The sequence below is a fragment of the Cryptomeria japonica genome, chromosome 3 (assembly GCF_030272615.1).
Source record: "Cryptomeria japonica chromosome 3, Sugi_1.0, whole genome shotgun sequence".
Lineage (NCBI taxonomy): Eukaryota > Viridiplantae > Streptophyta > Pinopsida > Cupressales > Cupressaceae > Cryptomeria > Cryptomeria japonica.
Window position 1 is genome coordinate 969,440,955 of NC_081407.1, and position 72,089 is coordinate 969,513,043.

At 36.3% G+C, this 72,089-nt stretch overlaps 1 protein-coding gene across 1 annotated transcript; it reads left to right on the plus strand.

The window, feature by feature from the left end:
• Positions 1–17,780: 17,780 nt before the first annotated feature.
• Positions 17,781–24,128, plus strand: LOC131035567 (3-oxoacyl-[acyl-carrier-protein] synthase I, chloroplastic). The gene is made up of 8 exons (XM_057967291.2): positions 17,781–18,190; positions 18,393–18,742; positions 21,242–21,673; positions 22,019–22,192; positions 22,335–22,448; positions 22,730–22,831; positions 23,002–23,068; positions 23,589–24,128. The coding sequence occupies exons 1-8, from the start codon at positions 18,046–18,048 to the stop codon at positions 23,654–23,656; spliced, it is 1,452 nt and encodes a 483-aa protein (XP_057823274.2). The 5' UTR covers positions 17,781–18,045; the 3' UTR covers positions 23,657–24,128.
• Positions 24,129–72,089: the final 47,961 nt, after the last annotated feature.

A 72,089-nucleotide genomic window follows, 5' to 3' on the forward strand; every position in this document is an offset into this window, starting at 1 on the left:
TCAGTCCAAATAGTAGCTCTGTTGGTCCAAACAGTCACACTTTCAATCCAAACAATATCTCTTTCAGTCCAAACAGTAGCTCTCTCGGTCCAAACTGTAGCTCTTTCAGTCCAAACAATAGCTCTCACAATCCAAATAGTAGCTCTCACAGTCCAAACATCAGCTCTCTTGGTATGAATGTTAATTTCTCATATTTCAACATTAAATCTCCAAGGTTGAGCTTGCTAGGTATAAACATCAATTTTCTCAGTCTACACAATAACTCTTGGGGTCAAAATAACCATTGTCTAAGTTCTAACATCACTAGTTTAAACTTTAGAGTTCTTGGTCTAAACATCGACACTCTTGGTCTAAATGTCAGCTCTGCTGGTCTAAACGTCAGCTCTCTTGGTCTAAATGTCATCTCTCTTTCTCTAAACATCAGCTCTTCTGGTCTAAACGCCAACTCTCCTGGTCTAAATGTCAGCTCGCTTGGTCTAAATGTCAACTCCCTTGGTCTAAATGTCAGCTCTTCTGGTCTAAAGGTTATCTCTCTTGGTCTAAACATCATCTCTTCTGGTCTAAACTTCAACTCTCTTGGTCTAAACGACAACTCTTTTGGTCTAAATGTCAACTATCTTGGTCTAAACAACAACTCTTTTGGGTTGAATGTCAAATTGCTCATGTTTCAACACTAGATCTCCTAGTTTGCACTTGCTAGGTCTAAATTTCAGTTATCTGAGTCTGAAAATCAAAAAGTTAGGTCAAAACAACAATCTCCTAAGTTCAAACACCCAATTTGCTGAGTCTAAACATCACTATTTTGAAATTTAGAGTCACTGCACTACAAAATAACATTTTTGGTATGTTCCTCAGCATTCCTGGTTGGTTTTTCCGCATTTCTAGTCAATATAGCAGTGTTCTCGATCAGTTTGTCAGTGTTTCTGGTCAGTATGTCAACGCTTCCGGTCCATGTAGTAGCATTTTTGGTCAGTATAGAAGCATTTTTGGTCAGTATAGTAGTGTTTTTGGTCAGTTTGTCAGTGTTTTTGGTTAGTATAGCAACATTTCTGGTCAATATAGCAGCGTTTCTGGTCAATATAGCAGCATTCTCAGTCAGTTTATCAGTATTTCTGGTCAGTTTGTCAACGTTTCTGGTCCACATAGCAGCGTTTCTGGTCAGTATAGCAACGTTTCTGGTCATTTTGTTAGCGTTTCTAGTAAACTGCACCAAAATCAGAAAACAAAAACAACCCATTTCTCAGACAGTCAAACATAAGGACTAGGTCATCTTCTCGAGTCACTTAGTCAGGTTATCTTTTGCTAAAATAGATTCAAAGCAAGACACACTAAGGTTCTCAAGTATTCATCTCCAACAAGTTTAAGATCTAACATCTCAAAGTGCAACATCACACCTTCTTTGATAAATTGATCACTCAAAACATAGTTTCTCATCAGGATCTATCATCCTCTATCACGAAACTGCAACGTTTGATCAGGATAACCTTGTCCCACATCATAGGATATATCATTCCTATTGGACTTGGTTTTATCAAAATCATCATTATTGCACTCCAAACTAAGATCGAAAAACTTACAAATCTACAAATACTTGAATTATCTTTTCATGTCATATCATTCTATCATATCTACATTGATAGTTGGTCACTTATCGGAACACCTTTTAGACAATCGAATTCCTGCACAATATTCAACACATGTGTATGCCCATTTTAACTAGAGCACAGAGATGAAAGATCAAACAAACATAAATAGAAACATCTGAAATAGTTGAAGAGCATAGAAATATGGAATACCAAAGCAAAATACAAGAAGAAGACATAACAGGTCAACATATTAGAGAAATAAAACAAGTCCAAAATCAAAATCCAACTATGTCAAAATCTCACAAGGATTCAAATGCATCTCCAAAAAAAGGTGGTTCTCTTATGCAACTCTTAAAGAGATCCCTAAAGGATTTTGCTAAGGAAGATCAAAATCACACACCTATGTCTAGTAATGGCTTATCCCCCCATAAGCAAATTGACTCTCTAAAGGCATCTATTCCTGCACCTCTTAGAAACTTGTAAGAACCTTCCATAGCATCCTCACCAAACAATACACCCAAGGATTAAGTTCCCCAAGGGATATCCATAATGGACATCAAACCTATTTCAGAGGATCCTATTCAAAGCCCATCTCCTTCATATCTAAGCATTTATTCCTTGCAACATCCCCATAACTCTCCCTTGCAAATTGAAGTCCTCATTCATAGAACGCCCGTTAAACGTGTCCTAATAGATGGGGGAGCTAGCTTAAACACTTAATCATTGAGTCTTGTCTGTGCTCTAGGTTATTTAGAAGATGCAGTTGATCCCCAGAAAAAGATCACATTTCAAACATATGATGAGGACCTTTGCAGAAAGAGACAGCATGCCAAGTTCTAGACTTGGACTTACCATACAACATACTCTTGGGCAGACCATGGATACATGACATACAGGCTATTCCATCAATATGTCATCAGTGCTTGAAATTTCCATACAATGGGCAGGAAATCACAATCTCAGCAGACTCAAATCTATTGCAATGCTATAGTAATCTAAAACCAACTCAAGAGGTGATTGTTCCACATAACAGAGAGACAGCATCTTCAAGCACACAATCCAAGGAATAATCATTTGCATCAATTTTGTCAAGCATGGAAAAACAAATGCAGCTAAGAGACCAAGGGAATGGAGAATATTTGCTATCATGAAAAAACAAATAAGAGCAACTTGAAATTGAAAGGGATGAAGAAGATGTAGGTTTTGATATAGTTCACACGTATGCAGGACAAATGTTAGGAGCTAGCCCACTTGAATCAGAATCACATTTGGATGACTTGAACTTAATCGAGGATGATTAGGAGCTACCTGCAAGAGGTCATTCTGATGAGAGTATCGTTCTAGACATTGAAATGCATATTCAAAGCTCTGACATCTCCATCATAACCCCTAATATCTTTGAAACAATTCAACTTGAGGATCCTTTACCCTTAATCCATCCTGAACTTATGGACTGGGAAAATGAAAGACATACCACCATTGATACCTTTCCTAATAACCATGTCATATCCTTATATATTAATGCAATCGAACCCACAACAACTTCCACTAGGGATTTCGCTAATGTATCTTCGAGTCAAGTGGGTGCCAAATCTCCTAGTCTCAAAAATGAAAATAAAGAAAACAATATCAGGTCTAATGCTGAAAACCATTTATTGGCAACATTAGACCGAGAAAAAGTAAAAAGAAAGGATGCATCTAATGGTGAAAACCTCCTCGAGGCACTGAAAGATAGGAGATTTGACACCTTACCTGAATTTTATCAAGAGAGGTCATCTATCCTAATAGAACTAATAGAGGCAGTTAACATTGGCACAACTTATCTATATCCAGCAACTTCTCTATCAGAACTAGCAAGGCAAAAATATTTGGAACTCTTCAAAAGGAGGCAAATCAAAAGATGGTCATATGCAGACATTCCAGGGTTGGATCCAGATCTTATAATACATCACTTGAATATCAGTCCAGGAGCAGGCATCAATAATGGAACACAACATGGATTAAGAGCAAGCATACTATTCATCACACCACAAGGTCATATAATTCCAAAAGTGTACAAATTAAGCTTCTCATGCACCAACAATATAACAAAATATGAATCTTTGGTCACATGAAACAAAATGGCCATAGAGTGGAACATTACACAACTATAGGTCTTTGGAGACTCTCAGCTCGTAATCAATCAAATCAATGACGATTATCAAACAAAGGATGAAAAGATAATGCCTTATAAGAAGATGGTTGATGATGTCAAGAAATACTTTGTCAAAATAAATTTTCAGCAGATTATGAGGAATGACAACAAAGTAGCAGATGTCATGGCAACACTTGCTTCTTTATTGTAGACACAAGAAAATCAAGAGCGTTACGAATTCCTAGTGGAAGAGTTGTTTTACCCTGCACATGATTGTCCTGATTCCCAAATTATATGTCACCTTGTTGGACATGATTCCTCCCACTATGGCCAAATTTATACATACCTGAATGATAACACCCTCCCTCCGGACTTGTCAAAAAACCAAAAGAGAAATTTCATCTGCCAATCTCCCCATTATACTCTTGTCGCAGATACCCTTTTTAAACAAGGTGTGGACGGTACTCTTTTAAGATGTCTCAAGCAAGAAGAATCTGAGAAGGCCTAAATGAAGTCCATAACAACATTTGTGGCACTCATTCAAGTGGTCTTACCCTTTCAAAAAAACTCATATGCTTGGGCTATTATTGGCCAACTATGGAATGAGATTCTTTTCAGATAGCTAAAACATGCAAACAATGTCAGATCCATGGGAATTTGATTCATGCACCAACACAAGAACTTTATGCTTTGGCAACATCTTGGACTTTCTGCCAATGGGGTCTTGATATAGTAGGAAAGATAAATCCTTCTTCATCCAATGGTCACAAATTCATCCTTGTAGCTACAAAATATTTCACAAAATGGATTGAGGCAGTACCTCTCATCAATATCACAGGAAAATAAATTGCTGCATTTATCTTGAACTACATCATCTATCACTATGGAATACCCATGACCATTATCATTGATAATGGGCGACCATTCAAGAATCAGGATGCCCAAGAGCTATGTGAGAAATTCAAGATCCAACACAGATTTTATACACCCTACTATCCACAAGGGAATGGGCAAGCAGAAGCATCAAACAAAACTATTTTGAAAATCCTCAAAAAGATAGTAAATGATGCTGGTAGAGATTGGCATATTCAATTGAACCTTGCTCTATGGGCCTACCGTACTAGTATCTGCACACCCATAGGGGCCACACCTTTCTCTCTTATTTATGGATCAGAAGCAATACTGCCAATAGAAATAGAGATACCTTCTCTACAAGTATCATTAAAAGGTATTATCCCAGATGAAGAACAACGAGTATCTAGATTGCAAGAGTTAGAATTGATCCATGAACGAAGACAAAATGCCTTGATCATTTAAAGATATATCAGCAAAGAATGTGCCGAAGTTATAATCACAAGGTCAAACCACAAACCTTTCAAATTGGGGAACTAGTACTAAAGGAAAATCCATGAAACCAGTCAGATCGAGAAAAGAAAGGAAAGTTTGAACCAAACTGGTTAGGGTCGTTTGTGGTCACAACCATATTTGGGTTAGGAGCATATCAGTTATCAACACATGATAGGGATCAGCTTGAGGAACCCATCAATAGCATGCATCTGAAGAAGTTTTATGTCTGAAAAAGCAGAAAAATCCAAAAACATTGCAAAAAGCAGAAAAATCCAAAGACAGTGAAAAAGTAGAAAATCCAAAAATAGTGAAAAAGCAGAAAATCCAAAAATAGTGAAAAATCAGAAAATCCAAAAACAGTGAAAAAGCAAAAAATACAAAAGTAGTGAAAAACAATGAAAAAGTTTAAAAAAATCAAATATGAGAAAAAGTGCAATAAAAACAGGTGGTGAAAACCTGGCAAACAGGCACTATCTGTTAGCTAGCTCTTCCATCTATTGGTTCATGCATCCTTCCACTTGCATTCATTTCCGTCAGCACTGTTCATATCCATCATAAAGCCTTTGTACATACACAAACATCCAAAGTGATTTCTCGTCATGGTTTGGATCATTGTATATATCATAATAAAGTTTGTTTCTAGACTGGGGGTAAAATCCTGAACCTAGCTGGGGGCAAAAAATTTCATCGTTTTGAGCTTAATCAAACAAATAGAACAACAATTAGAAAATACTTGTCAAGCGAAAAAACTGAGACACATCCAACGTTATGCACAATATCAAATTGTCAACCATCAACTATCACATATCAGTCTAAACATGACAATGTTGGCATATGATGAACCAGTATGATGATATAATGATAATGTATGTTGTCATTGATGTCAATAAGTACAGGTGAACCGGTATTGGAAGAAGTTGTTATTGATGTTCAAGTTGGAGAACCAGTATGAAGAGATGTAGTGAACCAGTGTCAGGGTTTCACTAAGTGTGACTACCGGTTGGTAGTCTCAACTCTAGGGTTTCCAATTTGGCAATCTAGCTTGTGTGATGTAACCGGTAACATTCTGTGATGAGTTAGCTAAGAGATAAGGATGAGATTGAGATGCCACATCAATTTTGTGCACGTGAAGGATTTCCTTGAGGATCTTGCATGTGAAGATCGATTGCATTAAATGTCTACCTCGGGAATGAACATTCTTCTTAGCGGTATGTGAAGAGAGCGTGACGGTTTATTGATTTTCATGTGCGGTGAAGAATGGATGATGCAGAATGACTTGTGATCTGTTTGAGATTGTTTTATTCTATGCAAAGTGTTTGAATGGTTAGGATTGGACCGCTTGTAATTGTAAACCTAAAATGTTTAGGTTTTAGGGTTTATGCTACCGACCTAATTGTTGTCTATAAGGTCGATGATGTTTGTTATTGTAAGTGTTGGCAAATGTTGTGTTTGTATCTGAATGATGAGATACTTGCCAGACCAGAGAGTGGAAAACTACAGAGTGTGATTGCAAAGTAGAGGAGTTGAAAGGGATCTGCCTTAGCATGTAGTGTTGTTATTAGATTAGATCTTTACCTATTTTTTTCTAACCATTTCAACGGTATGAAAATCCCTTTACCGGGTAACTTTAACAGGCTTATTGTAAATCCTCTAACCAGGTGACTCAAGATCATTGAGTTCTTCAAATCCTCTAGCAAGGTAACCTTTAACAGGGTTTCAACCTTTCACAGGGTATATAGCCATCCCTTAACCGAGTGATCTTTAACAGGATCAGTTCCTAACAGAACCTTATTGTAAAGTCTTTAACCAAACTAGGCTCCTAACAGAGTGAGCTTCAAAAGAGTTCAAAAACAAGCTTGTGGGTATTCATCCCCACCGTGGTTTTTCACATTTGGGTTTCCATGTGAAAAATTTGTGTGTCATAAGTTGTGTATTTTTCATGTGATGATTGAGTATTCTTTGTTTAGGTGAATATGCATGCAAAGCTAATGGTTATGGTATTATTGATACAACACGCGCATGAGTATATTGGTGAAGTAGTTATCAAGTGTTGAATGTTATTTGAAGTATTCAGTTTTACCAGGTTTAGCTATCTGAAGTCTTACTGTGTTTAACTGGTATTGCCATGGTTAAGTTCAGTGATGAAGACAACCGATTAACATTGTTTTAACTTGATAAGTTTTTGTCTGTCCAGATTCACCCCCCCCTCTCAGTACTAGTTAGGGTATTTTTTGTTCATCAGTATTCATCAGACAAACATATATCAATGGATGATATCTTTTGACTAATGATTTTAACACTTTGACAATAATGGTTCAACTATTTTATCTCGATTTTTCGCTATCATGATTTCTGAGTGACTCTAGGATGTCTTTGACCAGAGGAATAAGGAAGGAACATGATATTTTTCTTGTTTGTTGTATGTAAATAAATCATTCATATGTACAAAGTTGTCTCGAGACATGATCATTAGAGTATTATAGAAGACATTTCAGACTTGCATATAGAAATGGTTAATACTGCTTGTTTTACGCAAGCAACCCTTAGGTCATCTTGGTTCAATTATACCTCGATGCTTGTGCTAACTTGCAATATCAAAACCCAGGAAAGTAGTACTCAGGTCATCATGGTTCAATTATACCATTGATGTTTGTGCTCGCTTCCCACATTTTAAAGGCTCAATGATGAAAAAAAGCAATGGCCACATGACCAATCTGATCACCGCTTTGCATTTCATTTCCATTTAGCTTGCATTTCATTCTTGCATGAGATCACAAAAGCTCATCTTATCCAAGGCCAACTCTATCGCAAGAATCATCAATGTATCATCATAGGTGTATACATAATCAAAATGATATCTCCCCTCTCTATAGATATTGTCAACCCAAAGCGAATCTTATGCTAATCCCTCAAATATGCCAATATTAGCTTATCTGAATCTTCCTGCAATGGGGTATCAACAAAATGTCAGTTCTTTATCCATTCAATCTTATCAATTCTATCAATCGATCTCATATGATCTATTTTATCATATCCTATAGAGGATGTATCTTTCTTGGAACCAGACGTTCTGATCAAGTCTTGTATAGGATATATCGTTCCTAAAACCAGATGCTTTGATCATCTTTGTCTTATACAAAAGGTGTCATTCCTGAAACTAGACTAAATCTTGATCTTATCAATATAATTAATCTTATCAGTTCAATCAAACTCTATCAATCATCACATCAAGAACCACATTTAAGTGATCGAAGAACTCGCACTTTCATTAACCACGGTTGCAGGATTCATCTAGTAATCTACCAAGAAATAAATTTCACAAAGATCCAAAAACTCCAAAGGTCAATTATCTCAATTGATCTCCCGAGGGGGCATCATCGTATCACAATTTAGCAACCAATAGCTGGGGAATCCTATCAAACCAATATCACATCAACATCATCACATTGAGATTATTCTTTGAATCAACGCATCATCACACCTCGCTTCAAAGAGGGGCAAAATGTATACACCTAAAAATGGTCTGAAGATAATTAATTGAATAAGCAATTATTTAATTGATCCCCCTTCCCAATTTAATTGAATTCATTAGCAATTTGATTAAATTCTCCCATTCATCTACTTATTAATAAATCGAAGGATGTATTTAATAGGTTCATTTCAATAGTCCCCTTTGATTAATTAATCTAAATTGATTAATCCCCCCCCCCCCCCACCATTAAAATCAATTCTTCTAATCCCTAATTAAAATTTACAAACTCAAGTTTGTTGAAATTAATTATCATTTTCCAAATTATTTGAATTTCTAAATTCAAATGAGCACATGCCTCCTAACTTCTAACCACCTAACCTAACCATCCCCTAACCTAACCCATTCCATCTATCTCTGGGTTTACCTAACCCTATCCTATCTTGTACATTCTAACCTCCTTATCCTAACCTCCTATGGTGTGGATATTCTCCCCTTGAGACACATGACACTTTTGCCACATGTCTCCTCCCTTAGACACTTGCCCTCTCATGAGCAAGGCTCCTCGACACTTGTCACCACAGAGATGACAAGTGTCCCTTCCTCAAACCTCTTCTCCAGCTTCCTCAATCTTGGCCCTTGATATCTTCAAATCAGATCTAGACCGTTGATTCCTGCCACCTCAGCTTTGGCCTTGGAATTTTTATAAATATCCCCCATTGTGGAGCAATAAGGATCCCTTGCATTCATATTTTTAGCATCATTACTATAGGCATTTTCATTTCAATCATCTAGTAATTAGCATTTTGGATTAATCATAGCATGTTAATCTAGTTTCTTAGATCATGCATTTCATATCATTTGCATAATCAATCATGATCAAGTAGCTACTCAACTCTTGAGTTGCCACTTTGGAGGTCATTGCTCCACTGAGAGCCAACCAATCCAACACCTTCAAGGTCCTCAAGAATAGAGGAAAATGGGACATTTCAAGAAAGGCTTATGGTTTGCATCTTTAATTTAGTTTTCAATTGAGCTTTCCATTATGTTTTATTGTCTCATTATATGTGTATGCCTTTCTTATATACCACATTTTTAGCATCACAACATCCGATCATCAAGTCAATACCAACTAACTGAAACATACTTCAGAAGCATATGAACCATCCATACAAACATATTCCATCAAGTAGATCATACAGGTGGCAATCAAATGATTATCTTCCCAATCCAATCCATCTACCGGAAGTCGGTAAATAACCAAAACAACAAGTGTTGACATCAATGACAAAACATCAGTGCAACACATAATCAATTCCATCATATGGCCAACATGGATAACGTGTTGTTTTGATCGATTTAATGCATTGTGGTGTGGTCCACTTCTCATTCCTTTTCATCACAGGAATGTTTAGTGTAGACCTATTTCAAATTGTGTTTTGGTGAATTATTTTTGCCCGACTTGGAAGCTTCTTATTTCAAAGATCAATATAAATAAAGGATAATTGTATTGAAGAATATATAGAAGCAAGTGAATTGAAAAGGAAGATCTATTTTCTACAAATATGTGTGAGGTTATGTGAAGTTGTGATTAAGAAGTTTGATTGTGTGTTGTTGTTTGGTACCGGAGGCAGTGAACCAAAGGTTTCTTTCAGCATTGCAACATTGTGGCAATTGTGCTTTAGTGGTGGTTCTTTCTTTTTCCTTCTTCTTCTTCTAGGTAGTGAGCCCTTTTTTTTGGTGGTTTTAGCCGGGCAATGAGCCCACCTGTAGTGAGCATTTTGGCAGTGAGCCACCCTTTGTAAAAATTACCTTAACCGGTGTTACCCTAACAAGTGTTTCATAATTGAGAATTAGCATTCTCTATGGTTTTTCCCTTCTTGGGTTTTCCACGTAAAATTTAGTGTTTCTTGTGGATGTTTCATGTGTGTTCTCTTTCATGCTTATATTTGTTTATGGTCAAGTAATCAAAAGTTTGTTTATCAGATATGTTTCTATGGAATGAGTAAAATATTTTAATTGACAATTGATTCACCCCCCTCTCAATTGTCCAGGATATTCAGAACAAATGTGTAACACCTTAAGGAGTGTTGGTGATTCTTGTCTTTGCGAGAGAGGATAGCTAGGGGGCTCCAGGACTGGAAGCATGACCCAATCACCATCTCCCCAAAAAGCTACATGTAGCTTATTCTAAGATGAGAATTTTTGTCTCATCTCAAGGGAGCCTTATTATGAGTAGCTTCAAGGTGAGATGGTACACCTTTGCACCGACAACAATGCAATGTTCGATCAATAAAAAAGGGTGGGCCTCTAAATACAAAGGTGTCTAGTCGGTATTTGGGGGACTCGTCTACCTGTACTAGCTAGTAAGGCATTTAAGGCTTTTAGTCAACCTTGTGTGCTCTAAGTCCACCCCCATATTGACATTAATGACATTACTCCCAAGTTAGGATCTAGTTTTCACCTTTGCCATTTATATAGCGGGCCAAAGGAAAAACCGCTTTGGGTCGTACCCCTTGGAAGAATTTGTCTCCCCAAAGGCAATCCCTCTAAACACAAGAAAATAGTGTGATTTCTCTTCACCCAAGTTCCACGAAGATGAGGGGAGAAGATACTTTCACACTACTTTCAAGATTCTATCCTAAACACAATAAGGTAGGTTTGGTTTCTGGTCACCCAAGTTTGCACAAGAAGAGAGCATACACCTACTACCTCTTCAAACACAACAAACGAGGTATATTGATCCCCTACTTAAACTAGTGATAAGCAAAAAAGAATTTTGACAAATGAACCTACAAAACTGTACGTTAGTAGTTTGTCAAAATAGTCTTCAACGATCATGGAGAAGTTGCACAAGTGTTATTAGTTAGCTCAAAAATCATAAAACCTAGGCACAACCAAAGATGTTGATGTGCAGGCGTAGACAATGAACAACACAGACATTGTTTCATAGTCAGAGATGTCGATGTATAGAGAACTAACAAAAAACTTAACAAATAATAGAAACAACTACAAAATAGAAAGTTGCCTAAGAACAAAATGTAAAAATCTTAAACTATGTTTTTGTATTTTTTGTTGGACTTTTTAATTTTTAGGTTTTTTTAATATTTAAAAAAAAAATAACATAATAGAAGCAAATTAGACTTGTGCAAAGACAATGAATTGCAAACCGAGATGCCAAATAACATAGATAATGATCTACAGGTGGAGATGCTGATTTAGCAACCTACAGAAAATAGTTAGCCTAAAACCTACAAAATTCTTGCAAAATAGCCTTGCTAACAATGCCAAAAAATTTTAAGTTATTCATCAGCTGGTTAGCAAGAAGAATGCACAATAAGACGTTGCTAGATCCGTTATCAAAAGATTGTAAACTATAAAATAAAGCAAACTAAAAATCAACCAAGATACCAAACAAATTGTTAGTCTACAATAGGTAGAGATGGTGATGCAGAGGCACAAACATCAAACTGTGAATTGGGGCATCGATCAATACTCTGCAACACAAAGCTTCACAAAAACTTGAAAATATTTATTAGTAACAAAGGGACGTGGGTCCGACCAAGCATGCCAAAATAAAGATGAAGAAATGTAAACGAAAATAAAACATGAACAATGAATTAAAACACAAAAGCATATACCTTCTTCCTCTTGCAATAACTAAAGTGGATGCACCCTATTCCACTTGATCTATTCTTGATTTAGGATTATGTGTGGATTTCTCTCCAATTGCATAACATATGAATAGTCAAATTGGTAGCATAAGGGTAGGATTATGAATGATCAAGAATTGACTATTTGTTCACATGAACCCATCTCTCATGAGCATGAACGGTCCACTTATCATTTATTGGATAAAAAATTGAATATTTCTCACTCATTACAATCAATGAGTCTTGGCCAATAGGAATTGGCTCTAGTTTATCCAAATTTAACCATCAAGAACTAATTCTTTTCTTGATGCATAATTATTCTAAGTAATTAGCCTCAAATGTTGGATAAGTAATTTTTTTTTATGAACCCAAATTTTTTAAACACTACTTTAGAAAAGAGATATTTTTCATATTTACAAAAATTTGGGGTGGAATAGGACCACATCCCAAATGATTCATGCAAAGGGAATCCTTAAACAACTTAGGTCAAATCATTATACAATAAGAGCTATAGAACCAATGTGAGGATGTGGTAGGTTGTGGTCAAAGGGCTTCCCCAAACATCCAAGAGGTTATGATGTTTCATTAAGATTCAATTGCATGTTTTATTCTCAAACTCATTGGCCCATATTTCATATGTAGTGGTTCACATGAACCCATCTCTCATGAGCATTAATGGTCCACTTAGTAGTAATTTCAACAAGAATTGACTATAGCTCACTCATTGCATCTAAGAGGTTTAGGGCATTAAGAATTGGCTCTAGTTCATTTAAATTTAGCCATCAAGAATTGATCCTTTTTCTTGACATAAAATTAATCTAAGTAAAACTCATGAATGTTTGCTAGGTTCATCCAATCTTAATATATATTTTTCAATTATTAACTCCCTCTTTTATCTAAATTAATGTCTATTTAATACCCTATTTATTTAGTTAACTTGGACATAATACTTTAGATACTTATCCATAAAAAATAGCCTTGATATTAGATACAAGACATATTCACCCCTTACAGTTATAAAGAAGACAAGAAAAAATAATATCATTTCAACTGATTAAGAAGTACATAACTAATTTTTTTTTTTGATGAGTAAGTGTTCTTTATATCACTTTAGAAAAGAAAGATTTTATATTAATTCACAAAAAGCTGGGTGGAATGGGACCACACCTCAAATAGTTCATGCAAGTTGAAGCCTTACATATGCTCAAATCATGTTATGAAGAAAGAGCTATAGAAACAATAGGAGGAGGTAGTGAGTTGTGACTAGAGAGTTTCTCTTAACCATCTCAAAGATTATGATATTTTATTAGGATTCAACTATGTAGTTTTTGAGTCATTCATTGACCCATGTTTCATGAATAGTGATTCATAAGAACCTATCTCTCATGAGCATGAATAGTCCACTTACATCAATCAAGAATTGACTCTTGTTAACATGAGCCCATCTCTAATGAGCATGAATCATCGTTTTAGCATTCATTCCACCACTCAAGAATCGACTCTTGTTCACGTGAACCCATCTCTCACGAGCACAAACAATCCACTTAGCAATCACTGCATCAATCAAGAATTGACTTCTATTGACACAAACCCATCTCTCATGAGCATGACTTGTCCTCTTAGCATTCATTGCATCAATTTAGATTTGACTCTTGTTCACATGAACCTATCTCGCGTTTACATGAAGGATCCAATTAGAATTTATTACATCAATAAAACTGACTCATATTGATATGAACCCATCTCCTATTCGCATATCTTTACCATTCAAAACTATCCCAACTTAGCCATATGAAACAACACTTTTCTTGACCCACAAATAAGTTAATCCACTATAAACACAAAAATAATAATAATTTAGAACAATGTACATGTAGTCATTGTCTAGGGGAAGAGAACAATAAATAGAGCCGCACAAGAGAAGTTGGAGAGTGTGGACACCAACATCAATATCTAGTCATAAAATACAAAAGTTCCCGTTAGTAAGGAGGAGCGTTGGGGAAAATAATAGAAGAATGGACAAAAGTAATAAGGCATGAAATGTTAGGTGGTCATAAACATTGTAAACATCGGTCTTAAAGGAGGCAAATGTGGAAAGTAATATAGAGAAAATAAAAGAGTCCATGTGGATTGTCTTGAATGAAGTTGTTGGGGTCGTTAAATGTCTGAGCAAACCACCAAAATGAAAATCAGAAACTTCGCCAAACACATTGAAATCTCCATTCACACACTCACATCAGCCAATTAACAAGCCAACAAACTCCAACCCACATTACTTTAATCCTTCATAATTAACTTCAATTCTTGAATCAAATATTCACTTTAATCCCTTTGTAACTCTAGCTAATCTATTTTAAAATGAAACATATTTTTTTCAAAGAAAAATAATAATGTTTTTTACATTAAGTTCAATTCTTGAATTAAATATTCACTTTAATCTCTATGTAACTCTAGGTAATCTATTTTAAAATGAAACATATTTTTTTCAAAGAAAAAAAATAATATTTTTTAATAAATTTAGTATAAGGGATTTTTTCAAAACTTTGTCATCTAGTTAAGGAGATGATTATTCATACAATTTGACTATTTTACGAAAGGTATGAAAAGGATTTTGAAAAAGATTTTGTTAAAGGAGGTCAATCGTTTTTTATGATTTCAAAAAATTTAGCATGAAAATTACATTTGTTTTTTTGGTAGATTTTTTTGAAATAGGCTGATTATATATTAGATTTAGTGATTTTGAAGAAAGATTTGACACATCTTGTCAGATTAATTGAAGGAGGCTAATTATTAGTGCACCCTAATAAATTTTATTCAAGTTCTAGTCTTTAAAACTTCACAATCTAGTTGAATTGGGTTGATTATTCACACAACTTGAAATTTTTCTTATAGAGCAATCTCTCAAAACCTAATAATTTCATTAGAGAAAGTATTGTTTATGGTAATTGAAATTAAGTGGTTAAAATTATTTTTCTAATACTGTAACATTGTTTGTCAAAATATTGTTAAACCTCAACAATTTAGCTAGAGAAGATCAATTGTTTATGCTGCTCAAAATTGGGGGGTTAAAAGGTTCTTCCGCCACTTTTTTGTCCAAGGCACCATGTTTTAACTTGTCTCAAACCTTATTTGGTTAGTTGAAGGGGACCAATCATTTATGCTATTTGAAATTAAGAAGTTTAAAGATTCTCTCAATATTTGTTTTTGCTATCAACAAGATTGTGATCAAGTGGTGAAGCCTATTTAGTTCTCATGTTGGAGTTGAAGGTTCTCCTTGAGGACTTCTTAGTGTCACAAGACACACTAAGTAATAGCATCAATAGACTTACATGTAATTTATTAATAAATAGTAATGGAGAATGCATCATTATATTGTAGCTATATAGTGTTGGAGGATGCAGCATGTAGTTTGTGGGGTTGGTTGTCTTGCTATATATGTTGGTGATACGCAGATGACAGGTGCATTGCAAGAAAAGTTTAGTACAAGACAGATCAAGTGGCATTCATGTTGAAATAATACATTCTTGAACATCATAAATAATATAATATGAAATGGGAATGGGCCTCAATTCAATACAAATATCTAATAAACTAAAAATAACTTATTTTTGTTAAGGTATTGTGTAGTATACATCCTATTGTAATCCTATGGAGCATCTGCAAGTGACCTTAGTTTAACTTAGAGGGAGCTTCCCTACTCAATCTTGAACTTCAATTTGAAGGACAAAATTTTTATTATAAATTAAGAAATTAAAAGTTGCTTCAATTTTTTTTTTGTTAAAATAAATTATTTATAATATGTCTCATCTTAAATCTAGGGATCACATACAAAATAAGTTCTGCTTTCTTCAAATAGTGGCGATTTTAAACCCCATCTTCTCCTATAATACTATAGTTAGTATAAGTTAGAGATTGGAATTTAGCCACGAATAAACAAGAAAGGTTGACATCACACAACTACTATTTTGCTTAATAAAAATGTGCAAGACAACTTTGTATATTTCCTTTCTTTTTTTGATATATTTCTTTGCTTTTAAAAACATATATTTTTAACTTTATATAGTAAAACAATTATAAAGTTTTAATTGGTTGGGGGTGTAGTCAATTGGATTACAGTTAGATAGTGTTGGAGGATGTGACAAGAATGTAAAAAATAGAATTGAGCATGTAGGAAGAATACAAACAAATATGTAGCTACATTTCACAACATGTAATTTGTGGTTATAGTGTGTTATAGAACCATGTACAAGAGTTTGGATTCATCTTTACTAAATTTTTTTTGCAAAACTACTAATTGCAAAAATAACTCTAAAAAATTAAATAATAACTATTAAATAAAATTAACAAAAAACAACTCCATAAATCACCACCTTTTAGTATAATTCTTTAATAGATATTAAATTTCCACAATCCTTAATATTGAATTCCTTGAAAGCTTTGGATGTGACCGAGTGAGCTAGAGAAGAGAAATGAAATGACAAATATCATAACATACTAATTAAATAGAGGGGGGAGTGAGGTGACATAAGAATCGAGAAACAAGAAGGGGTAAGAGGGGAAGTGCCAACTTTTAAACCTAAAAAATATGGAATAAAACTGAAACTTACACATATAAAAAACAAAAACTAAGGGTGTGGAGAGGGGAGGGGAGGCAAGGGGAGGGGGCGGGGGGAGCAATTAATGGAAAAAGAGCACCTAAAGTTGCAAAATCATACACTCATAATGCTAAAACAAGTAACAAAAAAAGAAAGGGAAAATGAACAAAATTAAAAAAGGAAAGGAGTTAAATAAATAAGAGGCAAAAATCACATTCAAAAGTACAAAATGAGCAATTGCATTGGAAATTGTCTCAACCCTTGGTTTTTCACCACAATTGTTAGTTTTGAGTTTTTGAATATAATTTTTGCTTTTTATGTATTTCTTTCCTTCTTTGTTCATTTGTTTTTTCTTTATCTATCTCACTACAATTGTTGGTTTTGAGGTTTTGAATATAATTTTTGCCTCTTTTGTCACTTCTTTCCTTCTTTGTTCATTTGTTCTTTCTTTATCTATTACTTATTTTGGTCTTGTAAGTCTATAATTTTGCAACTTTGTTCTCTTTCTGCAATTACTCCTTCCCCCTTTAATTTTTTGAGGATGTCTAATTTTCAGTTTTCATTATATATTTTTTGTATTTAAATTTGGCACTTCTCCTCTATCCCCTTATTTCTTGGTTCTCATATCACCTCCCCCCTTCATATATTTAGCAAGTATAGTTTGCTATTTATTATTTTAATATATGTTCTCTAATTCTCTTTATCTTGGTAGATGTATACATGACCAAATCACCTTCCAGGGCATTAGAAATGAAAATCTTGTCAAGGGGAGTTTAAAAAAACATTAAGTCTCTCCTTATAAGATTTTCATTTCTGATAGCTTTATAGACATTTCGGATCAAATCTGAAGACTTTAAAAAAATATCACTAAAACTCTTTCAACAAATAAAAATAAAGCATTGTAAAATAATTTCAATGTTTTTAAAAATGAAATATCGGAATTTACTGAGCCCGAACTATAAATTTGAATATCATGCTGTCGAGGTGGGTACCTACAACACATGTGATTATCTTTTACCCAACTGAAATTTTCATTGTTTTTATAATTCATAGTTTGCAGAACAGGCATGGTCTTAACGTGGGAGAAATCTCCCGTTTAAACATTTTGTCAAACAATAGGCGATAGTCACGAGGTTTCCTCGAGTTGTTGGAATGCCTTCTAAATCCCTCTCAATCCCACCACCTGTACACACATTTGCTAACAATCTCAACTCGTAAATTCCTCCATTTCTTCTGTGTAGAGATATCCAAAACACCCACCATGTCATCCCTCAGCATTACTCCACTGTCTTTAGCTTCTGCAAACAAAGAGCTGCAAAATTCTACATTTACAAGAAAAGCCTGTTTTTCCCAATTCAAAGGACTCAGTGCAAAAAGAAATTCTACATGTACAATTTATACAACTGGTATATCACTCATACTCTGATATGTTTATTTACGACTTTGAGATCTTGGATGTGTAAAGTTTTGGGTATATAAAATTTTTGGGAGCATGATTTGTTTTTTTGGCATGCAAAATCTTATTTGGGTGTGTAAGTTTTTTTTTAATGTGTAAGATAGTTGAGTGTGGACGTTTTTGGGGAGTTTAAATTTTTGGGCTTTTTGCAGGTCGAAGGAATGAGAAGATCAGAGCAATGGCTGCCGCTGCTCCTAAGAGAGAAGATGATCCAAAGAAGCGGGTCGTTATAACTGGAATGGGGCTAGTCTCTGTTTTTGGAAACGATGTTGACACTTTTTATGAAAAGCTTTTGGAGGGACAGAGTGGCATTGGGCTTATAGATCGGTTTGACGCTACTTCTTACAGTGTTAGGTTTGGAGGACAAATAAGGGATTTTTCTGCAAAGGGATACATTGATGGGAAGAATGACCGTAGGCTTGATGACTGCTGGAGATACTGTATAGTTAGCGGGAAAAAGGCGCTTGAAAGTGCTAATCTTGGCAAGGAAAACTTGGACAAGGTAAGATATCTTGGGGACTTGTAAATGCAGTTTCATCATTTTCCTTTTTGAATTGAACTGATCCCAGCTGCAGTTGTTGTTGTTGTCCTTGTTAGATCAAATTGGTTTTGTAACTTTTTTTGTGGAGTGCCCTTGCATGGTTCTTGTGCTCAAGTACTTTTCTGTGGGTTGGTTCGCTGTTTAGTCTTCTCATAAAATAAACTTTGAATACAAGGGTAGCAATTGCACGGTGCTTTCAGTTCATCCTAATCAATCCACACTTTTGAATTGCTTTTGGCTTTTGGCAGGGTTTGTAGGAAATGTAACTGTATTTTGCAATACAGTTTGTTTAGAACTAGCTCTTTGTTCACTTGAGAAGCCCATTTGGTGGGAAATAACATTGGTGTGAAATTGTTATTTGCCTTTTTGTAGGAAACCTTGTTTGTTTGAACTATTCAATTTCTTCAACTCAATCGCTTGGTAGTAGGGTTTTAGTTTTAGTTTTTGGAGAGGAGATGCACTGCATTTCTGCTAGTAGGATTATATATATGGTGCTTGGAGAGGGAAGATGTTCCAATCTACTCCTTTGACTGAAATCTCAGTTGACCTGTTAAGAAGAGTTAAAAAACCCATTTGAAAACAAATAACATCGTCAGGAGATAAATACATCATATTTTGCATACGCCATATGCAATATACTGTATCAAGAACTGAGAAATAATTCACCTGATGAGGAGAAAATTTCCTTTTTTCTGGACTGGTTCACATTTTTGGGCTTTTCTGTCCCTTTTTATTTTCAGTTATAAGAGTACCGGGTATGGAAGTCCATCCTAATTAACAAAAGTTTACTGATATAAATGATCTTCCAAAGGGATTTGTACAATTTACAGCGTTTGTAAGAAATCAAGCTGCATTTTCAATTTCCAATTCATTTTGCTTAAATTTAGCTGCTAATCTGCCAAGTTGAGAAGCATGTTTGGTACTAACATAATATTTTTCTTGAGTTTGTAGAAAATCTAGCTGGTTTTTACCAGTTTCTGAAGCTTAGTTCCCCATTAAGATTTTTATTAATACAAAAATCAATGGGAAAACTCCCTTTTTATATCTTGGAGAGGGAGTTGACAAGCTTATTTGATGACAAATTATTATTTTTCTCGAGTTGTAGGAAATCTTACTGCCTTGTACAGTTCGATTTTGTAGACCTGGCTTTGTGCTTTTGAGAGGGTTTGCCTTCTATTTTATTTATCGAATTAGAAAAGTACCCTTTTATATATTGTCTGGAGAGAGAGCGAACTGTAAAGTTCATTTTAAGAACAGTGATTGTTAACATACTGTTGATGTTGTGGAGTAAGTCCAGCAGATTTGAACCCAAGTTATCTTGGTGTTAAGTGTTCTAACTTACTGCTAAATCGCAGCCCAAAAAGCCAGGTAGTAAAAATTGAGAAGCCAATCTGATTACAGATAACATCAGTAGGAGGAACAGGGCTTGTGTTCTGCAATTTTAGACACACTGTTTCTAGAGGGCAGAGTGCACCAATACATACGATTTACGGGAAATAAAAAGAAAATGAGGAATTTGTATGTTTTCTACAAAATATCAGGCTTCAACAGAACAGCATAGTTACCAGAAATATTGTGTTTTAACCGCTTGCAATCGGTTTCTTGCTGCAAATGGCTGTTTCTGTCCTTTTTTATTAATTTTTAATTTTTTTTATATTTTTAAATATACACAACATTCAATATTAAATATTTTTAATATAATGTTATGATTTTAGTAATTATTATGATATAAATGATGAATAAGGTCAATATAAATGATTCTATATAGAAATTATGTATATATTTTAGAATATATATATATATATATTTTAGAATATATATATATATATTATATATCCATTTCTTATATGCAACCTTTTAAAATACTGTTTTCCATTGCATTTTGTTGTTGTCATGTTTCATGTCTCTTGTTTCTGGTAGCATAGCAGCACGGTATGCATATGCGTATTTTGTGGCTAATCATCTCTTCTCTTTGTGGTGATGAAAGGCTGCATTATGCCATTATTGTTATAGGGTGGTTAGTGTTTAACTTCAAATTAAATCATGGATATCCTGGTGCATATACTCAATGAACTCAAAGGTTCTGAAGAGGATTTTGCATTCTGTCTCAGTGGAAAAGGATAAATACACATTTCAGACAGCACCTTTGTTGTTGAGAAAAATTGTTTGCATGAATCTGCTTTGCTACAGTAGAATTTTAATTTCTGCTTTCAGAGATTAAATGTCAGCCATTCCATTTAATTAACATTGTTGATATAAAAAAATGTTGGAAACCGTGTGCTGGAAGGCAATTGGCTAATAATAAAAAATATAAAAATCAAAGCCCTGAAATGTATTTAACCAGGTGGGAAAATCATATCTGCAGTTTTATGAACTTTAAAATCGGAAGTCAACATATGTCTTCTCTTGTTTTTTAAAGACATTTGAATAATATAATTACTTGCAATTTGTTGCATGCAGATAGACAAAACCCGTGTTGGAGTGCTGGTAGGAACAGGGATGGGTGGCCTTTCAATATTCTCCGATGGAGTAGAGGCTCTTGTGCAGAAGGGATACAAACGAATCACACCCTTTTTCATCCCTTACTCTATTACAAACATGGGATCTGCATTATTGGCAATTGATACAGGATTAATGGGTCCAAACTACTCAATTTCAACAGCATGCGCAACAGCAAATTACTGTTTCTTTGCAGCCGCAAACCATATTCGCCGAGGTGAAGCAGACATTATGCTTGCAGGTGGTACAGAAGCTGCTATTGTTCCAGTAGGGGTGGGCGGGTTTATTGCTTGCAGGGCTCTTTCAAACAGGAATGATGACCCTCAGACAGCTTCAAGACCATGGGACAAAGAGCGTGATGGCTTTGTCATGGGTGAAGGTGCTGGTGTGCTGGTGAGCTTAAAATATGGGACATGTTTACTTTTGAACAAAAACTAGAATTGTTCTGATTTAAGTGGAACTTAATATTTTCAGGAAACTAGCAATCCTTTTTCATGTCAAATGAACTTATCTGAACCATTGAACCTTTTAGAAAGGATTATCAGCAACATTTTCAAATTCAGGCACTGTATATATTCATTGGTTACCTCAACCAATGAGTAAGGCATTAAAATGTTTTGCCTCATTTTGAATAGGGTTTGAATTAGAAAAAGAGCACTATGCTTCTGAATATCCAAAGATTATTACAGATTGATAAAGAAGATAGATGTATTGCTGAGCAAAGTTTGTCCAAACCAGGTTATGGAAAGTCTTGAGCATGCAATGAAGCGAGGAGCTCCAATTATAGCTGAATACCTGGGTGGAGGTGTCACTTGTGATGCACATCATATGACAGATCCCCGGTCTGATGGGCTTGGTGTCTCAACATGCATCACAAAAGCCTTGGAAGATTCAGGAGTTTCGTCTGAGGAGGTAAGAATCTTTGATGTCACAGAAAATGCATACCAGTGTATAGATTTACCTGCATTCTCTATTGATTCTTTGGAAGCAGTATTCCTAAAATTTTTACCTTTAAGGTTTGATAGTCAAGTATAACATCCTCATTATTACCCAGGTCAACTACATCAATTGTCATGCAACATCCACACTAGCAGGAGACCTGGCAGAAGTTAGTGCTATCAAGAAGGTCTTTAAGGATACTTCTGGCATAAAAATGAACGGAACAAAGGTGAAAATCTATCCGTAGTTCAATCCATGGATTGAAAAATGTGATAAATAGGAATAGTTAAAATCTTAAAATGAAAATTACTTGTCTCCAATGAAAACTTGAAGACTAATTTGTGTTGTTTTGATCCTACTAATATGATTTCCATGGAACGCATTGGAGTCTTATCCTGACGTATAAAGCATCATGATAACCAATTTGCTGACCTCTAAAAATGCTGCACACTCATTTCCATTGCAAAAAACACATTTGTCTCTTACATTACATTGGTTTTACATTTGCAGTCAATGATTGGGCATTGCCTTGGTGCTGCTGGTGGACTGGAAGCAATAGCAACTATTAAGGCTATCACTACTGGGTGGCTTCACCCCACAATTAATCAGTTTGTAAGTGGTTTTGCCAAGTAGCAAAATTTTACCTAATAACTTGATCGCAATGAGTTCTATTTTCTTGGTGCATCATGATCAGTAGACTAAATTCAATTGCCTTTTCTTTCCTTACCAATTGGAGTATGAATCTTGGAATAATTCAATTTGTGTGCTAATACTCTTGGCAGAATCCAGAATCGGATGTTACGATTGACACCGTTCCAAATGTAAAGAAGCAGCATGAAGTACATGTTGGTAAGGAGCTTGAATAACTTTGACTAGTGTATGTTTGTATATGCACACACATCCATAGAGAACTAGTAACTGAACACACTGCTCTACTAGGTTTGCAACTGCAAGATTAGTGTGTGATCTCCCTTGATTTATCTATAGTTGGTGTACAGTCTTCTGACTTGGTATTATTAATTATATGAAGGGAAGCATGGATGTTTGTTTTTCTGTCAATCATAATTTTGCTGGTTATTTTGAAAATTCTTAAATTGTTGCTTATGGCCTTTTGCCTTTGGTTATTCCATTTCAATTTTTATGAGGAGTTGGGTGCACATGCTTTTTTCTTTCATTCTTTCCAAGCCTTACACTTTTTACTGTTATCATAAAATACACATTCCACAAACATCTATACTAATTTGTAAAGAATACTCAATTTGTTGATCTGGTATTGGTTGTTTATTCTTCCTTGCAAAAGCTGAGCAAATAGCAAAGGGGTTTTACCGTTTTAGACACTGTAACTGATTGTTAATATCATTTATGGCAGGTATCTCAAACTCATTTGGATTTGGTGGACACAATTCAGTGGTAGCTTTTGCTCCATTTAATCCCTGAAACTGGATTCTAGATCAAGATCTTGATTTACGTACCTTTTCTAGCAGTTACAGTCAATTGATTTGGGGCAGAAATTTTGGATATTCTAATTGTGATCGAGAGGGTCAGGGCTGCTTTAGGCTGTTTTCATTTCTCCCAGATGAATCAGTTGCAGAAGTCATGCTTTGGACAAGTTAATAATTTCTTATTTAGACAGGATTTTGCAGATTATTTATGCTGCACTCCATTTTTTAGCACATGTTGCAAAGGCAGTTGAACTCCAAATTCAGCTTTAGTGCAATAGATTAGCAGTAGAAATCAAGTCATGTCCAGTTATTTTTAAAGAGCTCAAAGAATTCATCCATGTACAAGGCCATTTTATTGTTGGTTCACTTGATGCAGAAAATTCTGCATGGACAACTATAAATTCAATCTTGGATTTCTTGTGCCAGTGGTATTTTCAAAGCCAATAAAAATTGTAATGTTCCCTCAATGTGACATGTTTGCTGAATATAATCCCAATTTTCAAATTGACTTTCGTCCATATGTGGATGTCTAAATTCAGTATATCAAACACTTTTAAATGCTTACACATTTCCCAGATCTGTATCTCTCATGATTAGGAGGACGGAAATTTTGATTGGCAGCATCAAGCAGGGTTCTTATTCTAAATGGTACTAAAAAAGCAGGTATTTACTGCAAGCAAACACATAGTATTAAGCTGTTTCTCTGGGACACATGTAATCTTACAAATGCAGGTTCAGTTGGTCTATATTTATAGTCATAACATAGACAATGCATTAATCACAACATTCCACCTGAAGTTTAAAATGTTTACTAGTATATGCCAAAAAAACATAATTAATAAAAGCAAAATTGCTACAACTTCAAATATTTTATGAAGCTAGCAAAGATGCTTTGTAGTGACATAGTTATGGTAACTGATTCTTCGATAGATGATTATCCATTGCAATGAAATATAGACAGCCAAAAGTTTATCAACATGAATTTACAATCTAACCTCAGATAGATTTAATGGCTCATATCAGATGACTAGCTGTGGCAGTTTCTTTTGGCAACCATTCTCTTATAAATACTATTTTAAGTGGGTTCCAATCTCTCATGCAATAACATTTTTAAATCTCTCTTATTTTTTCCTTAAACATTCTTTTCTGTTTGTTAATACTAAAATTTTGTGTTCCTCCATTTTTTCAAGTTTATTGACATTGAAGTTGGATATAAATGAACAAAATCGAATGCTTCTAGTTGCTATTATGTTTAAATGACCAGTTTCTCAGGTTCATTGCTGTGCAGAATGCATTCATTTTTTGGGGTAAGATGGAACTAATCTGTTATTTAAAATTATAAATTTACAAGGTTGTTGTAATGATGTAATTCTTTATCATAATAGTAATCAAAAGCCATCTTGTGTGATCTACCTACCCTTGCTAAATAGGGGAGTTGATCTTGAATAAGTTCCTACTATATTTAGACAGTGACATGGGTGTACTACATTTTGATGATGAAGTTGAATATGTCAGAAACTTCATGGTCGGTCGCATCAACTTAGAATATGCTTTAACTATCAAGGGTACGGTGATAATTAAAAGATCCAGTTTGCTAAATTGAATGAGTAGCTACGTCTTGGTGAGAAGAAAAAGTTTTCTGGGAATTTGTAGAAACAGAAGCAAATCTCTCGTAAAACTTGGATGAAGTGAGGTACATCATTAAAGCACATTCAACTCCCGTCGGTAATCCCAAAGAGGAACTACTTGTTATGTTGTAATACCTTAAGGTGGTGATAAAGATTAAACGTTAATGAAAATGGATCAAACACAACAAAAAAACCTTTTAGAAGGTAAGTGAAAAATAAAGATTGATGACCATGAAAACTTTTTATTTATTGAAAGAAGCAAATTTATTTTTTAAAAATAAAATACATAGAAATCAAGAAGCTGCTACACCAGCAACAGATATGCTGCAGCAAAACCAAACAACTGCTATAGGGTCTATTTCAACAGCAGCACTTTTGCTGTAGAAAAGACAAGCCAGCTACAGCAGCAAGAACATTGGACTGAGACAGCTGAATGAAGTTACAAACATAAAGTTCAATGCCGTTCAATGCCTTACAATAGGGAGAAGCTCATAACGTTGTTGAACTGAGGTAGCGGGATTCAAGTTGTATGGGATTACATACATAAAGAACAATGCCATCCAATAGAAGCACCCATGCATCCATTCCTCAGTCCAGCTGCGAAAAGGAAAGTGAGTGATTGCCAGTGTTGTAGTGATCTCCATCGCCTTCAGTAATTGTGCAGCTGTCGGAGCAGGTTATGTCTTTTCTCATTAAGTAAAAAGTTAAACTGAGCTATTTGCAAATTGACAATAAGAAGAGACAAACCAGCACAAATCGTTTGACTTTCTAATTGAAGGGGAAGGATTGTACTAGGAAAGACTGCAATACAACGAAGCTTTAAAAAAACTTTGATAATCACTTTTGCAGGTGTGTGAACTAATATCAAGGGAGGTAGAAGTACCAAGGATAGCTGCTTTTCAAGACCACGCTTGAGGGAATATTGTAGGCAAGGAGGTGAACAACGCATGCCATAGTTTATGAGCATGAGCACAAAACCAAAAAACATGTATGGATTCCTTATCAGTACAGAAAGAATAAGTAGGCAAAGGGGAAATAAACTTAAGGCGATTTCCAATAGGTAGCTTAACACGGAGGACTCTCCATGCTAACGGTTGAGATTGAGTGTCTACTTTGGATTTTTAGATTTGGCAGCTAAGCTTGTGCCACTTGATTGGAGAAAAGTGCAATGCCACTTTCTATTGAGATAAGGTGAAATGGAGATAGGGTGAAATGGAGATAGGGAAAAGGAGTTGTTTGTAAATGATTTGGAGAGGGAAGAAATGAATGCTGCGAGCATTAGGCCATCTCCAGTCATTCAAAACGTTAGCAGTACATTCTTGTGATTATAAGTGTGTAGCTCATGAGTAACAAGTTGGATTTCAATGATTGGCTGCATATTAGAGGCTGAGAGGCGGAATTGGGTTTTAAGAAGAGGCCATGACTTCCATTGGAAGGTGGAGGGGTCCCATAAGTCTTGGAAAACCTAGATGTCTTTTTTAAAGAGGCACTTTCCTTTAAGCCTATTGATATTTCTTAGAGGATTGTCATTTTGTTGTTCAACTGATTCCACCAAATATAGAAGGAAAATTTAGCCCATGGTTGAGGGATTGATCAAACCAAATGAGTTTTGCTGAATTGATTTGCCTGGCCTTCCAAATAGAATTAAACGGAGCATACCCATGAGTTTTGAAGTATTGAGCTAAAAGAATCTTGTCTTTCATGTTGACTGTACCCCAAGAATGCCCAACAAAGGCAATTTGGATGCAAAATTTAACCAATTTTTTTCAAGGAGCGTCTCCTTCCAAGGCTCTAATAATCCATTTAGTTGTTAAGCATATACCTTGAGTATATGGATCTATGATTTGTAGGCTTCCCTTGTCCTTTGGTTGTATGCAGTATTGTCAAGCAGTAGTAGGCAAGCCCTTTTTGTTCCCCCAAATTTCCCATAAAAATTTTCTGATAAGGTGAGTTAGTTGGTTGTACAATTTTTAGAAGGCGGCCAGCATGAGGATATATACACATGACTAGCAAGCATGATTTTGTTAGCCACATGGATGCAACTAGTCATGGATAGAAATCTATTAGTCCAGCTCAAGAGTTTTGCCTTTCTTTTACTCAAAAAATAGTTCCACATTTATTTGAGAGAAACTCCAATCCCAAAGGGGATGCCCAAATACGTAGTGATTGAGCCATGTTTTATTTTTTTCCATTCTATGGGAATCCAAGTTGGTCGAAAAGTTGGACTTGTCATAAAAAATTATGTCTTGTGCATAGCCAATTTAAAACCAAAAATGGTACAATGCACATCCAAAGTATCCTTGGTATTAGTCACTCCTTTAGTTGTGTTTTGTAAAAACAACATACTGCCATTAGCAAAGTGTGAGTTGAGGGTGGTGGCATTATTAGGCAAGGAAATGCCACAGATAAGTTGATTGGTCTTTGCATGATGGAATAAGTAGTCAAGAACATCAACTTTAAGGACATAGAGAAAAGGGGCCCAAGGGACAACCTTGGTGGATGGATCTTTGAAGAGGGTGTTGGAAGTATGTATTTATGTAGTTGTCATTGATGTCAAACTTGTTGTTCCGGATAGATGTTGGTCTGAAAGTCTATTGTTCAAAGATATCTTGTTGTATTGGTGTTGCAGTTATTATATTTGTTGTTCCGAAAGTGTTCAGGTCCAAAAATTGTTATTGATGTAACATGTTGTTTGGTCCTGCTATCTTCATTTGCTATGTTTTGGCATTATGGATATGTTAGTTTTGTGGTCCGGAAATATTTTTGTGTTCTCTGGATGTTGTAATATGATTCATAACGGGATGTGATATTCTATGTTAATCCTACCTTTTTGGTCCAGATATGATTTGTGGAAGGTAATTCGATGTGGTATGGGTCTCATCATAGTGTGTGGAGATCTAGATAAGAGCAATTTGCATTGGAGAATATGTTTTGGCCTGTTGTTTGTCTATATGGACACGTTATGCTTTCGGTAATGTTTCGATGTTTGTGGGTCAATGGATTGGGCTTAGGAAGATGTGTTTTGGTCCCCTCTTTCTCCTAGAGTGGATCAATGTGTGTGTTTTTGGTCCGGAAGGTTTATTTTTGCTTTTGGTGGACTTGGTTCAAGCCTTGAAAATCTATCTTGTATATAAAGAATGTATGTGATTGAGTTGAGTAGAGTGGAAGGTGTGAAAGAGTGTGTGTTGAGTTGTGTGGAAGGAGAGACAAAGTGTGATGTAGAGATAGACAACAAAATTCAATGAAGAATAGTGAGCAAGAGTTGTGTTTGAATGATATGCAAGTTGTTTGAGGCTGTGATGGAAATATGAGACAGTGTGTTGACAGATGAAATTTAAATTGTGTGTTGATGTTGGTCGCTTGATGCTGAGTTTAAGGACAACTTCATGATCAGGAGATCCTCCTTTTCAAATTAGTTTGTTATATCTTGCCATGTTGTAGTTAGCATTAGGTTTGCAAGTCATTTTTTTTTGTATCTTGCCCCAAGAGCAGTTAGCCTTGGTCAGCAAGTCCGAAGCAGTGAGCTCTTTCATTCTAATTTGATATACATAGTGGATATATTTTTGTGAGTAGGTTCTCGCCATAGTTTTTCCCTATTTGGGTTTTCCACTTACAAAATTTTGGTGTTGATGTGTTAATTACGTGTTGTTGTTCAATTGATTAAGTGTTGTGAGTTATTGCATTAATTTTGATTAAGATTGCTTCACCCCCCCTCTCAGTCTTGCCTTGGGTACAACAATTGGTATCAGATCTAGGTTCCTCTTGATTAAGCTTAACCACTTGAGGTAGATCCGGTATGGTGCAAGACTTGCATTCCAAACCTTCGGTATTTGACGACACAAACTTTCCATATTAGGAGAGAATGGAAGCATATTTGGAGACATTACATAATGGAATAAGGGACATCATCCAAACTAGATATTCACCCCCGCAGGGTAGTCCTCAAACTCCAAATGAGATAAAGTTACAAGATACTAATGCAAAAGCTAGAGCTATAATTTTCATTTGTTTAAGTGATTCAGTGTTTGGAAGACTAAGAGGATTAAAAGAAGCCAAAGTTGTATGGAACAAACTATGTTTAGCATTTGAAGGAGATCCGAAGGCAAAATGGGCTAGGCTAATGAATTTGAAGCAGAAATATGAATATCTAAGAATGCTTGAAGATGAAGGTGTTGAGAACTATATACATAGGGTGATTGAACTTGCTGATGGTTTTAGTGTTGCCGATGGACATTTGGAAGAAGGTGATGTTGTTCAAAAGATCTTGTTGACCCTGCCTAAATCCTACAATGCAATGAGGTGTGCTATACAGTAAAGAAATGATTTATGTAAGTATACCATTGATCAACTTATCGGTACCTTGTTAGCTTCTGAGATTTTAGAAATGGAAGAAGAGAAAAGAGAAAAGAAAGAGGTAGCATTTAATGTTTCAAGACATGATGGTCTGAAATGCAGTGAAGACATGGATGAAGCTAAGGCAAACTTTGTGAGAAGATTGGAGTGAGCACTGGAAGATACAAAGGTAAGTTGCCTTTGAAATATTTTCCTTGTGGTAGAACTGGACATTATGCTTCTCATTGTACTTACAAAGAGGACTATAAGAAATTAGATGATAATGAGAAGAAAAATAAACCTAGAAGATGCAACTTTAACGTAAGAGAGAAAAAGGGCTTATGTTCAATAGAGGAACACTCATCTGAAGATGAACTTGAATGATGACTCAAACAAAGAATCCTTGTTTTTGGCAATTGAAGAAAAGAAGAATGCATCAGAGAAACCAGAAGAAGGGGAAACAATCAAGACTACATTGCACCAAAAATAGAACCAAATACATGGATCATTGATTTCAGATGTTCAAACCATATGATCGGTGGCAAACACAGGTTTATTAATCTCAAGAGATATGACAGTGGATCGGTGAAATTTGTCAGAGAAGATGGTGCAACTATTAGAGGTATTGGAAGTATTTCTATTGATGGTAAGCATAAAACTGATTATGTTTATTATGTTGAAGGACTAAGACATAGTTTGTTAAGTGTTAGTCAGATGTGTAGAAAAGGCTATGAAGTTTTGTTTAATAATATCGAATGTGTGATCAAAAAAGAAAAAATTGGTCAAAGTGTTGCAGAAGGGGTTAGAACAAGTGGAAATATGTACTACATCAAGGATAAAAGAGAAAGCAAATGTTTTCTAACACATACTAATGAATGTTGGTTATGGCACAAAAGGATGGGGGCATGCCAATTTTGATAATATGATTAAGATTTGTAGATCTGAAGCAGTTATAGACTTACCTGGAATTGTGAAGCCTACTAATACAATGTTCGAAGAATGTCAATTGGGGAAGCAGACAAAGAGAAGATTCAAGAATAAGGAGTATTCCACTACGAAACCACTGGAACTAATTCATACAGATCTGTGTGGACCTACAAGGACAAGAGGGTTAAACTGAGAGAGGTACTTCATGTTACTTATTGATGATTTTTCTAGAATGACTTGGGTTACATTTCTAAAAGATAAATCTAAGGCTTTTGATAGATTTAAAGTTTTCAAATCTATGTTTAACAATCAAGCAGATACTAAGAAAGTGCTTAAGATCAAATAGAGGAGGAGAATTCATTTCATGGGAGTTTGATAATTTTTGTGAAATGCATGGGATTAGAAGGCATTTTTCTGCTCTGAGGACCCCTCAGCAAAATGGTGTTGTGGAGAGAAAGAATAGGATAGTTATATAAATGGCTAGGAATTTGTTAAAGGATGCTAACCTGGCTAATGTGTATTGGAGAGAGGCAGTACATGTTATTGTATATCTTCTTAATAGAGTATAGATCTGGGTAAATAATACTAAAACACCTTATGAATTGTGGAATGGAAGACCACCTACTGTGAAATACTTCAAAAAAATTGGAAGTAAATGTTATATCAAAAGAGATGAGGATAATCTTGGGAAGTTTGACACCAGAGTAGATGAAAGGATCTTTCTGAGATATGCTACAAATAGCAAGGCTTATTGATGTTTCAACAAAAGGTTGAACAAAATGGTAGAAAGTACAAATGTAAAAGTGTGTGAATATTAGAATCAGATTGAATCTAACACTGAAACTGAGGTTGAGATTGTTCCAACATTTACAAAGAAGACAAGTGATCTGGAAGAGAACAAGGGGAAGGAAAAAACTGAAGAAGAAGAGGAAGACACAACAAAAAATCCTACTAAGTATGCTGGAAGCATCATTTAAAAAATCAAATAATTGGAGATAAGGCAAAAGGTGTTTAGACAAGAAGGAAAATTGCAAAAGCACAAAAAAAAGTCAACTGCTATTTTCTATCGATGATTGAGCCAAAGCCTTATGAGGAAGCAAGTAAATACGAAAGTTGGGTAAAAGTAATGGAAGAAGAACTAAACCATATACACAAGAACAAGACTTGCAAGCTGGTCCCCAGACTAGTGGACAAGAATGTGATAGGAACTAAGTGGGTATTTAGGAACAAACTAAATAAGGAAGGAAAAATCACAACAAATAAAGCAAGATTGGTATGTAAAGGATATTCACAAGTGGAAGGCATAGGTTTTGAAGAGAATTTTCCTCTGTTAGCAAGGATGGAAGCTATATGTATGTTTCTTGCATTTTGTGCCTACAAGAGCTTTAAAGTTTATCAAATGGATGTCAAGTCAGCATTTTTGAATGGAGACCTAGAAGAAGAAGTATATATTGAGTAACTAGATGGGTTTAGATTGTCAGAAGACCCGAATATGGAGTGCAGACTGAAAAAAGCATTGCATGGGCTCAAACAGACACCTAGGGCCTAGTATGCAAGATTAGACAAGTATTTGCTACAACAAAATTTTAGGAAAGGTACGACAGATAGTAATCTTTATTTCAAGATTGATGGAGATAAGTTACTAATTGTTATAGTTTACGTTGATATCATATTCAGATTAAATGATCATTTATGTAAAGAATTTTTTAAAAAGACACAGAAAGAATTTGAAATGTCAATGATTGGTGAGTTATCTTTCTTTCTTGGATTGCAAGTTATCCAATCTAAAAATAGAATTTTTATCTCACAAAGAAAATATGTGAAAGAAATGTTGAAGAAATTTGAGTTTGATGGTTGTAAACCTGTTACAACTCCTTTGACTGTTGGATGCAAGCTAAGAAAAGATGATGAGTCTCTAGAGGTTGATCAAAAGAAGTACAGATCAATGGTTGGTGGGTTGTTGTATTTGACTGCATCTAGACCATATATCATGCATGATATTTGTTTAGTGGCTAGGTTTCAAGCTAATCCGAAGGTAGCACATGAGCAGGTTGTGAAAAGAATTTTTCAGATATTTGAAAGGGACTGTAGATTTTGGACTCTAGTACAAAAAGGGTGGAGATTTCATGTTGAAGACATATCGATTTAGATTGGGCTGGAAGTGTTGATGACTGGAAGAGAACTAGTGTTGGTGCTTTCTTTTTAGGAGACAAATTGGTCTCCTGGTTCAGTAAGAAACATGATTCAATTTTTCTATCTACTGCTAAAGCAGAGTATATTGTAGCAACATATTGTTGTACTTAGGTAATGTGGATGAGACAGACACTTAGAGATATCAAGGTCACATATGATGAAGCAATTCCTATTATGTGTGACAATACAAGTGCAATAAACATTTCAAAAAATTCAGTTATGCATTCAAGAACAAAACACATTTCAATTAGATATCACTTCTTAAGGGAGAAGGTTGCTAAGAAGGAAGTTCAGTTGGAATATATTTCTACAAAAGAACATGTTGTAGATATTTTCACTAAGGCATTGGCAAATGATACATTCGATTTTCTTTGGGAGAAGCTTGGGGTTATTGCCCCTCCTTCTAACTAGGTGCATTATGAAGGTGCATCTTTCTAGGGAGATCTTTCATGACTATTTCTTTTACTGGATTGATGTTGTGGTTGTTCTCAGGGGGAGCAATGGAGTGTGTGATGGTGTTGTGGCCTTTATCTTCAATGGAAAAGGGGGAGAGACAAATCAAAAAGTTAGGGGAGAGAAAGAGAAAGTTACTTCACAGTGAAAGTGAAAGCATTTCTAACAGAGCAGTATGTTTTGCAGTTTGGTCAAGTGTTGCCATCAATGACAAAGGGGGAGATTGTTGGAAGTATGTGTTGTTGTGGTTGTCATTGATGTCAAACTTGTTCCAGATGGATGTTGATATGAAAGTCTATTATGCAGAGATATCTTGATGTATTGGTGTTGAAGTTAATCTATTTGTTGTTTTGGAAGTGTTTGGGTCCATAAATTGTTATTGATGTTGTTTGGTGTTGCTATCTTCATTGGCTATGTTTTGGCATTATAGTTATATTAGTTTTGTGGTCCAAAAATATCTCTGTTCTTTCGGATGTTGTATTATGATACATAGACGAATGTGATATTCTATGTTAATCTTACCTTTTTGATCCGGATATGATTTGTGAAAGGTAATTCTATGTGGTATGGGTCTCACCGTAGTGTGTGGAGATCCTAATAAGAGAAATTTGCATTGGAGAATATGTTTTGACCCATTGATTGTCTATATGGACATGTTACACTGTAGGTAACGTTCCGGTGTTTGTGGATTGATGGATTGGGCTTAGGAAGATGTATTTTGGTTCCCTCTTTCTCCTAGAGTGGATCAACTTGTGTGTTTTTGGTCTAGAAGATTTATTTTTCCTTTTAGTGGATTTGGTTCAAGCCTTGAAGATCTATCTTGTATATAAAGAATGTATGTGATTGAGTTGAGTAGAATCGAAGGTGTGAAAGAGTGTGTGTTGAGTTGTGTGGAAGACAAGATAGAGTGTGTGATGTATAGAGAGATAATGAAGATCTATCTTGTATATAAAGAATGTATGTGATTGAGTTGAGTAGAATCGAAGGTGTGAAAGAGTGTGTGTTGAGTTGTGTGGAAGGCAAGATAGAGTGTGTGATGTAGAGAGAGATAATAAAATTTAGCGAAGAACAGAGGGGAAGAGTTGTTTTCAAATGATATGCAAGTATTTTGGGACTGTGCTAGAAATATGAGACAATGTGTTGATAGATGAAATCTGAATTGTTTGTGTTGATGTTGGTCACTTGATGCTAAGTTCAAGGACAACATCATGATTATGAGATCCTTCTTTTCAAATCAGTTTGTTTTATCTTTCCCTATTGTAGTTAGCATTAGGTTTGCAAGTCACTTTTTTTGTATCTTTCCCCAAATGCAATTATCCTTGGTCAACAAGTCTGAAGCAGTGAGCTCTTTCATTATAATATGATATACATAGTGGATATATTTTTGTGAGCAGGTGCTCACAGTGGTTTTTCCCCGTTTGGGTTTTCCACTTACAAAATTTTGGTGTTGATGTGTTGATTATGTGTTTTTGTTCAATTGATTAAGTGTTGTGATTTACTACATTAATTTTGATTTAAGACTGATTCACCCCCCACTTAGTCCTTCCTCGGGTACAATAGAGGTAATTAAGGAGAAAGGCTACCATGAACAAGTCTGACATTAGCATCCATGAAAATAATTTTGATCTGATCACAAATTTTACTACCAAATCCCCTTCATTGCATCATGTTAAGGACGATGGGCCATCAAATATAATCATAGGCTTTATCAAAGTTGAACTTAATGATAACAGAATTTTGGCCAGTTTGTTGAGACTATTCAATAGTTTCTCAGGCTAGCACAAGATTGTCAAGAATAAATCTTCCTCCTAAGAATCCGGTTTGTTTAGGTCTCACTATCATTTGGGAAATGGGTTTAATTATTCGGGCCAAATATTTTGCTATAATTTTGTAAGAATTATTAAGCAAGGTAATGGACCTCCAACTAGCCACACTTTCCTCATCTTTGCCTTTAGGAATGAGTTTAATACGACCTTGTTTAATTACTAGACCCAAGGTACAAGTTACAATTCTGTCAAGATATACATAGTAGAAGTCTTATCGAATGTAAGGCCATAAGGGTTGATAGAATTCAACAAGAAGACCGTCCATTCCTAGCCTTTTCTCTGCAACCATGTTAAAAAGGATTTCATCAATTTCTTCCATGGAAAGAGGTTTATCAAGAAAGGTGCTATAATCATCAACTTTGCAAGGAATATAGCAATGCCACACTATCCTTAACAATGAAAATTAAGGGATATGATAGGCTTATAAAGAACTGAGAGGGGGGGTGAATCAGTGACAGCAAAAACAATACCACTATAAACACAGACCGGTAAAGATAGTTAACCAGTTTACTTAATACAATGCATGCAATCCAAAGTGATATTAAAGCATCCACAACAAGTAAAACATCCACCATAACACAAGTGTTTATACGTGGAAAACCCAACTGGGAAAAACCACGGTGAGATGGGACTCACAAGTTAACTATCTGCAGTAATAGGTAACTGACCGATTAAGGTCTACAAAGTGCTCTGCTAGGAGCAAATCCTGTTAAAGATCCCAAAGCTCTGTTAGGAGCTATACCCTGTTAAAGGTAGTACCCTGTTAGGAGTAACCTTGGTAGAGGATTTAAAACCCAAACTAATGGATCACCTGGTTAGAGGATTTGTACAATGAAGCTTGTTAGAGCTTACCTGGTTAGGGGATTTGACTATTGTAGTGATTAGAAAACAACAGATGGTCTGATCTAGAAGTAGCACATCTTGCTTGAATAGATCCTCTTCAGCTCACTCAAAACTGCATAATCAACATACTCTGCAACGCCTTCAGTAAATCGCAACAACTTATCATTTGTATCTCACATCATGAAAATAGTTCGTCACAATGTCATTATATAGACATTAGATTTCATGTCGGCTCATGAACCTCATCGCAATTTCCTAGGTGCAGTGTATCTGGACAATCTAACATAACACATCACAGATTACTGCCAAATCTTTCGGTTAGGGATAACTCATCACGACCGGTGATAACTCATCACACAATCAGCGAAACCGGTTGAAACACCAATACTGGTTAAGAGTTAACCTCTTCCAACTCATAGATCGATTGTCCTCCATTTGCCTCTTTGACGATCTCTGTAGTATCTCCAAATTGGTGCAAGTAGAATTGACCATGACCAATATCATTCCTATATATACCAGTTAGACACCTTCAAAACCAATTGGACTTCTCTATACATATAATACCGGTTTTGCAATACAAAGACTTAAGAGTAGTACCGGTTTGTCTTAACTAAGATGACTATGACAATGTGAACATATGTGTGTGTATACATGTGCCATCAATGATAACACATGAAGTCATCCATTACAAAAATCGTCATCAAGCCAACAATCTCCCCCTTTGGCATTGATGACAACACTTAGAAAATTTTACAACTTTTCAACTAAGTGTGCTTACAAAAATTGTACATGCATATTTCTACTCCCCCTTAACAATACATATAAAATTTTCACAACACATACATATTTATACTCCCCCTTTGACAACAATGCCAAATTGAAAAGTAAAATACATATATATTATATCAAAATTTGTATCAAAAAATACATATACAAAAATATAAGAGTCTTTTCAGGGAGTGTTCATTGCAAAATTTTTTGTATTAAGTATCATAGAATCACAAAGTTCATTTTTTGCTCATTCGAGCATCCACATTACAAACTTATTACATACTAGCTCCTTTCGAGCACCAAACTAGAAACAACAATTGGAAGACCAAGGGTCACAACTTAGAAATCCACTTTAAACAACCAATGGAAGACCAAGAGTCACAACTTAGAATTCTACACAAAGGTGTCCCTCATAGGAATTGAACTTGGGTCTCCACATTGAGAACTCACTGCTTTAACCAACTAAGCTCAACCCCTTGGACGTGTTCACTACAATTTTCAATAAAATGTCACTGAAAATAATCTTCATCTGAGTAAAATCATTATCCCATGTTTCCAATAATGTTTCAATGATCTGAATGGTTGTCATAACTTGTGCAGCGAATTCTTCCATTGCATCCACTATGCTCATCTCCGGAGTCACCAAAACCGCTTCTGCATCCTTGTATGCCCGTTGTAAGATGTCCACTTTAGGTCTCAATTGGTTCTTGAGTTATTTCAAGGATTTGAGTCTCTTATCTTGTTCACAATCATAAACATCTAACCGATGTTGCAAATCATCAACTGATTTGCCAAAATCTAAGGTTGAATCCTGTAAAGGTATGTAAGCAGTACATATCCTCTCCAGTTCCTTTTTTGTCTCTTCAATTTAGGATAGAAAAATGAAACGTTAGATGTATAGGTCAAAATATTTCCTCCAATTTCAACAACAGTCTTCAGAAGATCTTTATTCATAGATAAAGCAATCTTCCCTTGACCAATATCTGTCATAAGTTGCTCTCCCCTCTTCTTTCTATAATTCTTCTCAGCTAAAGTCTGAGCAGCTTCTTCAAGGGACTTTAGTTAGTCAGAAGCATCAGCAACCAATTGGCCAAGCTTACTGATAGGGGTAGTCAATTTGCCAGTGTCAGTCTCTGGTAGGAGACTTGACAGAATATCAACAACAATTTGAATTGTTTATGCTTTTGTTCTCTGCTCTTTCAATCTTTTCTTTTGAGCTCTAGATTGCATTACTATAGCAATCTCCATGAGTTCAAATGCACTCATACGATCTACATCTATAGGTCCTTTGACGCCTATTGAGTCATCCTCATCATCAGTTTGTTTCTTTACCTTTTCTTTTTCCTTATCATCTGTTTTCTCTACTATCTTCTCCTCTATTTTCTCTTTCTCTTCCTCCTTTCTCTTTTCAGTTTCCTTCACTTCAACCTCTTTCTCTAGTTTCTCTTTTTCTATTTCTGCCTCTGTTTGTTTCTCCTATGTATCTGTTGTAACTGGTGGCAATTGATTTTCCACTTGGTGTTATTTTTCTAGTGGCGGTTGAATATCCACACTAGGTTCATTGACTGGTGCTTCAGCTGCTTCCTATGTAACAGTAATGTCTGGTTGCTGTAAAGGTTCCTTAACTGGTTCAATGATGTTACCAATTGTATCAATAGTGTCCTGGATTTCTTTATTATCTTCTACAAAGAAAATAACCGGTGGAGAAGTAGTGTCATCCTTGTTCTTAATAGGATAGATAACATCTGGTGTAACAATCTCTTCTTCATCTAGCTCCGGTTGAGCTCCAGTCTCTGTTTGGTCATCTTTATGAGACTTCATTTCCTCATGCATCCTTTGAATATTTTTAGGTATTTGGTAAGTATCAACTTCAACAAATTGAACCTTTCCAACCAATAACTTCAATCTTCTTGATTTGGAATGAAATTGTCCTTTGAAATTATCAAGTAATTCTAATAATTCATCTCTAGGTAACTCAGGAAAACATTGAATGAAAACTCTATCAATAATTTCTTGATCTTGTTCTACAGCCATTTTCCACTTATTTGCAATAATAGAATACAAAGAATAAAAAAAACCTTTTCAATATCCTGAGGCAACCGATTGTATTGACACAAGTAGTTGATTACCTCTTGAACAATTTGTTGTTTCCGTCCATCATCAAATGAATCAAAATATTCTTTCACATTATCAAACCGCTTCCTCCCTAATGTTTTTAATGTCCTCTCAAAATCAGTCATAGGTTTGTATGATGAAACATTAATAGGAATACTATGCTTTGAAATGTCTCCTACTTGTTTGGCTTTCTTACGAGTCACTTTCATTTTCTTTGGTTCCTCTTCAGGGTCGGTATCCTCAGATTCCGCTTGAAGAATAAGTTGCCTACCTCTCTTCTTCATTGCAGTCTGCTTCTTAGCATATACTTTGGGTGTCAATTCCTTTTTGACTTGAACACTTCTTGTCACCCTTGTACCGGTGGTCACTGAAGGTGCTTGCTCAACTTTCTTCTTCTTCTTCTCTTTGGCACTACTAGGTTGAGCAGGTGCATTCCTTTCCTGGTAAGTTCCCATTCTTTTCTTCTTCTTATCCTTGGGAGATGCCAAGAGGTTGTTGGCATAACCGATTAATAAGTCATAGTTGACTTCATAACTCATTTCTTCCATCTCATCTTCCCTGGGTTCAACGGCCTCCATAAGACAACAATTTGTAGTAACTGTGAAAAATAGATGTCTTTTGCAAAGTGTTTCACCACATCTTCAGGTAGCCTTAACCTCATGCTCATGCTCATCTTCTTTTGTAAATTAAAATATATGTTCATAACAATAGGAAATGTGTTCTTTACAACCTTAATGTTGTTCTTGATTCGAGTTGTAACCGGTATGTCCTTCGACCATTGAATTCACCAATTCTCGGTAGGAAATTCTGAAAATAGAAGCATAGACCAATCAACGGTTGACCATATTTGAGCTTTTGACTATTGTCTTTCTTAATTAATTGCAGGTTCAACATCAATTGGCTCCTTATTGCCTCTCATAAGTCATAATCTGTATTCTATGCAATCATCCTGTAAGCTGCATGCACAGCAGCAGATGGCACACTATTCATCATACTGGAATAAAATATCCTATAACCAATAACCATAGTTGCAAATTTGACTACTTAATCTGCAATATTGTTGACTGAAAATGCACGACCGTCAAAGGTGGTGTGAGTCAATGCAATCACAGTCTCTTTTGAAATTTTCCTGAGCTTTGGAACTTCACCGGTTTGCCAAAAACCAGTCACTGCATGAATTGCTTCCTTCATGATTGTGTGCGACCTGTCAAGATACATATTATCTCCATGCACATGACTAAGAAACATCCTAACATGCTCTTCCTCAAAGTCTTCAAGAAAATATGTTGCATTATGAAAACCTTTTTCATAAACCCTAATGAACTCGGCTTTGATTTTCCTGCTTTTATCACACAAAAAATTGAGCTGTGAATAGATTGATAGTGATCTAAATCCTCAATTTTACAGTCAATATAGCTGGATAAATCATCTTTGATCATAACACCATCAGGAACTTGAGACAATGCATTGTATGATACTATTTTGTCTGATTCCATAGACTCCATAGGTTCAATAGTAATCATAAGTCTCTCTACTTGCTTAGACGACGATGCCATTCTGGATAAATTTGATTTGAGAGAGATTAACAAAAGAATACCTTATTCCCTTCACGTTGGCAAGGTTTCCAGTTGATCTCTCGAATGTACACCCATTTCACCTTTACTACTCTTAGAATCTGATTCAATCTTTTGATCCGCAACACAAATCCATTTACAATTAGCTAGCAATTCTCTTTTCTCTCTGCAGATGCTCAAAAACTCTTCTTCGAATGCAATTAGGGTAAAAATAACATAGTAAAACTCACTTTTATAAACTTACCCACTGCATTAATTGCTCAACTGATAGGGTAACAAACACTAATATACCACTTAGCAAAACTCACTTATACTATAGGTATATAACCGGTTGGTAATCCTTTGAAAACTGATAGACAATGATATCAAGAATTCTAACAAAATAACTCAAAATGAAAAACTCTCTTACCACACACTCTTCAAGGGGTCTGGAAGTAGATTTACCGCTATGCTCCCCTTAGGCTTGTTGAAAAGCTTAATTCATCAGTGTGGGATTATCCACACTAGGTGAAGGGTTCGATTCTTCTGCAAGCTTGTCCTCACTCTTCTTCTTCCAGATTTTGTTCATCTCCTCTCTGGTTTCCTCAAAATTGACCTTTTGCTTACGTTTATGATCTTCAAAGTGGTTAACCGGTGTGTTCTTCCTGGTTCTACATAACTTTGTCATGTGTCTCGGTTTGTGACAATGATAGCAAGCCATCCCAAATGATCTCCAAGGTCCTACATTACCTCTTCCAGTTCTCCTTCTACAATTCATAGCGACATGACCATTATTATTGTAAACGGTGCAAATCACATTTGTTACCTTTTCCATTTCATATGGACTAAGCCGGTTGACATAGGGTTTCTGCCAGTTCATGTTTCCCCGGTTGTTGTGGGTTCTTCTCCAGTCACCATTAGGTCTTGGATTCATGTGAGGTACCAGATTGTTTTCTCCATATCTACATTCAACCGATCTATGCCCATACATGTTGCATGTAAAACAATGACCTTCAAATCTTCTAGAAACATACCTAGCATTAGCATTATATCTTGTATTCTCATTAGGTCTACTTCTACACACATTAGCAGTATGTCCAGGTTTGTGACAGATAAAGCAAACAGGTTTGAAAGCTTTCTTACTAGTAGGCTTGTTAGCCTTAGGAACATTTTTACCTTTGTGCATGTTGCTCTTTGTACCGAAATATTCTCCTTTCTCAGATGTATTGAAACCAAGTCCAGATGTGTCACCTTTCACCCTCTGAGATTGGATCTGCTCATCTAGCATAGAAGAACTCTTATTGAACTTTTCAAGCTTCCCATTAGCCTCAGTGAGCTCTCTGGTAAGATCTTCATAGTGTTTTGTCAGAGTCTCTCTTAGAGATGTTTCCATTTCAAGATCTAGTTGCAAAGCTTCTTTCTCTTACTTCTCCTCATGTCAATGTTCATGCAAAGCTACATTCTCATGTTTGATCTTAGAAATCTCATGATCTCTCTCTTTGATTAGGTCTTCAGATGCCCTTCTTGCTTCAAGTTCTTGGCTCATACGGATTGTTAGGGCTTCTATCTCTCTCCTTACATTTAGCTTTACACCATTTAGTTTTTCAACTTCTTCAACTAATGCATCCATGTTGGCCTCATCTGAAGAACTATTGTCAGATATCTCCAATAGTTGCTCAGTCAACTCTCTCCTTTTAACTTGTAAAGGTTTAAATATGACCCTCAAGGTTTCAAGCTCTTCCTTGGTTGCATCAAGCACTCTAGCCATCTCTAAATAACTCATATCCCCCATGGTGGCTTTAGGGTTTCCTTCCAAGCGATTAGGCCTTAAGGAAGGTAGGCTCTGATACCAATTGATAGACTTATAAAGCACTGAGAGGGGGGTGAATCAGTGACAACAAAAATAATACCACTATAAACAAAGACCGATAAAGACAGTTAACCAGTTTACTTAATATAATGAATGCAATCCAAAGTGATATTAAATCATCCACAACAAGTAAAACATCCACCATAACACAAGTGTTTATACATGGAAAACCCAACTGGGAAAAACCACAGTGAGATGGGACTCACAAGTTAACTATCTGCAGTAATAGGTAACTGACCGGTTAAGGTCTACAAAGTGCTCTACTAGGAGCGAAACCTGTTAAAGATCCCAAAGGTTTGTTAGGAGCTATACCTTGTAAAGGCAGTACCATGTTAGGAGTAACCTTGGTAGAGGATTTCAAACCCAAACTAGTGGATCACCTGGTTAGAGGATTTGTACAATGAAGCTTGTTAGAGCTTACCCAATTAGGGGATTTGACTATTGTAGTGATTAGAGAACAACAGGTGGTGTGATCTAGAAGTAGCACATCTTTCTTGAATAGATCCTCTTCAGCTCACTCAAAACTACATCACCGACATACTTGTTATGCCTGGCATATCTATTTCCCCATTAGTCCCCTTAAGTCAAAATTTAGGTCCCCTTTGTTTTCTCTTTGCTTTCTTTTTGTTTTTGACCTTGGAACTCTGGAGTCCCGAGGTCCTTTTCCTTTCCTTTTTGTTTTTAACCTCGGAAATCCAGATTCCTGGAGTCCCGAGGTCACCTTTGCTTTTGACCTCAGAACTCCGAAGTCTCGGAGTCCCAAGGTAGGGGCCTCCTTTTTGTCGAGCTTGTAACCTTGGGACCTCGGAGTCCTGAGGTCGCGTTTAACACCTTCGTATGGACGAACTTGGGGGGAGCTATAAATAGAGATGGTGGACTTTTAAAAGTTCATTTGTGCATCCACAACTTCTCCTCCCTAGTTCCAAGTCGCAAACCTCCGGACCTCCGAGTTTTTCCTTGGTGTTTTCGGGCATCTTGTTTCACCAGGTTGGTGGATTTTCTTGCCCTTGTTGTTGGTTTTTAGTTTAGTTTTTCTCCTCGTCTTTTTGTTGGTTTTTATTTGTTTTTCTTTGCACTTTGTTTGTTTTCGCGTGCCCTAGTTTTTCCTACGAGGAACCCTGGAACCTCGGAATTCCGAGTAGAAAGGTTTTTATGCCCCCGGAACCCCGAAGTTCCAGGTGGTTGTTCATCATAGCCCTGGAACCCCGTAGTTTTGGGTGGCTGTTTGACCTAACCCCAGAACCTCGAACCCCCGGAGTTTCGGGTAGCTCTTAACCTCGGAACCCCGGAGTTCCGAGTGTCTTCCACTTAGGCATAAGCCTGGAACCTCGGACCCCTAGAGTTTTGGGATTCCTTTTTGCACCCAATATAAGCCCGTAACCCCGGGGGTTCCAGACCTTCTTCACTTGTGCCTATCCTGGGACCCCGAGACCCCAAAGTCTCGAGGTAAATCAACTTTTATGATTGTTATAAAAAAACTGAGGATTTGCATTCTGTTTGCAAGTTCAAGTGGTTAGATGGACTCATCCTCCAACAAAAGAGGCAAAGAAATTGATAGACTCCTAGCCACCATGAAATACCATTATCAAGGACAGGTCTATGTTTCAAAGCTAGAAGATCAAATCAGATGGGTCATGGATACTGAGATTGGCCATATAGAAGTTGAAGATATCAAGGCTCAATTGGACAAACCTAGTCTGGAGGCCCTCCATCGAAGAATCAAGAGGTTCAGCCTAGTTGAAGCTATTGTCTTCCCACAGTCAATACAGGCACCAGAATTCATAATGACCATTGCCCCATTCTATAACCCAGAAACTAGAACGTGCATAGATGCACAAGGAAAGATAGTCATAGACTTGTCTCTAGATATGCTTGGGTTCGTCTTCGGAATCCCAACCAGAGAGGAAGTATTTTTGATAACCGAAGAAGAGGCCTTAAAGGCATGGAATGACAAGACATCGACTAGTAAGAGGCACATGAATACAAACTGGTTAGAAGAAGAAAGACATGACTCAAGGCAACGGAGATCCTAAGGGTGAACTTCAAAGAGCCTCAAAGAGACTTAATCATCATGCTTAGCAGGGCCTTTGGCAAGCTGGATTGCAAACATTTTCATCCCTAGATGTTCTAATTCATAAGCATTGTTTTAATAGGAAAACAATATTTTGATTGGCCGCAGATCCTCTCTGACAATATCTGCAAGCAAATGAAAGAAGTTTAGCACACTCAAAAGTTCTTTTTCACATCATATGTCATCTGGGTAGCTACTAGAGATGGAAAGTTTCCAAGGCTACAGGCAGAAGGTCAATTGGGAGATGAGGAAGGACATAAAAAGATATGGGATTATTATTCCCAACTCACTCTAGCCAGTGCAAAGTCACATTTCAAGAGAGTTAATGATGCCTTCATCTTCCCAATAATAATTAAATTGACAAGAGATGTAGGCTATAGGATTAGCCCGAGGGCTATGGCTATCATCCGAGAGTGGGCATGTTGGTTCATCCAAAACCCACGCTCCACTTACATTGGGGTTAGTTGATTCATAGGGAACCCAATGTTGTTGCCTCGATATTGTAATGATAAGATAATTTTGCTAGAATATGTAAGGTAGCTTGTAGGCCTCCAGTCACTTTTGTCATCAAAGCATAAAATAGGTATTGATTTGTCAGTATCTATTGGGTACTTTGCATGTTCTAAGATACAAGTAGCAAATTTGGCAGAACAAGAGCTTCAAGATTTAAATTTGAACGAAAATGATCATGATAGGGAATTTTATGATCCCTATGGGAAACTTAAGCAAGCTATGCCTAAGGCATCTGAGGGGCACATGCCCAGCTTGGAGGACTTTTGGTCCAACTTGCAAGATAGTTTCGAGGTTAGCGAGAAGAACTATAGTAGGTTATTTGTCCCATAGGTGAGAGATTTTGGAATCGAGGCTAACCTCCCTAAAGACCTTAGGGATGATGGTGACTTACTTGATCCAACTTATAGAGAATTAGGGATAGATAAAAGGCCCCTCTCCCCAATAAAATGGTCTGCAAGTGAAGATACAAATATGGAAAAGGTCTCCCAGGTGGTCATCAACAGGACTAAGCAATGGTTACGCCAGAGGGTAAGGCCTAGCATCTCAAAGGTGAAACAAAAGGAATCCACTTCAGGGGTACCTCAGTCAAGGGGCCATAAGGAGTACACTCGAAAGACAAGGTCAGCCTCGAGGCAAAACATGTCCACCGATCTAGGTGAAGAAGACAAACCTCAAGAAAGCACTGAGGAATTACTGAAGAAACTCCAAGAAAAGATGAGGGAGTCTAAATTATTAAAGAAGGCTACGGACCTGGGAGTGACCAATGGATTGGGAGCGGTACCACTTGCCAAAGTTCTCCCACCGAGGATGGCTATTGGGAACACTGAAGGAGAGGATACCCAACAACAACAATAAAATATAGAAGCTACTAAGGAGATACCTGCTCAACCACCTTCAACAGATGCCACAAATGCTCCTGACACTAGTTCCCCTACACCACCACTAGTCAATATATCCACAGGGCAGCCCAGAGTGAAAGGCTTCAGGTCTAGCACTGAAGGAATGGAGGTTAGAAACATCAAGTCTGATTTGGATCAGGAGGAGAAGGATCTTGAGCAACAACGGCCGCTAGAAGGCGAACAAGAAGGGGATGAGCCAAAAGACATATTGAATGAAAGACTGATTCTAACCCCTCAAGATCAAGAGGACCTTCTTAAGGATATAGCAGTCAGGCAAGGGGAAACAGAAGCAGGTGATGAAGAAATGACATTTAATGAGAAGGTCAGTGGCAAATTGGGAGAGTTACACAAGCAACAAGCTCTCCAAACCAATTTAGCTTGTCAAGTTATACCACCTCAAGACGCTGGGCAAATGGAAGCAAAAGAGCAAGCAGAGGTTCATGTTATAACTGTGGATATAGTGTCACATCAAGGTGACAAGGATGAAGATATACTGCAATGGCTGGAATTTGCCTTTGGGAAGAAAAAGAGAAAAGCAAAGCTCCCTAAGGTCACTCTACAACAAGTAATCACCGAACTACCACCAAAGGCTAAGAAGCTTAAAACTGTTCATCACCTATCGAAAACTAGTTCCGGTGAAGTGATTGCAGATGTGGTAGTTCCATCTCAGGCCGAGGGACAAGCTTCTCCCAAATACCAAATGTCACAGATAAATTTGGGCAAACAAACCAAGTGGGGGGAGTTAGATACTTTGGAGTTAGCCATGAGCGTCATCAGAGGACGTGTAGAGAAGGAGCATACTTCGAACGTGGAACTCAAAGCACAACTAGGACAATATAATCAGCTGCTAATTGAAATGAGAAAACTCCTGGACTCGTGCAGAACTGATGACTTGCTTTCTACCTCATCGCTGCCAGAAGAAGAAGTAAAAGCGTTAGTGGAAGTGAGGCGGGTGGTAGCTGCAGCCAAGTCGTGGGCCCAAGTAAATACGGCCAAAATAAGATTATTTTAGCAAGATACTATGGCGATGTATAGTAATGTGGTATAGGAAGGCGAAGCTTTGGCTTCCTGTTCCACACAATGGGAATGGAAGTCGAACATTTTCACTAAACAATTCCAAGTTTCGAAGAAGTTATTGCGGCTAGGTGAAGAGACAGTGGTAAAGGAGGACCTCTTAGGGGGTGACGGCTATAAAAACTTGTAGTCTTATGTATACATCTAGAGCTAAAGATTGAAATGTTTCAACAATATATCAAGGATATGACCGAGATTCGAGACCCTCTCCTTAGGGAAATTTTGTCATATGAGAATTTTGTAAAGAATATGCTAGGACCTTTTGGCCTCAGATTAGCTGATATAGGAATAATGGACCAGCAACAAGTTTTGAATCAGTGGGATGCATATGAGGCACAACACCTATGATCCACAGCCCAGTTTGATGTCACACTTATGGACAGATACACGTATCTGATTACTCAGTGTCAAGAGGTGGCACACACAGTGAAAGAGTTGGAGGAAGGGGGAACGCATGTAGATGAAGTTTTGAAGAAGTATAAGTTTAGAGTTAAGCATGTAGTAGATACTCAGGTTCAAGTAGTTGCATGTATAATTGATAATTATAGAGCTTTTATCAAGAAATAAAAGATAAGCACACAATTGCTAAAGATAGCAAAGCTTTTTTATCCTTAATTTTTAACTGCGACTCCTACTTGGGTTCCAATTTTGAGAGAAATTACGCATGATTACGAAAACGTGGCTCACCTAGCGGGGTTTTCATAGTGCTCATGCAGTCCCCATTTCGTAGTTGTTCAGTGGAGTGTCAAGGTAGAAACTTGCAAATTAACTGCGACTCCTAGGGTTAGTTCTTAATTTAGAATAGAGTTATTTCCTAGATAGTAGAGTAAAGAACTTCTATAAATTGAGAAGTTGGATTCATTTGTAAGGCTCCCAAATTGATGATTTGTGGCCTACTTAGAGATTTTAGAATATTTTGCAGATTGTTAAGGAGTTTGAGTTATTTTTGTTATACATTCATTGAGATTAATATGAGAAGCAACTTGTAGATTGTCTAATCTACGTTTATATTCTACCAAATTGTTTTGTGTAATCTGGTAACGTCTATTATTTGGAGTTAGCAACGTGGTTTAATCTTTTTGTCTATCACTTTATGAATCATATTGTGCACGTTAGTGGTTTATGAGAATTATTGTGATAGGCCATATTGTTGATGATTTTATTTCCATAAATTTGTGAAATTGATGATTTTGTAGGTTATCTAGAGGTCCGTTGTTGAATGCTAACTTGGACAATATTTGATAATTGTTTGGATTGCAGGGAACTAATTGAGTAGTTCATTAAGTTGTCATTATATTGGTCTTTATTGCTATTTTCTTGTTTCCCTTTACTCTTCGCATTTTATTTCCTAGAGAATCTTAAACCATAAAAATATAAAAAGAAAGGAAGTGCAGTTGTCTACATGTAAAATTCATCTTAAAAACAAGTAATCAATTAGAAGCAAAAGGGAAATCACGAATCCCTCCTAACCAAAGAATTTAACAAATAAGACAATGGAATAACACAACCAAGCAAATAGGAATTAAAATAATCAAATCAAATCAAAACTCCCTATCCCAAGAATGCATATTGCTTCCATTGCTCTTCTCCTCTTCGTGGTATGGTGGCTCTCAAATATTGCGCTGGTAACCTGCAAGTGACACAAAGATTCAAAGTTTGTGATTGTTGAAAATGGAGATTGAATGCTCAATTTATAGAAAATTGGATGAGATTGATTGAAAGGTGGAACAGATTGATCAAGAGGTGGAACTCAGGTGAGCTCACATGAAAATTGATAGTTGAACTACTGATTGTAGGAGTGGAACTCAATAGATTGAATAGATTAATTGAGTCAACTGATTGAGAAAAAGCTGATTGAAGGAAGAAAAAGAATGATTGGTGGAAATAAAGAGGATGACACAGAAAACTTAATTTAGAAAAAGCTAACTGAAAGATGGAAATAGAAGTTGAAGAGATAAATGATTTAATTAATTAATTTAGCATGTGCTTGCATTTAGACTTAGATTTTTAATTTAATCTTTGCATGATATTTATTCAAATAATTGAATTTATTTTAGTTCAATTTAGTATTTGAATATATTTAGAACTTGACTTTGATTTTCAATTTGATTTTTGAAATCATGCACATGTAATTGAATTTGGAAGAAATTAGAAGAATATGAAATTAAATGAAATTAGAATTTGGGGATTTGGAAATGGAAGAATTAACTAGTTAATTAAATAATTTAAAGAAACTATTTAATTATTTAGAAATGAAATTTAATTAAATAATAAAGATTATTTAAATTGGGGAATTAATTAGAATTAATTAAATAATAAATATTTAATTAACATTTAGGAAATGATTAAATGATGATAGAATAGGAAAATAGAATAATTAGTAAGATGATGAGGAAATATGAAATTAGAAGAAGTAGATTAATTAAATTAATTAAATAATAAAGATTATTTAATCAATCAGAGGAATAATTAGTACATGATCAATGAGACATTTTTAGGTGTCTACATTTGCCCCTCTTTGAGACAAAGTCGGAATGACATTGTTTCAAAGAAAACAAAAAATTCTGCCCCAGTATGCCTTGGTGATACTATTGTATAGTGTAAATATGCCCCCTTGGAAAAGGTGGTCGGAAAATTCCAAAATTGAGACCATGTGTTCGATATCAGTGTAATGAGCAAGCGTGTGAAATTTCATGCGATTTCAAAATCGTTTGAAGTTGGCGGGGACCACGGGCGTCGAGGTGTCAAAAAACCCTAATTTTGAGCTATAAATGGAGTTTTTTAGGTTTTCATTTGCTCATCTGTAATTTGGTAATTCCTTGGTTTTCTCTACAATTTGTCTGCTTTTTTCTGAGTATTTGATCATCATGGCTGGATATTGAGCTCGATTTCACCTATCTGACCAAGTACGTTCATATCAAAGACCTCCTGGGACTGGCAGCATGGTATTTTTCCTATTTTTTTCCTAATTTATGCCTTTCTTTTTCTATTTTCCAAAAAAAATTTCATGATCATTTTTTGCATTGTGTCATGCAATCGCCTATCGATGTTTACACATTAGTGTTAACTATACCGCAAACGTTCTAAATGCTACGCATGCGTTGTAAGTGTTACGCATTAGTGTTTATCATGTCACATTCATGTATATCACTACGCACAAGTGTTTATTGTTACGCAAGAGCTTTAAACGTCACGCAAGAGTCATAATTGTACCGCATTAATCATAACTATCACACATTTGTTGTATATGTAATTTTGTGTCATGCGTTTGAAATTTTTTTTTTTTTTTTGGGATCCGATATCTGATATTTCGAACATTGGAGTGTTATACTGCCGACAGAGTAAACCTAGTGGACTTGATCTTTGAGCTGACTTTTCGGATGAAGAGATCAAGCATATCCAACAGCTTGGTCTATATCATGTTTTACATTTGCCAGAGGTTACGGCCAACAGGGCCATGATTACAGCTTTGATAGAGCGGTGGCATTCTGAGACCTGTTATTTTCATCTTCCAACTAGTGAGGCATCGATTACGTTAGAGGATGTATGGTGTATACTATGGATTCCCATTCATGGTAAGAGAGTTGTATATGACCATGATGATGGCATTGCTGGACTATGTGCACTTTTCGAGTGTGAGATTCAGGACTTGCAGATCAGTGGTCGTTATGACATCCCTTGGGCCCGATTAGGCTATGATGACCTAACTATTATATTATGTGGTGTTATCGGTGGTTTACTGATACCTGACAGACAAGGTCATTGGTTTCCAGTTGGATGGGGCAGAGTGCTCCATGATATCATCGTTCATCATCGACTGTATGCTTGGGGTCCTTGTCTACTAGCCATGTTGTACTATCAGATGCATGGTATTGTGTATCTTGGATACCGTTATATTAGTTGTGGTGTTACTTTGCTCCAGACATGGGCATGGAAGCACATTTCTATTTCTAGGCATGTCATTCATGTAGATTTTTAGCCTGGTGAGCCTTATGCTTTCAGGTATACAGCAGGTATCAAACACAAAGGTTCAGGGAACACCTTGTATTGGAGACATCAGTTTGACATATTGCAGCATTTTATTTGGAGACCATACTTAGATTGCCCCGATCGGCCTGATGATGTAGTGCACTTGTCTTTCTGCTGACAACAGAGATATCTTATTGGTAGGACCTTTGAGACCTAGTGGATTATCAAGATGTACCTTCCAGGGCGAGTTCTGAGATAGTTCGGTGAGGTACAGGTGACACCAGTGGTTACTGCGTATTTTGCTCCTGTATCATGGGAGGTATCTGATTGGGCTGTGTGCATATAGCCACATGTTGCTTCTGCTGAGTTTGATTCTCTGCAACCATTACTCTGGGGTTGGGGTAGAGGTGGAGCAGATCCAAGGACAACGACGGAGTATGATGTGTGGTTCGCTAGGCACAGGCCAATGCCTTTGACTGATCCTGTTATTCCAATTACAGCATAGTCGATTTGCCATCCTAAAAAACTGTTGAGGATAGACGCAGGGGAGAGAGCCAAAGGAGGAGAAGAGGGTGGAGCTGAGGGAGGAGGTGGTGGAGATGAGGGAGATGAGGATGTAGACATTGGTGGAGACACTGAGTCTATTAGCAGTGAGGATAGCGATGATTCTTCTGAGTCATTGAGCAGTGAGAGTGGAAGTGATGATGAGGATATGCCGAAGCTAGAGGATGTGCTTGGTGCAGAGGGTGGGATAGGACAGGTTGGTCAGGAGGATGAGTTGCAGACTCTTAGATCGCAGGTCCAAAGTTTGGAGGATGAGGTCGCTAGATGAGATATCGAGCGAGATACTTATCATGCAGATTATGGTGCCCTTGAGGTTGAGAGAGATCGTCTTCGGAGGGAGAGAGATGAGGTGGTGCGGAGATGTCAGATTACCATGGATGCCTTTGATCATCTTTTTAGCACAGGTATAGATGTGTGCGACCAGGCAGATAGATATTTCACTGTTGCGCAGGAGTCTATTTATTATTGGCAGACATATGAGAGAGCCATCCTTGAGGGTCAGAGGGAGCCTAGCTTCAGTGCATTTACGGGGAGGAGATCGAGTAGATCTACTTCACGATGGACTAGCAGTGGCGTTATGGGACCACCTCGACATCCTGGGGCAGGATCTAGTGGATAGGATCCACCTGCTGACAGAGGCAGTGTTGGTTGATCATGTTATCTGAGCCTTCGAGCTTATTTATTGTATTCACACACATTATCATTTTTGAGTTATATATATATGACATGTGGGTTTTGATAGTGATCTATGTATGTTTTGCTTCTCATGTATGCTTATATGATGCTATGAGTTTTATGATGTATATCTATTTGATTCTATATGATTATGAATGCAATGGTAGTACATGTATGTATTAATGATGGTAATGGATTTTAAAATGAATGCAAATGGAATCTATAATGAATCTACAATGAATGCAAATGAATCTCTAATGAATGTTTTTTGTATGATAATGGTTGAACCAATTTTAACTCAGATACACCTTGAAGAAATGTTAGTTAGATGATAGAAAGAAAAAAAGATGGTAGAAAGAATGTTAGAAAGAATGCGATTTAGACAGAAGATGAGAAAGCAACAAACTATCAATAAGCAAATGAGATGAGAATGAAATTGAATGAATCATGAATCTGTGTCACATATTTTATTGCGTCAATATATATTCATCACTGAGCCTTATTATTGAACAATGAAGCTTAGCACATCAGGGTATAAGCCAAGATGCAAAGAAATCTCATTGTAGAAACAAACACATAGCAGACAAGGAGTGAACCCTCCATTCTGGGAATTATGCTAGGGGTCGAGGTATGTGTGGCGATTTCACCTTGATGTGAAAGCTCTTATCACAGACACCCACTAGAGCAATTTCCCTAAAATTTCATCGGTTCACACCACAAACAACAAACAAAGAAAAAGATAATGCCCATCATTGCTCCTCTAGTCACTTGTAGACATCCTTGAGTAGTATAGGAACAATATTTGTTGCCAAATGATAAAAAGATAAAGACTGACCCAGACAAAATTCAGCAGCTATACTGACCTTGTGCCTTTGTTCTCAGTTGTTTGATGTGATGGTTGATAATGTCTGATCTCAGAAAGTTGCGGACCCCATTTAAGACTGACCTATCTGATTTTGACTGTATACTCTTCTATTTAAGACAAGATAATGATCATGTTGATATGGATATGATATGATTGATAAGACAATTCGATCAGTTGATTGCAGATGTTTGACTAGATAGTCATATCCTTTGTTAACTTCATGTGAAGTGTTTGCTGGATATCTGCTAGGGTATTTGTTTCTCACAAGATATTTTATTGCAATTTTTTTGATTGATTGATTTTCGATTTTAAGTTCTTTTCCAAGAGCTTTTTTTTTTATGATTATGTGGATCGATATTTGAATGTTTTTGAATGAGTTTTTTTAGGATCGTATTTGAATGTTTTAGGTTGATTTTTTCAAGACATTATATGAATGTTTTTGCTATATTTTTGAAGGACGTTATATTAATGTTTTTAGTATTTCAAGTTTTTCAGTATTTTTTGGATTTTGAGTTTTTCATTGTTTTTGGATTTTTTCAGGACTTTATCTGCTTTTTAGGATTTTTTCAAGACTTTATTTGATTTTTTTGGGGGGATTTTTTCAATTATGCCCCCAGTGTGCAGATCTATAAGACATGATGATCTGCAAAATGTATGTGGAGACAAATGAATTTATGACATGACCTATGTGAATGCAATATGCAAGATGAAGATGCATTTCCTATTCGAACAAGGTTGACTATGTTTGTTTTAGCAGTTGTAATACACCAATTGAAATGAAGGTGCAAAACATCTCATAGATAAGTGGTAAATCGATCCCTAAGGTCCCTTGGAACATTTATCTCAACACATTTAGTGACTAGGATTTACAAATGGAGACGTGGAAAACTTCCCCATTGGTTCTTGAAACTTTGATCTTCTTTTGCCCATGTGTGTGCAGATGAGTTAATTCATGCTCCTGTGTTCACTAAAGATCCTTAGCATCCCATATGACTAGCTACATGGATTATTCTAACTTCAAAAGCATCATGAATAGAGCCTCACTGCCAACAAGCCTTGAGAGCTCCGACGAGGTTATAGACTATAATTTCTCAAATATTGCTCCATTGCTAGTAGGTGTTCATAGCCCTGATGGAGTTACTTGCATGTTCCCACAGTCAAGATTTTTATCGCACTTTATATATATGATATTTCTGTTATATATCATTTCTCTTTTACCTTAAGATGGATATTTGGCATAGCTCTTTTTTCTTTTTTTTTTCTTTTCTTGCCTTGACTTGTAAGTAATGAAACCTACTTGGGTGTGACAATTACAGTGGCGCTGAAGTAGAATTTTATATTTTTCACTAGTCATATGATCAACTAGGTGTCTAGAATGAATTAGAGATATATTGTGTTTGAGATATAGCAATTGATAGATTGTGGGTTAACAAGTCTCAAATAGTGAAATCACTACCCAACCATAAGTAAAGCGTCGTCACAGGGTAATGTTGAAAAAGAATGACCTTAGGACCTCAAAGACTTCATGTCAGAATATCTAAGAGAGGAAATGACCCTTGCTTCTCTTGAATGAAAACAAATGATAAACTTGGATAGTTACCTTGTTTTATTGATGCTACTATATGTAATTGCCGAAACTTTTGAGAATGCGATGCATTTAAAAAAGAAACTATATGTAATGCAGTGTTTTAAATGATATGATATCCAAAGTGGAAAATAAAAACCTAAACTACACAGCCCTTAGGTATAATATCACTTGAGGTGCATGTTGTTCATAGGGTCAGAGAGTGGATCTCCCTCCATGGTAGCCAAATTATATGCTCAATTGCCTATGACCCTTGTTATAATGAAAGGACCTAACCAGTTAGGTTCGAATTTCCCTGGCCTTTCTCGTTCCCCTAGGTTCCTTTGATTCTCTTTAAGTACTAGATCTCCCACTTGAAAATTTTGTGGGTGGACCCATTTATTATAACTTCATCTCAGTCTGTTTTGATATCCTTGTAGATGGTTAAACGTTGTTTGTCTTTTTTCATCAAGGGTTTCAAGTTCTTGTAACCTTGATACCTTGTATTCTTCCTCTGATATGATGTTCTGTAAGGAGACTCTTAGAGATGATATTTCTATTTCAATGGGGAGTATCGCTTATGTACCATAGACCAAGGAATATGGTGTTGCTCCTGTAGGTGTGTGTACTCTTGTTCTGTAAGCCCAGAGAGCGGGATTTAACTGGAGATGTCAGTCTCATCCTGTGTCAGTGACTACTTTCTTAAGAATTTTTAGTATTGTTTTATTTCTAGCCTCTGCTTTCCCATTACTTTGTGGATAGTATGGCGTGGCAAATCTCTTTTGTATGTGGAATTTGTCACACAACTCTTTCACTTCCTTGTTTTTAAATGGACGCCCATTATCTGTAACAAAGCACATTGGAACTCTGTATCTACATATAATGTAGTTGAGCATGAATTTTGCTATCTGCTTTCCAGTGGTGTATGTTAGAGGAATTGCCTCAACCCATTTGGTAAAGTATTCAGTGGCTGTCAAGATGAACTTGTGCCCATTGGAAGAAGTAGGGTTGATTTTACCCACTAGATCTAATCCCCATTGTGAAAATGGCCATGGTGATGTGATGGGTTGAAGATCTTGTGCTGGTGTATGAATAAGGTCTCCATTCATTTGGCATTGTTTACACTTCTGTACATACTTGTAAGCATCCTTTTCCATGGTTGGCCAGTAATAACCTGTTCTTAACAATTTCTTTGACAATGGTGGACCACTTTGGTGAGCCCCACAAATTCCATCATGGACTTCCTCATTCTCATCCAGGAATCAGAAAGAGTTCCATCGAAACCCTTTCTATACAAAGTATCAGCTATAATGGTGTACCTAGATGCCTAATGAATAAATGTCTTCTTTTGATTCCTGGACAGATCAGGTGACATGTATTGAGTATGTAAATATGTGTATATTTCATTGTACCAAGGTGATTCTGGACCCACAATTGCACATACATATTCTCATAGTGGAGTCTCATATGTAGGTAGCATCAACTGTTCTATGATAAACTCAAACTGAGTTTCATTAGCAGGCATATTCAGAAGAGATCCTATGGTTGCGATTGCATTTGCTGCCTTGTTTTGTATTCTTGGGATTTGTTCGAAGGTAATTTTGCTGAAGTGCTCCTTATAATCTTCAACCAACTTCTTATAGGGCATGAGTTTGTCATCCTTCATGGTGTAATCATCATTGACCTAGTTTACAATCAACTGTGAATCACCATAGACCTATAACTCTTGTATTTTCCATTGTACAATTGTATGAAGCCCTATGAGGAGAGCTTCATATTCAACCATATTGTTGGTGCATTGGAAATTGATCCTAAATGACTTAGGTATAACATCCCCTTGAGGAGTAATGAAGAGAATCCCTGCTCCAGATCTGTGACTTGTATATGACCCATCAAAGTATAACTTCCACATTACTGAGGCAGTTAATGTAAACACGGATTCCTCTAGAAATTCTATTAGCAACAGGTGACTGTCCTATATAGGAGCCTTTGCTAATTGATCTGCTATAATTTGTCCTTTGATGGTTTTTCTATCTATGTATTCTATATCAAACTCACTCAAGATCATAACCCACTTAGCAAATCGCTTGGTCAATGTTGCTCTGCTCAATAGGTACTTGAGTGGGTCAAAGCATGCAATGAGTTGTACCTTATGGCTGAACATGTAATGTCTGAGCTTTTGGGATGTAAAGATTACTGCTAAGCATGCTCTCTCAATGGGGGTATAATTAAGCTCATATCCGATCAGAGTCCTACTTATATAATAAATGGCTCTTTCTTTTCCATTTTTGTCATGTTGTGCCAATAGAGCTCCTAGAGATGAGTTTGTTGCTGATATGTATAACAATAGAGGTTGTCCTAGAGTAGGAGATATTAACACTGGTGTGTTCAAAATATAATCTTTCAGAGTTTGGAAAGCTTCTTGGCATTGTTCTATTCATTTAAAAGTAACTCCTTTCCTGAGTAAATGCTGGAATGGGTGACACTTATCTGCCAACTATGCTATGAATCTCCTTATGGATTGCAATCTTCCTTGTAACCCTCTGAGTTGTTTAAGTGTTGACGAAGGTTGCATATCAATGATTTCCTTGACCTTAGCAGGGTCTATTTTAATTCCTCTATTTGACACTATAAACCCTAATAGTTTACCTGTTGTTACGCCAAACACACACTTCTTTGGATTTAATCTGACATTATACTGTTCTAACCGATCAAATATCTGTGTAAGAACTGCAATGTCACTTTCTCTTGTTTGTGATTTACCTAATATATCATCCATGTAATCTTCCATTATGTTATGGATCATATCATGAAACAATATTGTCATGGCTCTTTGGTATGTTGCTCCGACGTTTTTGAGACCAAATGGCATCACATCCCAGTGGCATGTTCCCCATGGGCATGTAAAGGTCGTTTTATGTTGATCTTCTGGTGCAATTTTAATCTGGTTGTATCCTAAAAAACCATCCATTAAGGATAGCATCTCATTTCCAGTTGTTAGGTCAACTATCATATCGATATTAGGTAGCAGGAAGTCATCCTTAGGACAAGCTTTATTTAGATACCGAAAATCAGTACAGATTCGTATGCCTCCTATGGGCTTAGTCACAGGTACTAGGTTGGATATCCATTCCGCGTAGTCAATAGGTCCAATAAAACCTACATCCAACAACTTTTATAGTTCTATTTTAACCAGTAATGTGATACTTGGATGCATTTTTCTCAATTTTTGCTTGTAAGGTTTAACTCTCGGTATCAAAGGTAAGTGATGCAACACTAATTCAGAGTCTAAGCCTGGCATGTCTGAATAGGACCAAGCAAAGTTGATAGGTATTTGTTTGAAAAAATGGATGAATATGTCTTTTTCTTCTTTACTTAGTGATTTTGCCAGATGGATGTTATGTACAACCTCCCCTTCTGCTATGTTTACTTCTTCTGTTTCCTCTGTAAGTAATGTTGACCTTTCTCTTTCCATAGGAAGATTACCCAAGTCACTCTTGTCATTATGGGTAGTTTGATCCTTATCTTCTATTGCATAAGTACTTTCTTCTCCAAAGTATGTCATTCTATTCAGGTCTATAACAAACCCTGCTTTATGATCACCTTGTGGAAATCCCTCTCTAACTCCTAGAAATTCTAAAATTTCTTTGTCGTTTTCAAACCAATCCAGCGTTGGTTTTCCTTCTTGCCCCCAATCAATCAAGTGTGAATGCACTAGGGGTAAATCATTACTCCCTTCTTTAGTAGACTCTGATAACATGAAGACTTGATTATTTGACTAACTTTGTGTATCTTCATCCTAGATAAGCCTTATTTGATTCCTTAATATTACACTTTTTGGTGGGCTAGAATCATGGAGTGATAAGAATTTGTAGTCATGAGAGTCTATCTCACTTTCAATATATGTTTCATCATATGAGCTATCATCACTTATTTCTTCTTGTTCATGTCTCTGATTCTATTGTAGATTGACTGGTCTTCTTTGGACATTAGTTACCCTTCTTAAGCCTGGTATAAGCCTTTGCAATCTTTCTTCATCTGTTTCATTAGGTTGAGCCTAAGTGGTTTCTCATCATAGAAGTAGTGACAATAACCATGGGTGGGATTTGGGTGGTGGTGGTAAATCTGCATCTGTTGCCACATTAGCCTATACTGTTGTGTCAATAATTGCATTGTTTTGTAACTCAATGGTAGGATCTTGCAAGAGTTGTCTCATGTCTTCTCCATCTGATTCTGCACTAGGTGATATAGGTACTTGATTACTTGTTTGAGATGAAGATGGGATCACCTGTGTGGACAAATTCCTTTATGATATGAAATCTGATGGTTTGCTTGGTCGATTTAGAATATCAAGGGTACGTAAGTCTTGCTTCTGTGATATGTTGTACATGCTTGTATCCCAATCCTTGATTCCCTGGATTATCATTAGGAACAACAGGTTCTAGTCTTCCTTGTTTTTGTAACCCAAGGCCTATGGTACCATCATATCCATGTCTTTGGAGTATTTTGAATCCATTGTCGTATTGATCTGTGTGTATTCTGGGTATTGTCATATGATCTTCTTCTCCATATATTCAATGGTTAACATCTTTGTTCAGGGATTCTTCTTGTAAGTCACCCCATCTAATGAAAGAACATGAGTCTGTGTATCTGACAATTTCTTTTCCTTTGTCCTATTTTTGTATTGTAGTGTGAGGTTTCCCAAAGGACTTAGGAGAAAGAGACAATTGTTTCCTAGTTAAAGTTTTTGCAATAGAATACTCTCCACAACCCATATCTTTGATTTGTAAGGAGGATGTTGTAGGCATTTCCTTTTTTATTTTTGTGATCTTTAATGTTTCCAGCTATGTAGTGAGAGGTGCGGCCTGATTGATAGGTACCTGATTATTCACAGTGTCTTTCAGATAATTGCAATGTTGAAATGGATTTGTATCACCCTTTATGGTGATTTCAATACCATTGTATGGGAATTTGACACATTGATGGAACGTGGATGGTACTGCTTGCATGGTGTGGATCCATGGGTGGCCCAATAACATGTTATATCCCAGCTCTCTGTCCAAGACTTGAAAAGCAACCTCTGTCGTTATTGGTCCTACTTGTACGGGTAATGTTACAATGCCTTTAGATGGACGTTCTTCATCATCGTAAGCCTTGATATTTATCCTCTTGGAAGAATCAATGTGAAGTTCAGAATATCCTAGTGCTTTGACCAGCTTTAGAGTACAAATGTTGAGACCGTCTCCCCCATCTATGAGTACTCTTCTGATTCTTCTCTTATGAATGTAAGCTTCCAGATGTAGAGGGTCGTTATGAAGCAGTCTATCACTAGGAATATATTATTTTGTGAATGCAATAATTGTGCCTTGTGTTAGATTTCCCACCATAAACTGGAAGGCATTTTCATCTATATCTTTGTTCACTATCGAATCTTGAAGTGCTTTGTCCAGTATAGCTCTATGAGTAGGTGAAATTCGCAATAGTTCGTATAATGATATATGTGTAGGAGTTTTCTTAAGTTGGTCAACAACATTGTAAGTTCCTACCGTTGGTGGTTGATTTTGTGCTATTCCTTGTAAAGTTACCTTTGATCTGCGAGTAACTATGGCACAGTCTCTGTCTCTGGGAGTTATGGTGATCATAGTGATTGTATCATTTGTATCATAGGTTGTTTTATCAAGATTTATGTTAAATCCCTCTTCATAGTCTTTATGGGTATGTTTGACATCCATGATATGTTATATGAGTTCATCTTCAAATCAACCTGAGTGAGATGGTTATTAATGCCCCCAGTCTCTGAGACAAATATTTCTATCATCATCGTACTTCGGTGCCTCTAATATCATGCAAATTTGGTTATCATCTGTTTGAGTGTTTTGATATTGGTTATCTTGATCAAGTGTTTATTGTGAATCATTGTTTTCTACCTCTCCTGAGCTAATTGCATGAATAGTGTAGTCATATGAGACCTTTGTGTAGTTAGTTGTATTGTCTTGGGTACCTGATGTGGTAGCTTTCCCCTTGTCATGCTTAACAAAAGGATCCTTAAAAATTGTATGATTTGTGTTTGCTAAGGTTTTATCGGTATCAATTGTGATATCCCCTTGGTCTATCATATCTTGGACCAAGTTTTTCAATTTGTAGCAACTTGTCATTTTGTGACCTTTAGTCCTATGATAATCACAGAAATCATTATCATTCCACCATGTGGGTTTGAAAGGACCTGTTTCATACACTCTTACATCAGGTAAAGTGATCATGTTTGTCTGTATTAACTTTTTGAGTGCTGACTCAATAGGTTATCCTAGAGGTGTATAATTTCTTCTTGGAGCATTTACCCTAGGGTATCTTGTGTTCATGTTTTGTGTAGCATTTACATTTGCAGAGGTTGTGTTATTCCCTATATGTGGATTAGATGATTGACTTGTGCCCAAAGATAAAATGGGTTGAGTTCTGTTTATCATTTTGGCATCTACAATACCATCATTGGTCACATTTTTGTTTTTCGACCAAAACTTAGATTTGTCATTGTTGTTGGTATTGCCATACTTAATAAGACCTTGTTCTACTAGTCCCTTCTCACATTTGAGAGCCTTTTCCATGATTTGTTTGAATGTGGTTAAACATTGCATTTGTATTGGATATTTAATCTTAGGAATCAAATTTTCTGTGAACATATCCACTTGCTCTATTTCTAGGATAACCGTCTTGCACCTCCTATAGAGAGCCCTCCATCATTGTATGAAGGATGCAAATGTTTCATTCTCATATTGTTTAGCAGCACACAAGTCCATCAAAGTAACTGGGGTGTCAATGTTGTGTGAGAAGTTTGCAATTAATTGTTCAGCTAATTCTCCCCATGATGTGATGGTTGGTGGTAAATGTGAAAACCACTATAAAGCTGGACCTCCCAAACTTTTAGGAAATACTCTCATTAGATAAGTATCTTCTGAGGCAACCTCTATACATGTCGTAAAAAATTCTTTGATATGATCTCTAGGATCACCCTTCCCTCGATATCTATCAAATTTGGGTGTTTCAAAATGTTGTGGGAAAGGCGGCATGTATAATGTGTGATCGAATGGATAAGGACGTAAGTCCTGCATTGTGTAGCTCTTTTTATCGTTACCAGTTTGCATGGTCATCATTTGTTGTTGTAAATTCTGTATTTATTATGTCAGAATATCTGTTTGTGTCAAAGGTATACCTTGTGTTTGTGTATGTCCCACAAAAGGATTCGTGGTTGCATAACTAGAAGGTTGTTGGAAGGTACCAAGATTATAACCTTGTGTATTGTGCATTCCACTAGGTATTGTGAAATAGCTGATATGCGAACCCATGTTTGGTTGATTTGTACTTCTTGTATTGGCAAGACCTAGATTTGCATTTTGATAACTATATGTGGATCCCATAGAATAGGAAAGTGGAGGTTGGGTTGCACTTGTTGCTTGTGTTTGAATAGGTGTTGAGGCACTTGATATTATCGGTATGCTTTGTGATGGTATACTAGCATTGATTGTCAAGGATGACACACTTGTTTGAAATTTTGCATTTGTGTTGATATTTGTTTGGATAGGTATGTTTTGAGGAAAACTAGAGGTCATTGCTTGTATTTGTGTCAAGGGTGATGTTTGACTATTATCTGGACCTAAAGTTTTCCCTGGTGGTAAGATCTTTATGACATCAAAATCCTCAGGTAGTTTTTCCCCATTTTGTATTTACAATGAAAGATACTTGTCCCTATCGCTATGTATAAGTGCATCTAGGATCATGAGGAGATGTGGGTCTTGTTGTGCAGATTCAATTTCTTCCTTTGTCAAATGTTGTTGTAATTCGTTTAGGGTGGACATTGTCTGTGTACCTGAGTGTTGACATGTTGACATGTCTAAATTCCAAGTAGGGTTTACAGGCTGTGTGTTGTTCAGGTCCATTATTCCTTTCGCTTTTTGCGACCTTGTGACGGGCATCTAAAATTTCTTATATGAGGGTGGTTACATGCAAGATGATGACTTCACACTAGACTGTAGGTGTAAATATGAGGTATGCAAGACTATACTAGACTCTCTAGTGAGGATTTTGATGTGAGACCTTTTGAGCATTTCTAGATTTCTCTAATGCAAGTCTTTCCATTTTTTTATGAAGTTGTTCAGCCTCAATCTCTTTATCAATTATATAGGAAGTCCTAGACTCAATGTTTATCTCGTGTATGACTCCTATATATTGAGGTGTGCTTCTTCTTAAATCCCAAGCTAAGTTAGCTAGACCATCAATGATTTCTCGTTGACCGTCGTTTGGAACTAAATTAGGTTGCTCGAAGGGGAGCAAACCATGACTTGGGAGACCCATGAAGGCACATGCTATGAACCTATAACTGACAATGGACTTAGACGTATATGAGGTCTAGATGAAGATGTATATGATAATGTAGGACTATGTAACCGTTAGGTCCCGAAGACAACTGAGAGGGGGGGGTGAATCAATTGTCAAATAAATTCAAACCAAAAACAACTTAACCAACTTAATGCTTAATACCGATAAACTAGTCTAATATGCCAGTAGACAGTTTTAACAATTAATTGCAATACCGGTAAGGATTAATGCATGAAAAAAAAAGACAAAGTCATCCACAACACATAACACCAATATTTGTATGTGGAAACCTTGTAAGGGGAAAAACCACGGTGGGAAACCTTACCCACAATCAGATGATACTATTGTAGATAGTAAGTGTATACAAATGGGGTTTGCACATGCAAAAAGGCCAAGCGCCTAGAGCTCACTGCTCAATCACAAAATAGGAGTCACACTGACTACAATTGGATGGTTAAATCCAATAAGAATGTACTGCACAAAATAGCATCTTCATATGTTGGATTCAGTACCGGTGGAGTTCTGATGGTCTTCTCAAAAACCCTCCTTCAATCTTCAAATGATGTCTGCATGTATAGCTCTTCTTATTCTCGCATATACCTTCACACAATCCTTTTTCACATTCCTCATTTGATCTTACAAATAAGATCTTACATTTATACCATAACCTAGGACCAATTTTAGTAGGTCAGCTCTACAAGATATTACAATAAAATTAATTTACAAATCAATTAATACCCGATGCAATAACCGATTCAATATGTCATCTTAATGCATTTACAACAATAATAAGTCATCTCCATAGCGTGCCATGCTGATCTGGAAAAGATAAACCTGTCGGTGTAACCTGGACCTATTTGCCGGTAACAACAAATATGCAAATACAAATATACCAATAAACAAAACTCTAAGACATGGTGTCCACACAATGTCTTTGACATAAGTGTTTTCCATATCATTCTAAGTGTCGGTGATCATTATATCATGTCGGTGTACCAGATACTAGTGACGGTGCATAAGTCACTTACTTGCTGGTGAATGTTGTTGATACTCCAAAGTGCCAGAGTTGATAAGTGTTTAGTAGGTGTTGACATCAATGACAAAACCATACCAAAATACCAACAATCTCCCCCTTTGGCATTGATGACAACACAAGATGGAAAAACCATCAAAGTGCCAAAATAGAAACGCCAAATACCAAAAGCCAACAATCTCCAAAGAAAAGATCATAACCAGAAATGAAAATACAGATATAGAGAGTAATAATCTCACCCATATAACAATCTCTCCCCCTGGAAGCAACATGTGTTTTCCTTGTGTTTTTCCATACCAATCTCTCCCCCTTTGACATCAAATACCAAAGTTATTACCAAGCCAAGTTCATATACAAAATACCAATCAATTTAGTATACCAACTACTCCCCCCGAGAAGTAGCTTCCTCATCAAAACCGGAGTAAAATATTTCTCTGTTAATTCTGTCTGTTGATGACAAACATCAACTTCCTAAGTCTCTACTAGTGGGGGTATGACCCCAAGCTGGTCTTTGAGATATTCAAAAGTCTCCTGAGGCAGAGGTTTAGTAAAGATATCTGCAATCTGCTCTTTAGTATTCACATAAACCAGTTTTATTTCCTTTGCTTCAACATTTTCCCTTAGAAAATTCAGTTTGATAGAAACATGTTTGGTTTTAGAATGTAATACTGGATTCTTAGATATATCAATTGTTGCAGTGTTATCATAATAGATAGCAATAGGTTCCTTGCATTTTACCTTTATGTCCTTCAACATTTGCTTAAGCCATAGTACCTGTGTACAGTTAGTTGTTGCTGCAACATATTCTGATTCTGTTGTTGATAAAGATGTACAACTTTGTTTCTTACTCAACCAAGAAACTAGTCTGTTTCCAAGAAAGAATGCTCCACCGGTGGTGCTTTTTCTATCATCCACTTCTCCTACCCAATTTGCATTTGTGTATGCACATAATTCAAAGTTTTCATCTCTAGGATACCATAATCCAAGATTTATAGTGCCTTGTAAGTACCGGAAAATCCTTTTTACTGCCGATTCATGATTTTCTCTAGGATTACTCTGAAATCTTGAAACAATACATATTGCATTCATAATATCAGGTTTGGTTTGTGTCAAATATAGTAAACCTCCTATCATAGATTTGTATCTAGTTGGATTAACAGGTGTAGATTCATCCCTTAGTGATAGTTTGTCATTTGTAGTCATAGGTGTGCTTACCGGTTTAGAGTTCTCCATCCCAAATTTCTTTAGTAACTCTTTTAAGTACTTGGATTGACTCAAGAATATACCTTTGTTAGTCTGTGAAATCTGCAATCCTAAAAAGAATTTTATTTCTCCAATCATAGACATTTCAAATTCTTGCTGCATTTTAATAGAAAATTCTTTACATAATCCATCTTCTCCTCCAAAGATTATATCATCAACAAAAACTTCTATAACAAAGATGTCATCATTAGTCACTTTATAATATAAATTTTTGTCTGCATTACCTTTAGAAAAACCAATCTTCAAAAGATACTTATCCAATCTTGCATACCAAGCTCTTGGAGCTTGCTTCAATCCATATAAAGCTTTTCTTAACCTACAAACCATATCTTTGTTATCTGTCAAAGAAAATCCATTAGGTTGTTCAATGTAAACTTCTTCTTCAAGATCTCCATTCAAAAATACACATTTAATATCCATTTGATATACTTCGTAGTTCTTATGTGCTGCAAAAGCCAAAAATAATCTAACTGCCTTAATTCTAGCTACCGGTGCAAAGGTTTCATTGTAGTCAATTCCTTCTTTCTGAGAATATCCCTTACACACTAGTCTTGCTTTATTTCTGATAACCTTACCATCTTCATTAAGTTTGTTTTTGAATACCCATTTGGTTCTAATTACATTTTTATCTTTAGGTCGGGAACTAATGTCCAAGTGTTATTCTTCTCAATTTGTTCTAATTCTTCTTCCATAGCTTTAATCCAATATTTATCTTCACATGCCTCATTAACTGATGATGGTTCAATTTGAGAAATAAGACATACCTCTTCATTTTCCAATCTTCCTCTTGTCATAACTCATTTATACTTGTTTCCAATTATTTGATCTTCAGAGTGATTCAGTCTTACATATCGGGGTGTCTTTGTTTGATGTTGTTCCTTAGTTACTGTGGAATTTTCAGATGATACTGAGGTAACTAGATCTTCATTCTATACTGGTGGATTTAGAGTAGGTTCATTTGTCAAAAGTTTTGTTGCCGGTTCTGAGTCTATATACCTTGAAGTTCCTCTGAATTGTTCATCAATCTTTACATTTGTACTTTCAACAATTTTCTGCAATCTTTTGTTAAAACATCTATGTGCCTTGCTCTTAGATGAATAACCAAGAAATATTTCTTCATCACTTCTAGGATCAAATTTTCCAATATACTCATCTCTTCTGATATAACATTTACTTCCAAAAATTCTGAAATATTTAAGAGTAGGAGTAATACCAAACCATAGTTCATGAGGGATCTTACCGATTTCACCTTTGATGTGAACTTTGTTGAATGTATAGACCAATGTACTTACTGCCTCTCTCCAATATACATGTGGTAGGTTTGCTTCTGATAACATACTTCTTGTTGCATCCAAGATAGTTCTATTTTTCCTTTCAACAACTCCATTCTGTTGTGGTGTCTGAGGTGTTGATAGTTGTCTTCTGATTCCATTTACTTCACAGAATGTATTAAATTCCTTAGATGTAAATTCTCCTCCTTGATATGATCTTAGACATCTGATTTTCTTACCAGTTTCATTTTCTACCATTGCTTTGAATAGTTTGAACTTTCCAAGTGCTTTTGATTTTTCTCTAAGAAAAGTAACCCAACACATTCTAGAATAGTCATCAATGATTAGCATGAAATATCTATCACCTTGTAAGCTTTTAGTTCTAGCTGGACCACATAAATCAATATGAATTAAATCAAGAGCATTATTGGATTTTTCTGGAATACTTTTGAAACTAGCTCTAACTTGTTTTCCAAATTGACATTCCTTACATACTGTATTGTGAGGTTTGACAATTTTAGGTAAATCTCTAACTGCCTTAATAATACTGATTTTCACCATGCAATCAAAGTTTACATGATAGAGTCTCTTATGCCATAGCCAACTTTCATCAATATGTGCAATTAAGCATGTCTTTTCACTGTTATTCAAATGAAAGATATTACCTCTAGTCTGATTACCGGTTGCAATTTCCAAACCAGTTCTATTCATGATTTTGCATTTTCCATTTTTGAATTGTAACTGAAATCCTTTCTCAACTAATTAACCAACACTCAAAACATTATGCTTTAAACCTTCAACATAGTAAACATTGTCAATGTTATGCTTACCATCAAGAGATATTGTACCCTTACCTTTGATCAAACAAGCTTTGTCATCTCCAAATCTCACTAAGCCTCCATTGTATTCTTGAAAGTTTAAGAATTTACCTTTATCTCCTGTCATATGATGTGAGCATCCTGAATCAATGATCCACTCATCCTTTACTTCAACTTTAGCTGCCAAGGCCTATTCTACTGGTTGAGCAATAGGTGTCAGTTGATCTTCTGTTATAGCAACAAAAACCCATCCATTATCTGTTGGATCCTCATCAGAATCATCAGTCACTCCTTCATCAGCAATGTAACAAGATTTGTCTTTATTCTTCTTAAATCTATATCTTTGATATTTAGGGTTAGGCTTGTATGTTCTTCTAGCTTCTCCTCTTAGTCTAGCATGACTATCAGGGCATCTTGAAGCCATATGACCAATCTTATTGCAGTTAAAACATTTAAAGGGTACTTTAGCTTCATACTTACTTCCAACTGGACCTTTAGGCATTTTCCTTGCAAATAGTGCTTCAAGTTCTTCATTTTCTTTCCTGCTTTCTTCAAGTTCTCTTGCATAAAAGGCTTTCCAATCAGATTTGTCAAATGATGGTGCAGATGATGCACATGCTTTAAAGGCTAAATTTGTCTTTATAGTAGCAACAAAACCAAATTCTTCAATTTCAAAAGCTGAAAGTTTTCCAATCAATATATCCCTAGTTACTAATGTATTAGGCATTGTTCTTAACTCATTTATAGTAGTGGCTTTCATTTTATATGCCGGTGGCAATCCTCTTAAAACTTTTGAAACAATTTCATCCTCACTTAAGGTTCCTCCACAACATTTAATACCCAAAACAATCTCATTTACTCTTTCCATAAAACCAGAAATCCTTTCATCTTCTTCCATTTTCAGATGTTCATACCTGACCCGAAAGCTTTCAAGTTTTGCAATTTTGACTGTGGAATCTTCTTCATTCAGTGTTTCCAAATGATCCCAAATAGCTTTAGCAGTAGACCTATATGATAATCTCATGATTTGTTGATCAGATAATACGCTCAAAAGTGCTTCTCTTGCTTTGCAATCATTTTCCTCATCTTTAGTCAAGTTGGGTGGATTGGGCTGACTCTGAGTAGGAGCAGTATAACCATTCTTTGTAACATCCCAGATGTCCTTTCTAATGCAATTTAAATGTGTCTCCATTCTAATCTTCCATATGCCATAGTTGGTTCCATCAAGTTTAGGACTATCCTTCCTGAAATAGTTAGTAGACATTGGATCTCCTCAAGTTGGTAAACTTCTACAAAAGAGGACTAGGCTCTGATACCAATTGTTAGGTCCCGGAGACAACTGAGAGGGGGGGGGTGAATCAATTGTCAAATAAATTCAAACCAAAAACAACTTAACCAACTTAATGCTTAATACCGGTAAACCAGTCTAATATGTCGGTAGACAGTTTTAACAGTTAATTGCAATACCGGTAAGGATTAATGCATGAAACAAAAAGACAAAGTCATCCACAACACATAACACCAATATTTGTATGTGGAAACCCTATAAGGGGAAAAACCATGGTGGGAAACCTTACCCACAATCAGATGATACTACTACAGATAGTAAGTGTATACAAATGGGGTCTGCACATGCAGAAAGGCCAAGCACCTAGAGCTCACTGCTCAATCACAAAATAGGAGTCACACTAACTACAATTGGATGGTTAAATCCAATAAGAATGTACTGCACAAAATAGCATCTTCATATGCTGGATTCAGTACTGGTGTAGTTCTGATTGTCTTCTCAAAAACCCTCCTTCAATCTTCAAATGACATCTGCATGTATAGCTCTACTTATTCTCTCATATACCTTCACACGATCCTTTTTCGCATTCCTCATTTGATCTTACAAATAAGATCTTACATTTATACCATAACCTAGGACCAATTTTAGTAGGTCAGCTCTACAAGATATTACAATAAAATTAATTTACAAATCAATTAATACCCGATGCAATAACCAATTCAATATGTCATCTTAATGCATTTACAACAATAATAAGTCATCTCATAGTGTGCCATGCTGATCTGGAAAAGATAAACCTGTCGGTGTAACCTAGACCTATTTGTTGGTAACAACAAATATGCAAATATGAATATACCAATAAACAAAACTCCAAGACAAGGTGTCCACATGATGTCTTCGACATAAGTGTTTTCCATGACATTCCAAGTGTCGGTGATCATTATATCCTGTCGATGTACCAGATACCGGTGACTGTGCATAAATCACTTGCTTGTCGGTGAATGTTGTTGATACTCCAAAGTGCCAAAGTTGATAAGTGTTTAGTAGGTGTTGACATCAATGACAAAACCATACCAAAATACCAACAATAACTAATATGGATGATAATGTAAAACACTTAGGACGATAATGAGGACGTGATTGGGACTATGCAAAAGACATAGGACGAAAATGAGGACATAAGTGGGACTATGCAAAAGACATAGGACGATAATGAGGATGTGATTGGGACTATGCAAAGGACGTAGGATGATAATGAGGACGTGATTAGGACTATGCAAAAGACTATGTAAAAGACTTCCTAGGGTCACAAGTATGTAAGGACTTTTGAGTTTCGGTTTCAAAATGGACTTTGTTTTTTGTAGCTTCGTGTGTAGGACAATGTATTGTAGTTTTTCAAATCTGAGAACAATTGTTGGTAGGTATGTATAGCTGACTGACTCAATTTTTATACAATCTCAGAAAATCCGGAGATACATGGGATAGGGCCTGAAATAGCCCAAGGGACTTACTCAATATTGGTCTAGCACATTGATACATAAAAAAGCACGGAATACCATTCAGTGAGGCCCTTACGAAATACTGAGACGAAATGAACAGAGAGAGAGTCTGGCAGCACTAGCTCCACTCCACGGTACACACTTCTCAGGCATGCCAGTCTCTCTTACCCCGAAGATCCGAAGATCTTATAGCTGAGGGATTCCTGTATCATAGTGTAAGGTACATGAAGGGTATCTATGGGGTACGATCCGCACTCCTAGAACCACTAAATGTAGGATTTTTGGCAACTAAATTGGTTCTTAGTATTAGGTTTCGAGGGGTCCCGATCCAACGACGGATTCTCAGAGCAAGCCACTTAAAGCTTTAGTTGAGCTTATCAGTGTAGGGAAGGCCCCCACATACGTCGAATTCACTCAACACTCTAGCCGCCTGACCAATATATTTATATAGCGGCTTGAAAAACCCACTCGAGAGTACGTTGGGAGAGATGATATCCCCAACGCATCCCAATTTGAAGTACCTTTGTGGGGTGATGAAATCCCTAGTCAAAGGTACCCCTCACTACGTAAAATAAAAGAAAATTTGGATGATGTTGTCACCTCCCTTCTTTCTCCCAAGACCCTGAAGACGGGTGGAAAGTCAGTTAGTGCAATAGTAGGTCCACCCTAGACACAATAAAAAGTTATTTACCTTAAGAAAATGAAAAATTATTTAATCTAATGTAGCCTGATTCACGTTTGTTTTATAGCCCAAATTTAGGTGTTAGATTCTCATGTGCATGTCCATTTTAAACACCAAATCCAAGTATGAAGGCATACATGTCATTTTTAACCATTTGTTGGTTTTAAGCACCAAAGACCAAGTGTGAGATGCATGCATGTCAATTTTATCCCATGTTCATTTTAAGCACCAACAACGAAGTGTGAGATTATCCATGCATGTTCATTTTAACTGTTGTTGATTTTAAGCACTAAAAATGAAGTGTGAAGTGTGCATGCAAAAATACTAATCTAATCCACCCTGCAAATCTGCCATAGGCTGTAAATAGAAGATTAGTAGTACAATCAAACTAATAGAAAATAGAAACTCAAAACTTGATAGAGACGAATGCGTGACTTTACCTGTGCGATTGCGTGATACTTACAGAGCGAATGTGTGAATCTGACAGATTGAATGCGTAAATCTGACAAACCGAATGTGTGACGATATCTGGACTATTGCGTAGCACTAATAGGTCGATTGTGTGATAGAAGGCAGACAACAACAAAAATTAAAAACTAAAAAATAACATAAAGCTAAACTCGATCAGGAACCTGCGAAACCAATTGTGAAGCCCTAGCCAAATTCCTCATGATCCATTCAATATTGATTAGATCATATTTAACTGTATAAGAAAGAACTAGGCTATTATATCTATCTAATGCCAGTTGCTCTTCTGAATCTTGTATCAATTTTTCTGCCTGGAGAACCTTTTGATAGTGTTTGGCTTCTCTCCTTTGTTGTTTCGTCCTTCTTGCACTTGAAATCTTGAATTGAACTTTACTTGCCATAAATTGTATTAATCAAATCATAAAAGTAAAAGCAGTTTGATCTTGGATTAACCAAATTTAAGATAGAATTAAACAGAACAAATAACAGACAGAAGAAAAAAATAAACAGCAAAGCTTCCTGCGAATGTGTGATCCAGAAAGGGCGATTGCGCGATCTGGACAGGGCGATTGCGTGACCCTGTCAGAACGAATGCGTGACCCTGAAGGGTCAAATGCGTGATGTTGTCTATGCGATTGCGTGAAGATGAATGCTCGATTGTGTGACAGAAAAATCTTTTCTCAAAATTCGTGCAACCTGCAAAAAAAATGAAAAATTTGCACAATCTGCAAAAATTACACAGAAAAATAATAAAGGTTAAATTGCTTTTATTTCACGTCGGGTTCACCAAAATGTCTACATGTAAAATTCATCTTAAAAATAAGTAATCAATTAGAAGCAAAAGGGAAATCACGAATCCCTCCTAACCAAAGAATTTAACAAATAAGACAATGGAATAACACAACCAAGCAAATAGGAATTAAAATAATCAAATCAAATAAAAACTCCCTATCCCAAGATCACATATTGCTTCCATTGCTCTTCTCCTCTTCGTGGTATGATGGCTCTCAAATATTGCGCTGGTAACCTGC

What these genes read in the sequence shown, in the direction of transcription:
- LOC131035567 (XM_057967291.2), top strand. Translation starts at nt 18,046, where the DNA reads ATGTCATCCCTCAGCATTACTCCACTGTCTTTAGCTTCTGCAAACAAA. An exon ending in GCAAGGAAAACTTGGACAAG is followed by an intron (nt 18,743 to 21,241) that starts GTAAGATATCTT and finishes TGTTGCATGCAG; the next exon opens with ATAGACAAAACCCGTGTTGG. An exon ending in TAAAAATGAACGGAACAAAG is followed by an intron (nt 22,449 to 22,729) that starts GTGAAAATCTAT and finishes TTACATTTGCAG; the next exon opens with TCAATGATTGGGCATTGCCT.